A 70,122-nucleotide genomic window follows, 5' to 3' on the forward strand; every position below is an offset into this window, starting at 1 on the left:
CACATCGGGGACTGGTTGCACCGTCATCCCAGGTACGAGGGCGACGTCCTGCAGGCTTTCCGCGAGCGCGCTGGCGTCGTCTTCTTGCTCGGGATCAGCGTGTCGCGGGGGGACGGCGCTTGCCTTCGTCTCGAACGCGAGGTCGACGTCCGGCGTGCCTTCCGTCGGGGCGTCGGGGGCGTCGATTCGCTCGACGACCAACGAAGCGCGGCCTCCCGCTTGGCCTTGATGGCCCCGCCTCCTCCTCCGTTGGCGGGGGAGAAAACAGAGCGAGCTCGAATGTTGTTCTTCCACCACGCGGGGAAGGTGTCGTCGATTCCGCCGCCGGCGGGCGGGTTGTCGGCCGCCATTGTCGTTGTCGCGCGGCGGTGGAAGAAGTATCATGTCGTAGCTGCCGTCGAAGGACATGAACTCAAGAGTCCCGAAACGAAGCACCGTCCCGGGCCGGAGAGGTTGCTGGGGACTGCCCATCTGGAGCTTGACGGGGAGCTGTTCGTCAGCACGCAGCGTGCCCCTACCTGGCGCGCCAACTATCCGCGTTTCGAGACAGGGGGGTCCCTAAGCCGACGAGTGAGTGTGCTGCGTGCCCCAGCCCAGATGGGTCGAGCGCGTGGGCGAGCGCGAAGGGGGGAGAGGCGAGGTGGCCGGAGTCGGGCGTGAGAGAGGTGGAAGTCTCGCGGCCTTCGTGTTCGTCCCGCGCCCAGGTCGGGTGCGCTTGCAGTAGGGGGGTTACAAGCGTCCACGCGGGTGAGGGAAGCGAGCGGCCCCAAGAGAGCGTCTGTCCCGTCCTCGGTCCCGCGCGGCCAACCCTTTCTAAGAAGGCCCTGGTCCTCCCTTTTATAGTCGTAAGGAGAGGATCCAGGTGTACAATGGGGGGTGTAGCAGAGTGCTACGTGTCTAGCGGAGAGAGAGCTAGCGCCCTAGGTACATGCCAATGTGGTAGCCGGAGAGGTCTTGGCACCTTGCTGGCGTGATGTCGTGGCTGTCGGAGGAGCGACGGAGTCTGGCGGAGGGATAGCTGTTGGAGCAGTCGAGTCCTTGCTGACGTCGCCCTGCTTCCGTAAGAGAGCTGAGGGCTGCCGTCGTCACAGAGCTCGTGGAGCGCCATCATTGCCCATCCGGCGGAGCTGGCCGGATGGGACGCCGGTCTTGTTCTCCGTGTCCCGAGTCGATTCGGGGTAGGACGATGATGGCGCTACCTGTTGACGTGGCGGGCCTGTGCCCTAGGCAGGGCGACGTGGGGGCTCCTCCGAAGCTGAGGTCGAGTCTGTCTTCCGTTGCTGAGGCCGAGCCCGAGCCCCCGGGTCGGGCGAGGCGGAGATCGTTTGGCCGAGGCCAGGGCGGAGTTCGAGCCCTAGGGTCGGGCGAGGTGGAGTTTCGTCGTCTTCCGGGTCTTAGCCCGAGTCCGAGCCCTGGGGTCGGGCGGAGCGGAGTTCGCCGTCTTCCGGGTCTTAGCCCGAGTCCGAGCCCTGGGGTCGGGCGGAGCGGAGTTCGTCGTCTTCCGGGTCTTAGCCCGAGTCCGAGCCCTGGGGTCGGGCGGAGCGGAGTTCGTCGTCTTCCGGGTCTTAGCCCGAGTCCGAGCCCTGGGGTCGGGCGGAGCGGAGTTCGTCGTCTTCCGGGTCTTAGCCCGAGTCCGAGCCCTGGGGTCAGGCGGAGCGGAGTTCGTCGTCTTCCGGGTCTTAGCCCGAGTCCGAGCCCTGGGGTCGGGCGGGGCGGAGTTCGTCGTCTTCCGGGTCTTAGCCCGAGTCCGAGCCCTGGGGTCGGGCGGAGCGGAGTTCGCCGTCTTCCGGGTTTTAGCCCGAGTCCGAGCCCTGGGGTCGGGAGGAGCGGAGTTCGCTATGGCGCCTTTGGCAAGGCCTGACTGCCTGTCAGACTCACTCTGTCGAGTGGCACTGCAGTCGGAGTGGCGCAGGCGGCGCTGTCCTTCTGTCAGACTGGTCAGTGGTGGAGTGACGGCGGTCACTTCGGCTCTGCCGGGGGGCGCGTGTCAGGATAAAGGTGTCAGGCCACCTTTGCGTTAAATGCTCCTGCAACTTGGTCAGTCGGTGTGGCGATTTAGTCAGGGTTGCTTCTGAGCGAAGCCAAGGCCTCGGGCGAGCCGGTGGTGTGTCCGCCGTTAAAAAGGGGGGCCTCGGGCGAGACGGAAGTCTCTCGAGGTCGGCTGCCCTCGGCCGAGGCTAGGCTCGGGTGAAGCGTGATCGAGTCACTCGTGTGGACTGATCCCTGACTTAATCGTACCCATCAGGCCTTTGCAGCTTTATGCTGATGGGGGTTACCAGCTGAGAATTAGGCGTCTTGAGGGTACCCCTAATTATGGTCCCCGACAGAAGTATAGTAAGATTCCCCTACGCTACCCTCGCATTTTTAAACATACACCTTTACTTTCCGTCCCATTAGGCAAACCACCAACTTTTGATGGTGAAGATTACGCTCGGTGGAGTGATTTAATGCGATTTCATCTAACCTCACTCCACAAAAGTATATGGGATGTTGTTGAGTTTGGTGCACAGGTACCATCCGTAGGGGATGAAAACTATGATGAAGATGAAGTAGCCCAAATCGAGCACTTCAACTCCCAAGCCACAACCATACTCCTCGCCTCTCTAAGTAGAGAGGAATATAACAAGGTGCAAGGGTTGAAGAATGCGAAGGAGATTTGGGATCTACTCAAGACCGCGCACGAGGGTGATGAACTCACCAAGATCACCAAGCGGGAAACGATCGAGGGGGAGCTCGATCGCTTCCGTCTTCGCCAAGGGGAGGAGCCACAAGATATGTACAACCGGCTCAAAACCTTGGTGAACCAAGTGCGCAACCTCGGGAGCAAGAAATGGGATGACCACGAGGTGGTTAAGGTTATTCTTAGATCAATCATCTTCCTTAACCCCACTCAAGTTCATATAATTCGTGGTAATCCGAGATACACACTAATGACTCCCGAGGAAGTTATCGGGAATTTTGTGAGCTTTGAATGTATGATCAAGGGCTCAAAGAAGATCAACAAGCTTGATGATCCCTCCACATCCGAAGCACAACCGATGGCGTTCAAGGCGACGGAGGAGAAGAAGGAGGAGTCTACACCAAGTAGACAACCAATCGACGCTTCAAAGCTCGACAACGAGGAGATGGCTTTAATCATCAAAAGCTTTCGCCAAATCCTCAAGCAACGGAAGGGGAAGGATTACAAATCCCGTTCCAAGAAGATTTGCTACAAGTGTGGTAAGCCCGGTCACTTTATTGCAAAATGTCCATTATCAAGTGACAGTGACAGGGATAACGACAAGAAGGGCAATATGAGAGAAAAGAAGAGGTACCACAAGAAGAGGGGCGGCGATGCCCACGTGTGCCGTGAGTGGGACTCCGACGAGAGCTCCACTGACTCCTCTGACGACGAGGACGCCGCCAACATCGCCGTCACCAAGGGACTCCTCTTCCCCAACGTCGGCCACAAGTGCCTTATGGCTAAGGACGGCAAAAGGAAGAAGGTTAAATCTAAATCCTCCACTAGATATGAGTCCTCTAGTGATGATAATGCTAGTGATGAGGAAGATAATTTGCGTACCCTTTTTGCCAACCTTAACATGGAACAAAAAGAAAAACTAAATGAGCTAATTAGTGCCATCCATGAAAAGGATGAACTCTTGGACTCCCAAGAGGACTTCCTAATCAAGGAAAATAAAAGGCATGTTAAGGTTAAAAATGCCTATGCTCTATAAATAGAAAAATATCAAAAAATTTCTAGTGAGCTAAGCACATGCCATGACACTATTGCCAACCTTAGAAATGAAAATGCCAATTTATTAGCTAAGGTTGATTCTCATGTTTGTAATGTTTCAACTTCCAATTCTAGAGATGATAATGATGATTTACTTACTAGGATTGAAGAATTAAATATTTCACTTGCTAGCCTTAGAATTGAGAATGAAAAATTGCTTGCTAAGGCTAAAGATTTTGATATTTGCAATGCTACTATTTCCAACCTTAGAACTAAGAATGATATATTGCATGTTAAGGTTATAGAATTAAAATCTTGCAAAACCTCTACATCTACCGTTGAGCACACTTCCATTTGTACTAGATGTAGAGATATTGATGTTAATACTATTCATGATCACATGACTTTAATTAAACAACTAAATGATCATATAGCAAAATTAGATGCTAAAATTGCCGAGCATAACTTAGAAAATGAAAATTTTAAATTTGCTAGAAGTATGCTCTATAGTGGGAGACGCCCTGGCATTAAGGATGACATTGGCTTCCAAAGGGGAGACAATGTCAAAATTAATGCCCCTCCTAAGAAATTGTCAAACTTTGTTAAGGGCAAGGCTCCCATGCCTCAGGATAACGAGGGTTACATTTTATACCCTATCGGTTATCCCGAGAGCAAAATTAGGAGAATTCATTCTAGGAAGTCTCACTCTGGCCCTAATCATGCATTTATGTATAAGGGTGAGACATCTAGCTCTAGGCAACCAACCCATGCTAAGTTGCCTAAGAAGAAAACTCCTAGTGCATCAAATGAACATAGCTTTTCATTTAAAACTTTTGATGCATCATATGTTTTGACTAACAAATCCGACAAGGTCGTTGCCAAGTATGTTGGGGGCAAACACAAGAGCTCCAAAACTTGTGTTTGGGTTCCCAAAGTTCTTGTTTCTAATGCCAAAGGACCCAAAACCGTTTGGGTACCTAAAGTCAAGAACTAAACTTGTTTTGTAGGTTTATGCATCCGGGGGCTCAAGTTGGATCATCGATAGCGGGTGCACAAACCACATGACAGGGGAGAAAAAGATGTTCTCCTCCTACGAGAAAAACCAAGATCCCCAACGAGCTATCACATTCGGGGATGGAAATCAAGGTTTGGTCAAAGGTCTTCGTAAAATAGCTATATCTCCTGACCATTCTATTTCAAATGTTTTTCTTGTAGATTCATTAGATTACAATTTGCTTTCTGTATCTCAATTATGCAAAATGGGTTACAACTGTCTTTTCACTGATATAGGTGTCACTGTCTTTAGAAGATGTGATGATTCAATAGCATTTAAGGGAGTGTTGGAGGGTCAGCTATACTTGGTAGATTTTGATAGAGCTGAACTCGACACTTTCTTAATTGCTAAGACTAACATGGGTTGGCTCTGGCACCACCGACTAGCTCATGTTGGGATGAAGAATCTTCATAAGCTTCTAAAGGGAGAGCACATTTTAGGACTAACCAATGTTCATTTTGAGAAAGACAGGGTTTGTAGCGCATGTCAAGCAGGAAAGCAAGTTGGTGCCCATCATCCACACAAGAACATCATGACGACCGACAGGCCGCTTGAGCTACTCCACATGGATCTATTCGGCCCGATTGCTTACATAAGCATCGGCGGGAGTAAGTATTGTCTTGTAATAGTGGATGATTATTCTCGCTTCACTTGGGTATTCTTTTTGCAGGAAAAATCTCAAACCCAAGAAACCTTAAAGGGATTCTTGAGACAAGCTCAAAATGAGTTCGGCTTAAGGATCAAGAAAATTAGAAGCGACAACGGGACGGAGTTCAAGAACTCTCAAATTGAAGGCTTCCTTGAGGAGGAGGGCATCAAGCATGAGTTCTCCTCTCCCTACACGCCACAACAAAATGGTGTAGTGGAAAGGAAGAATAGAACTCTATTGGACATGGCAAGAACCATGCTTGATGAGTACAAGACTTCGGATCGGTTTTGGGCCGAGGCGGTCAACACCGCTTGCTACGCCATCAACCGGTTATATCATCACCGAATCCTCAAGAAGACATCTTATGAACTCCTAACCGGTAAAAAGCCCAATATTTCATATTTTAGAGTCTTTGGTAGCAAATGTTTCATTCTTGTTAAAAGAGGTAGAAAATCTAAATTTGCTCCTAAGACTGTAGAAGGCTTTTTATTAGGATATGATTCAAACACAAGGGCATATAGAGTCTTTAACAAGTCCACTGGACAAGTTGAAGTCTCTTGTGACGTTGTGTTTGATGAGACTAACAGCTCACAAGTAGAGCAAGTTGATCTTGATGAGATAGGTAATGAAGAGGCTCCATGCATCGCGCTGAGGAACATGTCCATTGGGGATGTGTGTCCTAAGGAATCCGAAGAGCCTCCAAATGCACAAGATCAACCATCCTCCTCCACGCAAGCATCTCCACCAACTCAAAATGAGGGTGAAGCTCAAGTTGATGAAATAGAAGATCAAGCAAATGAGCCACCTCAAGATGACGACAATGATCAAGGGGGAGATGCAAATGATCAAGACAAGGAGGATGAAGAACAAAGACCGCCACACCCAAGAGTCCACCAAGCAATCCAACGAGATCACCCCGTCAACACCATCCTCGGCGACATTCATAAGGGGTAACCACTAGATCTCGTGTTGCACATTTTTGTGAGCATTACTCTTTTGTTTCCTCTATTGAGCCACACAGGGTAGAGGAAGCACTACAAGATCCGGATTGGGTGGTGGCGATGCAAGAGGAGCTCAACAACTTCACTAGGAATGAGGTATGACATTTAGTTCCACGTCCTAACCAAAATGTTGTAGGAACCAAATGGGTCTTCCGCAACAAGCAAGATGAGCATGGTGTGGTGACAAGGAACAAAGCTCGACTTGTGGCCAAGGGATACTCCCAAGTCGAAGGTTTGGATTTCGGTGAAACCTATGCACCCGTAGCTAGGCTTGAGTCAATTCGCATATTATTAGCCTATGCTACTTACCATGGCTTTAAGCTTTATCAAATGGACGTAAAAAGTGCCTTCCTCAATGGACCAATCAAGGAAGAGGTCTATGTTGAGCAACCTCCCGGCTTTGAAGATAGTGAGTATCCTAACCATGTTTACAAACTCTCTAAGGCGCTTTATGGGCTCAAGCAAGCCCAAGAGCATGGTATGAATGCCTTAGAGATTTCCTTATCGCTAATGGCTTCAAAGTCGGAAAGGCCGATCCTACTTTATTTACTAAAACTCTTGAAAATGACTTGTTCGTATGCCAAATTTATGTTGATGATATTATATTTGGGTCTACTAACGAGTCTACATGTGAAGAATTTAGTAGGATCATGACACAAAAGTTCGATATGTCTATGATGGGGGAGTTGAAGTACTTCTTGGGATTTCAAGTGAAGCAACTCCAAGAGGGCACCTTCATTAGCCAAACAAAGTATATTCAAGACATTCTAAACAAGTTTGGGATGAAGGATACCAAGCCCATCAAGACACCCATGGGAACTAATGGGCATCTCGACCTCGACACGGGAGGTAAGTCCGTGGATCAAAAGGTATACCGGTCGATGACAGGTTCTTTACTCTATTTATGTGCATCTCGACCGGATATTATGCTTTCCGTATGCATGTGTGCAAGATTCCAAGCCGACCCTAAGGAAGCTCACCTTACGGCCGTAAAACGAATCTTGAGATATTTGGCTTACACTCCTAAGTTTGGGCTTTGGTATCCTAGGGGATCCACATTTGATTTGATTGGTTATTCGGATGCCGATTGGGCGGGGTGCAAAATCAATAGGAAGAGCACATCGGGGACTTGCCAGTTCTTGGGAAGATCCTTGGTGTCTTGGGCTTCAAAGAAGCAAAATTCGGTCGCTCTTTCCACCGCCGAAGCCGAGTACATTGCCGCAGGCCATTGTTGCGCGCAATTGCTTTGGATGAGGCAAACCATGCGGGACTACGGTTACAAATTAACCAAAGTCCCTTTGCTATGTGATAATGAGAGTGCAATCAAGATGGCGGATAATCCCGTCGAGCATAGCCGCACTAAACACATAGCCAGTCGATATCATTTTATTAGGGATCACCAACAAAAGGGAGATATCGAGATTTCTTACATTAACACTAAAGATCAATTAGACGATATCTTTACCAAGCCTCTTGATGAACAAACTTTTAACAAACTTAGGCATGAGCTCAATATTCTTGATTCGCGCAATTTCTTTTGCTAAATTGCACACATAGCTCATTTGTATACCCTTGATCATGTCTCTTTCATATGCTATGACTAATGTGTTTTTCGAGTCTATTTCAAACCAAGTCATAGGTATATTGAAAGGGAATTGGAGTCTTCGGCAAAGACAAAGGCTTCCACTCTGTAACTCATCCTTCACAGTCACTCCAAGCAACTCTCCATTCCAGGGGGAGAAAGCATGAGAACCAAAGCCAAAGGACTCCGTCTTTGGTATAATCTTCACTCATTTATTTATTACCAAAGGGGGAGAGAGTACTTCCTAGGGCTCTAATGATTCTGTTTTTGGCGATTTATGCCAAAGGGGGAGAGAGCATGAGTCCAAAGCAAAAGGACCGCACCACCATCTAATTTTAATTTTAAAATTGGATATTTTCAATTGGTAAATTTCAAATTGGTATCTTATTGTGTTCAAAAGAGGGAGAAAGTAGTATTTCAAAATGATATATCAAAACCCTCTTGAACACTAAGAGGAGGATCTCATTTAGGGGGAGTTTTGTTTAGTCAAAGGAAAATCATTTGAAACAGGGGGAGAAAATTTCAAATCTTGAAAATGCTTTGTAAAATCTTATTCATTTACCTTTGACTATTTGCAAAAGAACTTTGAAAAGGATTTACAAAAGAATTTGCAAAAACAAAATCTATGGTGCAAGCGTGGTCCAAAATGTTAAAAATGAAGAAACAATCCGTGCATATCTTGTAAGTATTTATATTGGCTCAATTCCAAGCAATCTTTGCACTTACATTATGCAAACTAGTTCAACTATGCACTTGTATATTTGATTTGGTTTGGGTTGGCATCAATCACCAAAAAGGGGGAGATTGAAAGGGAATTAGGCTTACACCTAGTCCCTAATTAAATTTTGGTGGTTGAATTGCCCAACACAAATAATTGGACTAACTAGTTTGCTCTAGTGTATAAGTTATACAGGTGCCAAAGGCTCACACTTAGCCAATAAAAAGACCAAGTATTGGGTTCAACAAAAGAGCAAAGGGACAACCGAAGGCACCTCTGGTCTGGCGCACCGGACTGTCCGGTGCACTAGAGGACTCCAACTTAAACTCGTCACCTTCGGGTAAATCCAGAGGCAACTCCACTATAATTCACCGGACTGTCCGGTGTACACCGGACAGTGTCCGGTGCTCCAAGGGAACGCGACTCTGGAACTTGGCAGCCTCAGGAATTCGCAACGGCAGCTCCGTTATAATTCACCGGACATGTCCGGTGTACACCGGACTGTCCGGTGTACACCGGACTGTCCGGTGTAACTGCGGGGCAACGGCTACTTCGCGCCAACGGTCACCTGCAACAGCAATTAATGCGCGCCAGAGCGCACAGAAGTCAGGCACGCGCGTAGTGGCGCACCGGACACTCTACAGTACATGTCCGGTGCGCCACCGGACATCCAGGCGGGCCCAGAAGTCAGAGCTCCAACAGTAAGAACCCAACGGCTTTGGTGACGTGGCTGGCTCACCGGACATGTCCGGTGTACACCGGACTGTCCGGTGCACCATACGACAGTCAGCCCCACCAAACGGCTAGTTTGGTGGTTGGGGCTATAAATACCCCCAACCACCCACCATTCATTGCATCCAAGTTTTCCACTTCTCAACCACTTACAAGAGCTAGGCATTCATTTCTAGACACACCAAAGAGATCAAATCCTCTCCAATTCCACACAAGGCTTTAGTGATTAGCGAGAGAGATTTGTCGTGTTCTTTTGAGCTCTTGCGCTTGGATTGCTTCTTTTCTTTCTCACTTGTTCTTGTGATCAAAACTCCATTGTAATCAAGGCAAGAGGCACCAATTGTGTGGTGGCCCTTGCGGGGAAGTTTTGTTCCCGGTTTTGACTTGAGAAGAGAAGCTCACTCGGTCCGTGGGACCGTTTGAGAGAGGGTAAGGGTTGAAAGAGACTCGGCCTTTGTGGCCTCCTCAACGGGGAGTAGGTTTGCGAAAACCGAACCTCGATAAAACAAATTCGCGTGTCACACACTTCATTTGCTTGTGATTTGTTTTGCGCCCTCTCTCTCGGACTCGTTATTATTTCTAACGCTAACCCGGCTCGTAGTTGTGATCAATTTTGTAAATTTCAGTTTCGCCCTATTCACCCCCCCCTCTAGGCGACTATCAGTTTTCAAATCCAAATTCAAACTAGGTTTCAAATTCAAATAAATTCAAACTTATGCAACACTTCAAAGAATATTTTAAACTCAACATGATGCAACATGTCATGACTCATAAGGTTTTAACATGTCATGACTCTGGCATCGCCGACTAGCCCACGTTGGGATGAAGAATCTTCATAAGCTTCTAAAGGGAGAACACATTTTGGGACTAACAAATGTTCATTTTGAGAAAGAAAAAATTTGTAGCGCATGTCAAGCAGGGAAGCAAGTTGGTGTTCATCATCCACACAAGAACATCATGACGACCGACAGGCCACTTGAGCTACTCCACATGAACCTATTCGACCCGATAGCTTACATAAGCATCAGTGGGAGTAAGTACTGTTTAGTTATTGTGGATGATTATTCTCGCTTCACTTGGGTGTTCTTTTTGCAAGATAAATCACAAACCCAAGAGACCTTAAAGGGATTCTTGAGACGGGCTCAAAATGAGTTCGGCTTAAGGATCAAAAAGATTAGAAGCGACAACGGGACGGAGTTCAAGAACTCACAAATAGAAGGCTTCCTTGAGGATGAGGGCATCAAGCATGAGTTCTCTTCTCCCTACACGCCACAACAAAATGGTGTAGTGGAGAGGAAGAATAGAACTCTACTTGACATGGCGAGGACCATGCTTGATGAGTACAAGACTTCGGATCGGTTTTGGGCGGAAGCAATCAACATCGCTTGCTACGCCATCAACCGTCTCTATCTTCACCGAATCCTCAAGAAGACATCATATGAACTCCTCACCGGTAAAAAGCCCAATGTTTCATATTTTAGAGTCTTTGGTAGCAAATGCTTTATTCTTGTTAAAAGAGGTAGAAAATCTAAATTTGCTCATAAGACTGCAGAAGGCTTTTTACCTGGGCATATAGAGTCTTTAACAAGTCCACTGGACTAGTTGAAGTTTCTTATGACATTGTGTTTGATGAGACTAACGGCTCTCAAGTAGAGCAAGTTGATCTTGATGAGCTAGATGATGAAGAGGCTCCGTGCGTCACGCTAAGGAACATGTCCATTGGGGATATATGTCCTAAGGAATCTGAAGAGCCTCCACAAGCACAAGATCAACCATCATCTTCAAAACAAGCATTTCCACCAACTCAAGATGAGGATCAAGCTCAAGAGGATGAAAATGAAGATTAAGAAGATGAGCCACCTCAAGAGGAGGGAAATGATCAAGGGGGAGATGCCAATGATCAAGACAAGGAAGATGATGATGGTCCAAGGCCACCACACCCAAGAGTCCACCAAGCAATCCAACGAGATCACCCCGTGAACACCATCCTCGGTGATATTCATAAGGGGTAACCACTCAATCTCGTGTTGCTACTTTTGTGAACATTACTCTTTTGTTTCCTCTATTGAGCCACACAGGGTAGAGGAAGCACTTCAAGATTTGGATTGGGTGCTGGCGATGCAAGAGGAACTCAACAACTTCACGAGGAATGAGGTATGGCATCTAGTTCCACATTCTAATCAAAATGTTGTAGGAATCAAGTGGGTCTTCCGCAACAAGCAAGATGAGCATGGTGTGGTGACAAGGAACAAAGCCCGACTTGTGGCCAAAGGATACTCCCAGGTCGAAGGTTTGGATTTCGGTGAAACCTATGCACCCATAGCTAGGCTTGAGTCAATTCGTATATTACTTGCCTATGCTACTTACCATGGCTTCAAGCTTTATCAAATGGACGTGAAAAGTGCCTTCCTCAATGGACCAATCAAGGAGGAGGTCTATGTTGAGCAACCTCCCAGCTTTTAAGATAGTGAGTACCCTAACCATGTTTATAAACTCTCTAAGGCGCTTTATGGGCTTAAGCAAGCCCCAAGAGCATGGTATGAATGCCTAAGAGATTTTCTTATCGCTAATGGCTTCAAAGTCGGAAAAGCCGATCCTACTCTCTTTACTAAGACTATTGAAAATGATTTGTTTGTATACCAAATTTATGTTGATGATATCATATTTGGGTCTACTAACAAATCTACATGTGAAGAGTTTAGTAGGATAATGGTTCAAAAATTCGAGATGTCTATGATGGGGGAGTTGAAGTATTTCTTAGGTTTTCAAGTCAAGCAACTCCAAGAGGGCACCTTCATCAGCCAAACGAAGTACATTCAAGACATACTCACCAAGTTTGGGATGAAGGATGCCAAGCCAATCAAGACACCCATGGGAACCAATGGGCATCTCGACCTCAACACGGGAGGTAAGTCTGTAGATCAAAAGGTATACCGGTCGATGATAGGTTCTTTACTCTATTTATGTGCTTCACGACCGGACATTATGTTTTCTGTATGCATGTGTGCAAGATTCCAAGCCGATCCTTAGGAAGCTCACCTTAGGGCCGTAAAACGAATCTTGAGATATTTAGTTTATACTCCTAAGTTTGGCCTTTGGTACCCCAGGGGATCCACTTTTGATTTAATTGGTTATTCAGATGCTGATTGGTCAGGGTGTAAGATTGATAGAAAGAGCACATCAGTGACTTGCCAGTTCTTAGGAAGATCCCTGGTGTCTTGGGCTTCTAAGAAACAAAATTCTGTAGCTCTTTCTACCGCCGAAGCCGAGTACATTGTCGTAGGCCATTGTTGCGCGCAATTGCTTTGGATGAGGCAAACCCTTAGGGACTATGGTTACAAATTAACCAAAGTTACTCTTCTATGTGATAATGAGAGTGCAATCCGAATGACAGATAATCCCGTTGAGCACAGCCGCACTAAGCACATAGCCGTTCGGTATCACTTTTTAAGGGATCATAAACAACGGGGGATATCGAGATTGCATATGTTAGCACCAAAGAACAATTAGCCGATATATTTACCAAGCCTTTAGATGAGAAAACCTTTACCAAACTTAGGCATGAGCTAAACATTCTTGATTCTAGGAATTTTGATTGATATTTTGCACACATTGCTCATATATATACCTTTGATCATCTCTTTCCTATGCTATGACTAATGTGTTTTAATTTCAAGTGTATTTCATGCTAAGTCATAGATTAAAAGGAAAATAGAGTCTTCGGCGAAGACAAGGTTTTCACTCCACTCCATCGAATTATTCATCCTTCGCCGTCACTCCGCACCGTTCTCCAATTTGGTATAATCTTCACTCATATATTATTTACCAAAGGGGGAGAAAGTTTGAAAAAGGGCTTATATGTCACTCCGCACCGTTCTCCAATTTGCTTGAATCTGATATGGGCCGATATAGCGAGGGGCTAGCTTGACCTTGACTCCGAACCTCTTGGTTCCTCTGATAGGTAACATCTTCAAATAGACATAATCTCCCACTTCAAAACTGAGTTCTCTTCTTCTGGTGTCAGCATAGCTTTGTTGTCTAGACTATGCTGCCTTCAAATTCTCCCGGACCATTCTGATGTTCTCTTTGGCTTCAAACTAAATATCTGGTCCGAACACCTGTATTTCACTTTTTATATTAACACGGGTATTCTAGATTGCAGTGCATGTAGTTAATATTTGTAGATAAATAAGCATAGCGCTGCATGTTGTTACGTATTATTTGCAGCCTACTTTTTTATTAATTGATCGCCGGAACTGTTTGTAATTATTTTTTAACGAACAAACGGCCGTAAAGCACGTACATGTACCAACCTATCCATGATCACAAAATCCATCGAACACAAACAGACAAACAACAAGTTTAATCCGTAGAACTTTAGGGGATATTTATAAAATTTTAACGCGGGATGACAGTTGAAAATGATAGTAGAGATTTACCCTACATCACGCTTTACCTCATGCAGATGCCGGGCCGCTCCTCGGCATCGACGGACGGCGGAATGGCGGATGAATTAGTACGGCCACGGAGTCAAAATGATAGACACTGACAAGTGATCCCACCAAGTGGCACGTGACCAATGCCCCGATTTCCGCTTTGCGCGCGCGTCTGCCGACGCGGAACCGCCCAAATGTACGAAACCTCCAGCGCTTCCCGCCGGTTCCGGATCGCGGACCCGCGACCCGGGCCCACTCCACACATCCGCCGTCCGCCCGAACGCCCCAACCCACGATCCGCGTGATCGACTCCTATTGGCTCGCTGCGCGGGCCCGGGCCCGTGCCCGCGCCCCTATATATCCTCGCCCTCGCACCGAACAACCTCTATCTCCCTGTTTAATCAATCCTTCAAGCGCAAGCTGCCTCCTCCTCGTCGTCCGGTCGTGAGAAGGGATGGCGGGCCGTGGCAAGGCTATCGGCGCTGGCGCCGCGAAGAAGGCAACGTCGAGGAGCTCCAAGGCCGGACTCCAGTTCCCCGTCGGCAGGATTGCTAGGTTCCTCAAGGCGGGCAAGTACGCTGAGCGCGTCGGCGCCGGCGCCCCCGTGTACCTCGCCGCCGTCCTCGAGTACCTCGCGGCTGAGGTTTGTGCCCCGCTTCGTTTTCTTTCCCCTCTCCTTGTTGCGATTCGCTTCGGGTCCGCGTCGCTGCGGTCTCGGATCTGGTTGTTTTGCCGTGGAGGATTGTTCCTGGATCTGAAATGAGTCGCGGCATTGTACTTCATAAAAAGTCTCAATACATTTCCCGATTCCAATTGCTTCGATTGCACATCTATGCATCCTGTAATTTACCAACTAATTTGAACAGACTTGGCACTGAATTATTCGCATTGTAATTTCTAGGTGAACCGGACAATTTTCTGGAATAATATATCTCTGAATCCTGCAATTAAGCAGTTGGTAGTAATGTTAAGCATGAACCATTGTAGAAAATCGGAGCCAAATGCGTCCTTACTCTTACTATTTCTAGCATTTTCTCCCGTCATTTCTCAATGGCAATATATCCAGTGTTCCAATGGTTACAACAGTTTCTGACTATGTTCATTTATCCACGGTGCAACAACAGGTTCTCGAACTTGCCGGGAACGCCGCGAGGGACAACAAGAAGACCCGCATTGTGCCGCGCCACATCCAGCTTGCTGTGCGCAACGACGAGGAGCTGACCAAACTGTTGGGTGGTGCCACCATCGCGAGCGGAGGTGTTATGCCTAACATCCATCAGCATCTGCTCCCCAAGAAGGCTGCCTCCTCCAAGGCCAGTGTCGACGACGACGACAACTGAGACTGCTTCCTGCAGAAATGATCCGACCACCGCCTTGTTTTGTAGGAATAGGATGATGTTGTCTTCGATCGGGGAGGAGTCGGGTATGCTGGGAAGGAGAATTAGATTAGTATCTGTTTTTTTGAATGGGATGTGAACGTGGCTGTGAATCTCAGGATTGTATGCTCGTTGAGAAAGAAATGGAAGGACTTCGTGATGCACGATGTTGATGCCGCATCATATTCAGCGTAGAACTGCATTTCTTCTGAGTGGCAATGGTGTCACCGAAAAATGAAAGTATTTGGCTGGTGTCGCCAATCTGAATTGGTGAATTCTGATTTGAGGCCTGCATGGATGGCCAGCAGGTTGCATGACATCTAGATCCACAGTCATGAGGCTCGTGCCAAAGTTAACTCAAGGGCTTGTTCCGTTCATTTGGAAACAATAAAAAACCCGTCTAGACTTGGCAGGCCAATTTGATCGAAATTGACGAACAAGCGAAAAAAGCCCACCTGGGTTCGTAAGTCAGTGATCCAAAGGTGAGGCCCACAATTCGGGAGTAACACTTGCGGCATATAAAACGAGGACAATTCCCTGTCGTTTGTGTGCTACTGGACCTATATGTCATATACATAAAATAATGAAAATAAATTCTGATAGAACATAGAATTTTTTTCCTATAAAAGATAGCCTGCCACAGTCCACACGACACTTCCCTTCCACCGGAAGGTTAGACAACTCCAGTAACTACTCCTCACCCCCACTTCGCATCTGTATTTAACACTCGTCACCCCCCTTCACATCCGCATTTTACACGTTGAGGCATATATATGGATACAAATGGGGATTAGAAGAATATTGGAGCTTTGTTTGGGTAATTTAGTATTGATCACGTGTGCTGAAGTAGATTATGATGTAAATTAGTTTAAGTTAAATACTAATCTATTTTAATAAATGTGAATTGAGTTTAATATTAGAAAAACTAGGACTGAGTGAATTGATCAATGCGGATTGAGAGCAGCTCCAAAAAAAGCACTAAAAATTTGTTCCCAAAATCTTTTATTAGCGCATATTGGAAAATAAAATCCACTAAAAATATATTATCTCACAGTAGATCACTAAAAACTTGTCCCTAAAAAAAATAAAAAGGGACATGAGCCAACGGATGCTGTATTGGGCCAGTAAGGATATGTTTGGTTTGAGATCAAAGTGGGATGGGGCGGGGGCGACATCGTCCCCTCGATTTTTTTGGATCATGCCGCCACAAAAAGACTACTCCGATATTTACTTCGTCCCTACGTGACTCTTATCCAAACATTATAGAAACTGTGACCGCTCTCTCCCATTCCACTACGTACAACCAACCAAACACACCCTAAGTAGACACTGTTGCTCTTAGTTTTGTGCATGTCCCTTCACCCCTCCGAGGCGGAGCTGTTGGAAGTGTTGTGACATGAGTTTTCACCCTAAAAATACTTTTGGGATTAGTACGTCATTTGTTGGAGTTGCTCTGAGACAGTTGATCCCACACCGCAAGCCCCACCCAGCCACGTCTCCGATCCGCGTCGACCCGCGCCATTGGCTACCCTCACCTATATAACACGCTAACCCACCCACCCACCGGTTCCCCTCCTGTCTCCGTCTTCTCACCACCGCTGCCTCCGCGGTTTCGCTTCCCCCCGTCTTCCCAAGCCTTTGCTTCGCTCTTCGCTTCGGATTCCCTCTGCTCATGGCCGGGAGAGGGAAGGCGATCGGCTCAGGGGCCGCCAAGAAGGCCATGTCCAGGAGCTCCAAGGCCGGGCTCCAGTTCCCAGTGGGAAGGATCGCCAGGTTCCTCAAGGCCGGCAAGTACGCCGAGAGGGTCGGCGCCGGCGCCCCCGTCTACCTCGCTGCCGTGCTCGAGTATCTTGCTGCTGAGGTAAAGAAGACTTCCAATTTTGCGGTGGTAGTGTTCGATTTGGTTTTGAGCACTAGGAATTTTGGGTCCTGTGGTTTCCTGTCGTGGAAATTGCCTGGATTACTGTAGAACAACTGGGGGGATTTCAGATGACGATCTAGATTTCGGCGATTGCTATGCTAGTTCACTGTGGAACCAGTGAGGATTTTGACCGACTAAACCGTTGGGACTCTCTGCCTGCTCGTTCGTGCAGGTTCTCGAGCTTGCCGGGAACGCGGCTCGGGACAACAAGAAGACCCGCATCGTCCCGCGCCACATCCAGCTCGCCGTCCGCAACGACGAGGAGCTCTCCCGCTTGCTGGGCACGGTGACCATCGCCAGCGGTGGTGTCATGCCCAACATCCATAACCTGCTGTTGCCCAAGAAGTCTGGCGGCGGCAGTGCCAAGGCTGCGGCTGGTGATGAGGACTAGACCGACCACGCCTAGCCTTTCATCCGGTGGTGGCACCTCTTGTGGATGCTGCCGTATCAACTTGTGCCTGTGTAGTACGCTCTAGAAATGCCTTAGGTGTTGCGTTGTAGTTCGGGATGTGTCTCCCTGTACCACTGCCAAGGATTAGTTCTGTATATTTTGCTATAAGGAGTGCATCCTTTGGACGACCTGTTTATCAATCCTGGTATCCCAGTTTGCATTTCGTGTCCAAATCTTGGTTAGTCCATTTGAAAATTCTGAAAATGCTGTGATGTGCAGTTTTCTGATTTGTTTGTGAGACTGGCTGTGGCTGCTCATTGGAAAAATATGATGCCCACTGTTAGATTAGAAGTCTCAGCAAGTGGTGATTGCTGTGGATGCGAATGTCGGATCATTCAGCGAACTTAACGCTTTGGCATGAAAATGTTTGTTCATGATCGTTGTGTTCTTGAAGTTTTAAGTGTCAGTGGATATAGTGGCAGGTCTCACGAGGTGCAATGGAGTTTTATGCTGTCAGTTCTGAATTTCTGCTCGAGATTTCACTTGCCCAGAGAATTTGAAACAATTCTATGCCGGGAGACATTTGGATAATTGACATCAACTTCACGAAGAACACTTTGGTTATGGCTATGGCCTGAACTAACCTTGGGCATATTTCCAGCCCTCTAGTAGATGGATAAAGCCAACAACAAAGTACTCTGAAGTTTTTTCACCCAGAGAAGGCTCTCAAGTTCCGTATTTTCTCTCAGAACAAGGCTGATCAGAGGCTTATCACAATCCTTATCCTGACCTAGTCGAGGACCATTCAGCTGCAGCAACAGCATGAATGATGGAACAAACTTCTTGTTACATCGGTCTGTTTGCATGGGTATTGTGAGATTACAGACAAAGTCATCGGATTCACAAGTTTGCGCTGCATTTCTCTGTGTTCGGTACAATGGTACATGTGCACAGTGAACGGAAGAACAGTATTAGTCAGACTCCTTTGGTCTTGAATTGCTGGGAATAGGTTGCGCCTGGGATCATCGAAAGATGCTTGGGACGGATGAGGGGTCTTTGTTCTCTTTGGAGCTGCTTTTGATGCTTCTTTCACCTCTTCGCAAATCTTGTCCAGCATTGCAAGAAAATTTCGCACTACCACAAATAACCGCAGGCCCTCATCCTTCCCTGTGCTCTCATCCCATGGAAAATAGTCAACAGTGCCCCGGACCAAGAACCTTATTTTCTTCTCTTCCTGTAGCAGCAAAGTAACATCAGTTTGAGATCGCTCGGCGAAATGCTTCAGCTTGTGGTGAAGTGAAACCCACTGTCTTTATCCATACTTCTCACGTTCGTGTTAAGGAACTCTTTAGTTTTGGCTAGCTTGTGGCCAAGGCTTGCTACTGACATCCTCAATTGATCTGCATCCAGGATTGCTGTTGCTGCCTTCCTGACGTTTTGTAGCTCATCACCTAAATTGGACGCAGCTTTCAGCCCAAGTTGTTTGTAATCATCTCCAGTTTGCATACAACTACCGTCAGTATCATTGGCATCCACACTGGGTACACTACGATCTTGCTCTTTTGCAGCCCCTGTAGCACGGATACCTTCAGAACGAATGATTTCTTGAGCCACAAAATGCAATAGTGTTGTCTTCCATCAGTTCCTTTGACATCAGATAGCTTAAGGAGCGTGTCATTTTTTTCTCCCGCTCATTTTGGCCCAGCCGCTCAGCCCACTGGGTAAACCAACGGCTGATGCCCCACACGTAAAAAGACACGGCTGGCTGCACACTGCCCACTCGTCCACACGCGAAGGCACCCAGCAGCAGCCGCTCCCGAACTGAGGAACCCTACCACGCGGGCGACGGCGGTGCGCGACCGGTGACGGGACAGCGGCAGCGCCCCCTCCTCCATCTGCTGGGTAAGTGTGGTTGTGGCCTGTGTGCTAATCGCGATTAATCGTCCGATTAAACGATCTAATCGGCTGATCGCCCCCAACCGATTATAAAACATTGTTCCAGTCCCACCGCCTCCTGACGTTATCCGATACTGCCAATCCCCCTCTTCGCCGTTGACGGAGCTTACCGAGGAAAGAAGGGCAGGGCCATGGCGGGAGCCTTCGCTTTCCGCCTCGTGCCTCGCCTCGCCGCAGAGCCGGCGGCGAGGGGGAAGGGTGGCGGAGGAGGAGCCAACCGCGACGCCGGCAGCAGGGCGCTGTAAGTGCTAACTGGGGATATGCTTCATTGCTTCTTCTTTATTCTTGTGCCGCTTGCCCCTCGCCTTGCTCTGCGAACCTGCAGCTTTATCGTGGAGTGCATTTCGTAGAAGCTTGGTTTTCCTCAGATATGTGTAGTTCGATTTGGTGGTCCGGTTCAAGGCACACGGATGGTTCAGGGGGATTAGTTTGGCATATACGAGGTAGTCGAATATGGTTGATGTGATTTTCTGTGATTTTTCTTGTATCCGTATTGTCGGAAGAAGCTTCATTGTCGAATTCAAAAGTGTTATTGAGAGTTAGGGGGTACATGATGTGAACATCTCACAATAGATCCTTGAGATATTGCTGCAGTGCCGGTATTTGGCTGTTTGTTTGGCATATGCAGAGAGTAACTACGTTCGGTTAATGTGCATATGAATTAAGTGTACACACTTTGTGCTGTGCTATGTTGTGTTACCTCTACTTCTGTTCTGCTAGTAATTAGTCCTCCTTACGGTTTTGGATGTGTAGCTTGTCAGATAAGCTACTATACTTTCCTGCTGGTTCCATCTATCAGAGGTTTAAAAAAACAAAACAAGCAGCAACTGTTTCTGAGATAACGATGTGCACTTTGACCTGCTATTTATCATTTAATACTTTATTTTCATTTATTATGGCGTAGGGTGTCAAAGAAACCAAACAAGCAGCAGCATTTGTGGATCAGGAAGGAGACAGCTGGGTCAGGGAAGAAGGCTCTCCGTCTTATTGATGCTGTAAGATATACACTTGCCATTGATACTGTAAGATACACACATTTGCTCTCCCTATTGATAAAGCCAGAATTCTGGATGTTTTGAAAAAAAAGCTAGTGGACGTGCACGTGCGACACACACGTTATTTATGGTTATGGTAGATGACACCTTATATGTTATTGAAAAAGTGGTGCCTTTGTATACTTAAAGTAAGATGTGATTTCTAAATTGTTTCAACACATGGAGTCTTGGAAACTGAGACATGAACAACCTTCCATTGAGACTGTCTTAAACTCTTAATGGCACCTGATGGTTAATAATTGAAATTAATGTACATATTGTCGCACGTCAAAACAGTCCTATTTAATTCAACAATAGTACCTCCCATATGTATGGTCTAATTAATCTGATAATCTTTCAAGCACTCGAGCAACAATAAATTTCATGAGATGTTTGGTATTGTCTGGGGACTATTGCCAATCCAAAATCAATAATGCCCACGTGTTGCCAAATGTTTTGGTGAGTTATTTTTCAAGAAAACTTCATTTTCTTCTTAGTTGATGATGTTGCTGCTGTTGATGGTGGTTTTATTGGTGACTGAATTTAGATTGGAGGATAAAGACCTGTCTAGAAGTCTTTGTTTTTGTCTTGGCTGTATGGGTCCTAGACGAGCGTATTTTATTTCCCGGCAACATCATAGGCTCTGGCTTGAATTTATATCCAGAAAGGCTGAAGAATATGAGTCTTTTAATTCTTGAAGTACCTAAAAACTGAACAATCCGAGTCTTTTGCTTCTTCCCATTTGTAGATAAATAAAGGAAAAAGGAAAAAACGAGGTGTATGTTTCCCATGTCAGCCCACGAGACCCAAAACATACGCACATCCTTTTTTGCCTTATCTGTGCATCCGTTCAGCTCCGCTATCACATGGCAGAGCGAGCGCCGCCGGGTGATGCCTGACACGGTGATGGTTCCACCTCCATTCCTCTGACCCACAATTCGATTCCCCGATCTCCTTACAACCTGACATGGCGAGGGGGCAACCCGGGCACCTGGTGACCAGTGGCAGGCCGTTTGGGTTTGGCATGGCTGGTGGCTTCTCACTGTCCTTGGATTTTGGCTCGCTGCTCGCAGCGTGCTGTCTGCCTGTCCCTGCAAGGTAGCCTGGCCGGCTGGCCCCATGCTGGCAGGGGTGCAGGAAGGCAGGCACGTAGCGCCTGGCGGCTTGGCGCCTGGGGCTGAGTGGAGCCAGCCCCAGCCTGCAAGTCATGTCATGACTTCGTGAGGGTTTAGGAGGGCAGATGTTTATAAAAAAAATTATGCGCTAGTCATTGCAGCCAGGACTGCAATCCGAAGAGGGAGGATTTGCGCTAGAAAGTAGCAGATGGAAAGATATGTTGGTTTTTGGGCTTGCACCAAGAAACGTGGTGGTTTCGGACCGAACAGGAAGCACACATGATTCTTGTTTATCTTTATTTACGAGACATGGCTTTAGAGGAATCTTACATGTTACATGTAAGATCATGGACAACGGAAGACTTCACATAACACATCATCTAGATTGAATGGTTATTATAGAGGGTGACCCGTCAAAAAACTCGCTCTTTTTAGTGTGAAATGAAAAGATACTGTAAGATATAAGATCACTTTATCACACTTCAGCTATCCTCTAAGTATGAAAAGTTTAGCAAATGGCTTCTTCTGTTATCATATCTTATCAGGCTTCGTGTTAGTATTAATAATAGTTGTTAGTTATCGTGATAACAATCTTATCAGGCTTAAGAAACTGACATGTTCTCAACAATTCAGTCTGTGGAACCATATCTTTTAGGTTTCGAAGTTACCAAATGAAAGAGAAGCTATTTATGGTGCATTGGACAAGTGGAGTGCTTTCGAACCTGAATTTCCTATTATAGCAGCAGCAAAAGCTTTGGGGATGTTGAAAAGGCGACGACAATGGTTAAGAATAATCCAGGTATGGCCGTTATGGACAAAAGCGGTTCGGCTGCTTTAAAGCCAGCAGCTCCGGCCTCCGGTTGCCGCTGCTGGCATGTACAGAGAGAAACACTGTACAAATATGGTGAACTTCAGCAGCAACAGCCCTGCGTTGCAGCCAGCCGAACAGCAGAAAGACATTGTAGTAGTTGCTAGCAAGTCAAGAGTTTAGGTGTTCTTATTTGGAGTTCTGTTATTGCAGTCTCTGATAACAAACTAGTTTTGCCAGGCACCTGCTGAATGTCAATGCTTTTTTCACAGGTAACCAAGTGGTTGATGAGCAAAGGACAGGTGCTGACATGGACAACATATGATACACTTCTGCTCGCACTTCTTATGGATAAACGGGTAGACGAAGCTGAGTCAGTTTGGAACACTGTAATACAGACTCATACCCGCTCAGTGCCCAAGAGGTTGTTCTCTCGGATGATCTTGATCTACGACATTCACCAGCGCCCAGATAAAGTTTTGGAGGTATATCTTACCCATCTTCACCTTCTTGTAGGATTAAGCGACGTTAACCCTGCCTCCCCTTCCCTCGCTGTCGTTGAATTTGCGGCTCAGTACTGGCTTTCTTTATATCCCAACTATATTCGCTGACGGGGACATGAATAATTCTATGGCAATAAATTATGAGTCAACAGAAATAATTCTATGATAATAAATTACGAGTCAATCTTTCCACTGGAACCAAAATTATGAGTTGGCTGATGCTTAAGTTCTGAAAATCACGCAAAGTCATGTGCTGTTCAATGTTCAAGGGTAAGCAGCATTCATGCGGTCACCCTCACCCGTCTAGTACTGTTCATGGAGCCTAACCGTAAGCGACAGGTTATTCATCGTAACTAACAGGCCATATGGGAACAGGATGGGAAGCGGTTCCTTGTATGTGGTCTAGCAGGCCTGTTTCCATTACACTTGTCTAGCTGGCTGCTCAGATTTGTAGCTTACCTTTTTCTCTTCAGAAACAGATGCATGGAAGCATTTACTGTGTTCTTGTTGCCAATTTCAGATATTCGCGGATATGGAGGAGTTAGGTGTGCGTCCGGACGAGGATACAGCGAGACGGATCGGAAAGGCATTCGTGGCTTCTGGCCAAGAAGAAAAGGAGAAGCATGTCCTCGAGAAATACTTGAAGAAGTGGAAGTACATCCATTTCAACGGCGAGCGCGTTCGCGTGCGGAGGGACGGACCATTGGCGTAGTGCCCGTTTTCTGAAAAATGCTCGAACCTATCAGAGTATCGTGCCGGTAGGCGGTAGGGCAGGGGAGATGCTGTTACTGCCGCTGTGACAGTCAGGCACATGGATATCGGCACTAGTCCCTATCCTATGTATGTGGAATGGAACGGAAACTGGAGATTGGTTCCATGGCTCTAGCCTGTGGAGGAGACGAGCGGATGGGGGGTGGCTGGCTACTACCGGCGAGATAGTGATTTAATAGGCACTACATAGGCGTCCAGTGATTGCGATGGCTTTAACTTGCGTATGTGTCTGCGGAATGGTCCCGTGCTATTTCGGTGACTTGTGCTTGTGGAATTGTGAACACCCACTGGAAAGTGTATATCATGAGAGGGACGATACCTGACGTCTGGGCCCATGGCTTGCTGATTTCACGCAACGAACCATTTTCTGTTTGTTGCGGTGCCCCGGGGTTCACGTACTTGTTCTGTTCTTGTGATCTGGCACAGAGCTGTTGGCTTATCCATTTCTATGCCCATCCTTCTTCAGCAAATGATCATGTGAGTTGCGTTCCGTTTGTTCTGTCTGGCACTCAACCCACATGGTGCGTGTCAGTGTTTGGCTGAATGATGTTAGAGTTTTTTTTGGCGTTTATGATAAGGAACGCTGCTGGAGCTTGGGTTCGTTTCAGCCAGGCCAAGCGACGGGCGTGGCTGGGCGACGGAAGCACTGGACAGTTGTGCTTGCCGCCTGGCACCAGAGCAGCTGGCAGTGTGGCACTAGCAAGCACCCGCACGAAGCGCGCGCGGCCTGCCCGTGTCGCTTTCGCCGTCACTCTATAGTTTGCTAGAGGCTTCCGGTCTCCCGCGAAACACGAGAGCCACGTGGGACGAGCCGGTGTCCTGATCCGGCGGTCGGCGGCAGTTTCACTCGACCCGGCTGGAGCCTCTCGGTGTGCCGCACGAGTGGCTCGAATGCGGGCGGTGTGCCGCTTCATCACCTATCCAGTTCAGCCCCGACGCGTCCTCCCCGTGGGCTGCGCGAACTGGCCCCGGCGCAGCGTCTGTTCCTGCACCTGCACTCCTCAGAGTCTGCTCGCGCTGCATGCGATGCGGTAGGTGGGTCTGCCGTCGTGGCGTAAACTACCGGTGAATTAGCTTTTGCCCTTTTAGAAACTCGGCCTGGATCTTGGACGATAGCTTGTGCCAAGAGGCTCAGATCCGATCAACACGAGACAAGACTTTTTTACACTATTTATATTGTATTATGAATTACGAAAGTTTATCGATTTGAGTATATGAAAACTGTAGGTGGACAGGTGACAAAGACAATTCTAAGGATGTAATGCAGTTTTGAAAAAAAAAAACATAGTTGACAATTACACATGACACAAATACTAAATCATTATTTTATCTTAGCAAAAACCATATTATTGCTTAAAACCAAGACATGTTTGATTTCATTGGAAAACCAAAGTATTTGTGAAGAGAACAGAAGAAAACTAAGATCTTAAGTGGACTTTCCAAAACTCTAAAATTATCATAGTTTTAGGTAAAATCATAGTATTTAAAACTATGTTTTATCTGTACAAACTAAACTTTTTTTTGGCTTTGAATATCATAATATCATTAAATACCATAATATTGCCTCAAAGTTGAAAAATACCAAGCTTCCAAACAAAGTCTCGATCTAGTTACACTTCTTTCGATGAAAACGGCCTATAACACTGCGTTGACTAATTTTCCCACCCATTTTTTGTGTTTACATTGTTATATTTTGTGTGTATAGAAATAGGAGAGAGATATAGACAGATTTTCCACTAGTTTTCCCCAAGGGATCCCTTTTTTTCATTTTCTATGAATCCGTATTTATCCTGGTTTCATTTACAGACTGTGCCAAACAATTACACGTTCACCATTTAAGCATGTTAATATATACTCCATCCGTACCAAAATTGTATTTGTTTTATTTCTTGATTTTTATGTATATATTCAAATAAATAATGATAAAACAAATACATATATAAAACACAAATATTAAAGGCTCGTTTGGATCTCAATAGCTAAGACAAAAGTGACTTTTAGTCACTTTAGATAGTACAATTCGAATATCAGATAGGGATATAAGATGACCGAGGTCCGTTGGATTTCGAATATTTTCTTAGATACCTTTTCGAATTTCAAATTTCGGATATCCGAACATCTTTCTAGATAACTTACCATATTTCAGATTTTGGATATTCGAATAGTTACACGTGAACTCACCTAAGTATCCAGGATTCAACATAATTAATACTTTCCTCTATCATTTTTCATATGAGGACTTGAGGTTATATTCTTATAGAATGTTTATTGATCCTGGTAACCTATTTAAAATTTTTGGTACACACTATAATATTTTATGAATTTAATTGTATTTTGATAATTTATATTGTATTATGAATTGCGTGGACTATTTTTTATCCACTCATTTTTGCGTTTGCATTGTTCTGCTTTCGTGTGTATAGAAATAGGAGAGTGATAGAGACAGATATTCCACTCGTTTTCCCCCATGGGATCCCTTTTTTCATTTTGTATGAATCCGTATTTATCCTGGTTTCTCATCTACGGAATGCGGCAGATAATTTCATGTTCAACATTTAAGCATGTTAACATATAATAACAAAAATGTCATGCAGTTCAATATTAAACTGATATTCATATATATACTTTAAACTATGAAATCATATGATCGTAAATTAGTTTTCTGACATAGTGTCTATTTCTATATGCACGCGTATATCCTGATTTTGTTTTAGATCTTGTTTTTTTTACCTTAGTCCTATTTTAAAATATAGAAATGGGATGGGACTTGAACTTTTCCGTCTGTTTCCATGAATTTCCATGCCTACTCTCACTTAGTTTTTAATCTTTTCCGTTTGCTCCCTTTAATTTCCATTCCTACTCTCGCTTAGTTTTTAATCTTTTCCATACATTATGTATGATTTCTAAAAAAATAATCAATTCACACATATTCTCACGAACTCTATTCACTTGTTTGCCATAATGGCATATATCAAGCCATCTATATGCCATTTGCCCACTCAAATCTTTATCTTTATCTTTATCTTTACTATATAAAACACCAGTTCCAAATATAAGTGAAGGTTTAAACCTTGCTTGTTGGCTATACATTCACACTCACCTAACCAATAAAATACACATATCTTTGTGTTTCATTAAAACAAAGTCTACCTATACGATATATAGAAAACCTTCATTGTACTCCCTCACATTTAAATAATAATAAAATAATAAAATTATGTATGGATATGGATTCAAAACCATAATTGTTGGCTCTAAACTCATATTCACACTCACCTATCCAACATAACACACATGTCTTTATATTTTATATCTATACATAAGCATAAATGAAAATCATAATAATGTATAGGTACTTTACTAGTGTGTTTTAATGTATGACTGTGATCAGATCCACCATATGAGACATACAAACATCTTTAACATGTGTCTATGTAGGTAGACTCTGAGCTACCAAACCAACATGTGAGGCAGACTGCAGAAACACTCTCACTCTCTAGTCTATGGGTCTCTGGATCATGTGCCATGGAAAAAAACATCCTCGTTGCTACGAGTGGTAATTTTCGTCGCGACCTCTTTTTTGGAACAGATTGCAACAAATATTTCCGAAACTAATTGCAATCAACATTTGCTAATGTTTGGCTCGCAAAATCTTGGCAGCATTGACCGGACTTTATAAGTGTTGGCCAGATTTAACTAAGAATCTAATTATTACTAGTCTGAGGGCCAGTTTGGTAATCCCATTTTTTCGAGAGATTTCTATTTTCCGAAAAAATTACTTCATTTTCCCTGAGAAAATGGAGTTCCCAAACTAACCCTAAACAATATTTCATTTTTCTTCTCAATGTTAATTCAACTCTCATACATGTGTACCTAGCTCATGGTTTTCCGACGGTGACTACCCTGAAATATAACGAGGTTTGAGTTATGCTACAAATGATACTAACCTCAGTTTGACTAAGTTTTCCAGCAGCAACATCATCAGTAATAATAATAATAGTAATAATAATAATAATAATAATATGTGGCAATAAATAAGTATTTTTAAATATCTTATAAAATGGCATATATATACTTACAGATTGTAAACATTGTAATCAGTAATACGATTATCGATAAAGTTATTCAAATCTAGAATAGTTTGAATTAGGACGAGCTAAAATTCGTCATATTTTAGGTAAGTAGAGAATAAACATCTTCAGCATGATATTTGGATGTCAAAAAACTAGCACTAAACAAGATGTGGTGGTTTAACTTCTTGCCCTCTTTAGACAATATATTCACCTTCACATCAAAATTGCCTAATTTATAGATTGCCAAGGGTCTATATGTATTTAGACCATGTTTGGTGAAGTTCCGACACATCAAAACTGGTACTAAACTCGAGCTATTTTTTATCTCCCTCTCAAAATAAATTAGAAACATGTAAAACCACAATTTTTTTAAATTTACTGGCTTTGTCTCCTCCGTACACTGTAGCAAAGAGGTGGAGAAAAAATAAAACCATGCCAAATAGCCCTCCACTGTTTCCCTAGATATTAAATGGTAAATAATTGGTTACTTTTAGTTCAGTGGTCCGTGCAAAATATACATACATGATTTCCATAGTATAACACTATAGCATTAAGCAATGCTTAAATAGACTAACATTTCCATGATCACACTTGAGTATTTTACCATAAACTATGAAATGTTACTAGGAAGGATGTATTAGATGAAGTTTTCTTGAAGAAAGAGCATATGTATATAAGTTCTTAAAAATTATCCACCAATGATGGATAGACACGGAAAAGAAAAGTTATCATAAAAGTAATGTCAGAGAAGGGGACTAATTTTGTCGCTTCCCGAACCGACACTACGTGTAACAATTAAAAGCGAACGTATTTTTAAAAATGACTAACCCTTAAATTTGAGTCGTTGATCTATATCAACATTTCATCCAACCGCTCTCTTTATTTCTTCTTCCTCCCGTCGTCTTCTTCGTCGCGCCAACAGTGCTATAGTTCAATAGTACACCCTCGTCGCGCTAGCTCACTAGAGCTAGCGCCCTCCACTCCACCTAACCCTTCTAATGGTCGTCCTCTGATTGTTGTAGTCCACAATCCCCTCCTCTAATATCATCACTCTATTTGTAGCCTTAGCCTAAGATCGATTTTATAGTGTTTTGATGTTCTTGTTCTCCTGAAATCATCATGTCAATCGAAAAGGGAAGTGAATATGGTAATAAGTGAAAGAGAAACTCATATTTGATGGACCAAATATGATTTGGCAATTCCTGTTCTACTGTGTGTCCGGATCCAAATTTAGTCCGGCACATGTTTTGGCCGCGGGAGGACGAGGAAGGAAATGGTCTCAGAAAACCGGTGGCTGATGCGGACCGGAGAATCTCCGCCCGCAGGCAGGCCCACAGACATTTGGGGCCCCGCCACGCCGTCCGCCAGCCGCCAGCCGCCAGCCGCCAGCCAATCCCTTCCTGTTTCTATTTATTCATCCGCCCGGGCCCCTCCGCACGCCTGCACACATTCCGCGCACACCCCGGCAGCCGCAAACGCCTTCGCCGTCGCGTCCCGCTCCTCCGCCCGCCCGACGCGACCCCTAGGACCTGGAGAGAGAGGTCGGCATGGCTGCCGCAGTGGTCGACGACGCTGGTATGGACGCCGTCCAGAAGCGCCTCATGTTCGAAGACGAGTGAGCCCTCTTTCCTTCCCCGACTCCTTCTCCTTCCTCCAGCTAATTTTCGCTCCTCCTCCACGATCTGCTTGTCCCCCACCTGTTCCGGTTACGCGCATCGATATTTGCTCGATTTTTCTGGCGCCTGGGGGCGGGGCTTTCGTTCGCGGTTGCACAGCTGCCTGCTCCGCCGGATCTCGCCGCGATCGGAACGCGGGCACGGTTTGGGTCACGGAGGCTGTTCAGTATGTTTGACTTTGTGCCAGTGATATACTGTACCACGTTTTAGTCTCACCGTCGCACTTGTTTGATGCGCTGTTTCGTCCTATACTCGTGCTGTGGGGTTAGCCGGACAGGACTGTCCTGCGCCAAAATTCCGGGCATGCCGTGCCTGCCCAGTATGCACTAGGCTCAGTAGGTCGATGTAAGGAGGTAGGTACTATAACTGAACTGTTTTTGTTTTTGCATCTGGAATTCAGGTTCAGTAAGTTTTTTTTAAATGATCTGGTTATGGATGTCCTTTTTGTTTAATTGACGACGGGTAGATGAGTAATTCTTTATGAATCATTTAAGTTGTGGAGTGCATAGTTGATGTGAATAGTGTTCAGTAAATCCTGGACGGTGAGTACTCTCCAAAGTTAGGGCATTGCTATACTTACAAAGTGGCTCTTTTAGGAAGTTATTATAGTACAAAATTTTAAGTGGATTGTGGAGATCCATGTGGGTGAACCTGGATCGAAGAGAAACCTGTAGAATTTGTGGATCAGTTCCTCACGTTTTTCTTATGATATAGTACATGATCTTTTCGCCATATTCAAGTGATTCACTGACAATTCTTCTTGACAATGCTTGCTTGATTTTTTTTCCCACAGATGCATTTTGGTGGACGAGCAGGACAATGTTGTTGGCCATGAGTCAAAGTACAACTGTAAGATTCTATTCTGCTCTGCTTATCTACTTAATTTCTGCACCCTATTAATGTTGTTTGAACTGGTTTGTGGAACAGTACTTGATTTGTTATTTGTCATGTTAGGCCATTTGATGGAAAAGATTGATTCTGAGAATCTGCTACATAGGGCATTCAGTGTGTTCCTTTTCAACTCAAAATATGAGCTGCTACTTCAGGTTTGTTTTTTTATTTCTTGTACTCTGCATTTCTATGATGTTTTTTTTGTCTATTTTATTGCATACCAGGCAAAGGTTTTAAATTTCCGGTGATTGTTTTTCCCCTTATGTTTGAGATTAAAGTCATGAGCCATAAAGTCCCAAATTACCTAGTACCTTGTAATAGCAGATCTCTAGCTATTACAAGGTACCAGGTCTCTAGCTATTACAAGGCTCACTGAATCTCCATATATGAACTACCATTGCCTAGCATGATGCTTTGAAAACTGGTTTCAAAAGGGCAAATTCTCTCTCTTTAATTCTTGGGTTGTGTTGGGGTGCTCCGGCGGGAGCAATTTGTATGTGTGACCCCCCCCCCCCTCCCCCCCTCTTTTGTGGGCCGGCCTTTGGTGACCCGTCTTCTTTTTATGTACTTCCTCCTTAATTGATAGGCAGTGCTCCTGCCACTTTCATTCAATTTTTTTTTGTAGATGTTTCTTTGGCAGTATATATGACTGTTAGCTTTGAAGTTGCACTATATGTTATGGCTCCCAGTATTGCTGGGAGTACATATTCCATAAGTCAACTTAGTCTCAGGGACCAAAAATATCGAGAAGCTACAGTAAAATACCTGGCTCTTAAACTTTGGATTAATTGTATACGTGCCACTCAACTTCTGCAAAATTAGATAGCTAGTTCACCAAGTGAACTAGCTATCTAATTTTGCAAAAGTTGAGTGGTATGTTAGTGGCATCCAAATGAACTAGCTATCTAATTTTGCAAAAGTTGAGTGGCATGTTTCTAATTGACCCATTAACTTTAGAACTAGCCCAATTACCATTACCGTATTAAATGTTTGTTTGTTTTTGAACAACACATTCCAATGTTTGTGACTATCCTATTCTTTTCAAATTGTTTTTGATAAGTATCATTCTACTCGTGCAGCAAAGGTCCGCGACAAAGGTTACCTTTCCTTTAGTTTGGACCAATACCTGCTGCAGCCACCCTCTGTACCGTGAGTCTGAGCTTATCCAGGAGAACTACCTTGGTATGTTATGGAACAGCTCCTAGCCTAAAATTATTTTCTTATCTCTCTGTCATTGTTGCTCTGATCATTGGGAGCTCATCCTTCTCCAGGTGTGAGAAATGCAGCACAGAGGAAGCTACTGGATGAGCTGGGCATCCCAGCAGAAGATGCCCCAGTTGACCAATTCACCCCTCTGGGCCGAATGCTTTACAAGGCACCATCTGACGGGAAATGGGGGGAGCATGAGCGTAAGTTTCTACCACCTATCTCCTCATCTACTTGCATCCAGATAGTTTGAGTTGCCAATTGGTCGATGGTATGGAATAGACTGTTGACACACTAGTATAGAATCCTCCACACAGATTACACTGAACATTGTTGCTGGAAGATGTTTCGCTGAGACTACCGACTGCTAATGCTAGTTGCTCTTTCGTCTTTCCTTACCATCAGTTGACTACCTGCTGTTCATCGTCCGGGACGTGAAGGTGCAGCCGAACCCAGATGAAGTCGCTGACGTGAAGTACGTGAACCGCGACGAGCTCAAGGAGCTCATCCGGAAGGCTGACGCTGGCGAGGACGGGGTGAAGATCTCCCCCTGGTTCAGGCTGGTGGTGGACAACTTCCTCATGGGCTGGTGGGACCATGTCGAGAAAGGCACCCTCGGCGAGGCCGTGGACATGGAGACCATCCATAAGCTGAAGGAGTGAGGGGCCGCCGGCCGGCCGGCTCCGATGACCTCACCACCTGTTGATGTTGCTGCTGCTGCTGCACTGCATGTTTATCAAAAGTTATCGCTCCTGCTCGCGGAAAGTGAGCTTGACTGTTGCCGGGGTGGAAGTGTCGTTTTGGACTGAAGATGAGTGCCGCGGAGGGGTTTGTTGTTTGTTTGTTTGTTTGTTCGGTGACCGAATCGCGAGTTGGACGCCTGTTTAATCCGTGCTTATACATCGTCTGAGTAAACAGCAATAAGAGGGACATCCGTAAGCTCTTTCCGTAACTGCTTTTGCGACTCGTCTGCTGCCACTGCAGTTCCATTTCTGCATATTTTTTTGCAGAAGATCCTTGTGCAGCCTAGGCTAGCGGCAACGTGACTGGGAGGTAGGGAAGGGAACGACGCTTGTGCTTGTGCATGTTGGGTTGCTTACTTGCTTCTTGAGCTCTTTGCTTGTGGTTGTGGCTGATTTATTTTTTTTTTTAAAAAATAACTTTAGGGGCTCGTTTATCTCAGTATAACATGGGGGTTTGGGTTTATTTGCTTGTGACTGAACTTCTGTTTATGAACTTAAGGGGCTGGCTTATCTGATTATTCTAACATGAGGTTCAATAGTATCACGAACCACAACATCCAGTTAGGCCTCGTTTGGATCATTAGGATTGAATTCATTCTAATATATTTATATACTATTGTAGACTATATGAGAGAATACTTATCTGTATTTCTGTTGTAGGAGAGCGGAAATACGATCTGAAGAGCGTTTACAAATATAAATATGATGTTGTGAGAGAGTAATCCGAAGAGTGTATTATAAGTTAAATAGTCTAAATGCAAGACCTTAGAAATGCTACTTAGATCATTAAACTAAAACTTGTTTAATGAAACTGTAAAGTGACTAGTATCCAAAATGAATCAACTCTGTCTAATTCCTTTATTGCTCTGTTATTTATACATGAGGGGATGCCTTGAGGACCCGGCGTATAGAGAAGACATGGCTGTTCGAAGAGTTGGGATCGTGGGTCACGTCCCTTCGGTGAACAGACGACGGGAGCAGTTATGTTACTGCATATATTTCTTAACAAAACTAACTCGGGAACCTATCTGGTGCAAACCAACCCTTCTATGTAACCGAACTATATGATGTGTATCCAAGGGACGCAGTGACGTGGATCATTTTACATTTAACTGTCTGCTACTGATTACACCTTTTCAAATCTCCCTCACACTCCTTCGCACGTCCCCTTGGATCAACATTATGCGATTCAGATTAGAAGTTTGCACGGTTGCACGGAAGGGTTGGTTTACACCAGATACGTTCCCAACTAACTCAGCTAAAGATCATTTCGCAACTAGACACATTTCGCAGCTAGACACATCATGAGCGCAAGAGCTGCAAGGTGGCATAAGCTAATTTGTACAATGAAACAAAAGTATTTATCTTGGCATGTGCTTCTTTGAACAACGGACACCTTTCGAACAAAGTTGGTGTATCAGTTTGTAGGATGGACATCTCAAATCGGACTTTGTGCTACTGCTGCAGGTGCATGTAGATATGCCTCTGTCAGCACATGATGCATCTGCACTGCATGCCTCTTACCCGTACAAAGTGTCCTTGCTATGTTGTCACTGTGCTCAAAATCCTTTGCACTGCCACTGATGATGCCCTTAGTAGATAAACATTATCTAATTATGAGAATCCCTACCTAACCAAACGCTACCATAATCAGGCGCGTGGTCCATGTCTGACCTGGCCAATTCCCAAGTACTACGGACCAGAGAGTAATTCTATGACACCCATGGTTTCCCACGGTGGCACCAGCACAAGGTTAAATTTCCAACAGGACCAGTCGAGCAATCAGTGACCTTCTCATGCTATATATTACAGGTCCCTTCCTTTTTGGGGAGTCGGCTACCACAAGAATATGAGGTTCAAACCCTACGAGATCTGGTCGTCAGGAACAACTTGTGTGTGTTTACCATGTACTAGTATGTACATGTGCAGCCGGCGCCCCGCGGACTTTTGATCGGGAAGAAGAGCATCTACTACAGCAGATGGGCTCAAAACAAGTCTCCTCCAGCAGTCATGTAGCGTCCCCGCCATCCTCCGTCAGTGAAGCCTTAGCTGCCTGACAACAGGACCCGTGCCTGCTTTACCTTCTTTTGTACCGAAACACCACACTATATAAGCTCCTAAAATTATGCATGTTTTACTGCTGATAGAATAAACAACGGACAACCCATTTTGACTGGGTTTAACTCAAAACCTCTTGCGGGTCTTAAATTAAAACTCATCAAAGCTGACTGTTTCCTACAAATTATCTGTACTCAAAGCTGACTGTTTCCTACAAGCTGTCTGTACTCTATGGTGTCGATTCTGTTCTCAAAAAAATCAAGATAAAATCGTACCAATCCATGTTGGTTTTAGTACTGATCAATAAGACATTGGGACCGAGATTTGGATACTCTGCTGGAGGCCAGGAACGAGTGAAATGGAGGAGAAATCTTTTAGACTGGAGATCAGGATTTGGAGGGTATGCTCCGAAGTTTGGAATGATAGATCAATCCAGAGAAAGAGAATATGTACATCAAGGATTTGAAACAGATGTCTATGACTTTTGGTTAGTGCAGTTTCACAGTGTATACTTCAGTTTCGAGAAAGAATTCAGATTTTTGAGAGCAGTTAATTAAAGCAGTTCTTATGGCTCAATGAGAGACACAAATGGACCCTATACTGGTCGGAGCCACATACACAGTGTGAGGTGCACAAGCTATGCGGACCGTATGGTAGCTGCAACCCTGACGCAAATGCTACGAGCGCAAATGCTGGGAGCCCTGAGGATTGTCAGGTGACTTGCTTCAACAGTTGCAGCTGCAGTGCTTACACATATAACGGCACTGGCTGTTTTGTTTGGCATGGAGACCTACCTGGTCAACCTCCAAGAACAGCACACTGGCGATGGATGAGGAACCTGTCATGTGGGGCCTCCCCTATAACCGTCGGAGGCGCGCAAGAGACGGGAGGCGCGCTGCAGAAAGAGCAGCAGCCAGTGCCACGTCAGCAGCAGAAAAGGAAAGCCAAGAAATCAGTGGCTAGAAGAAGGAAAGAATCAAAGGACATGCAGCCGCCACCTCTATAGAAGGAAGGGCGGCTAGAAGAAGAAATAAATTAGTAGAGATCCTAAATCATAGAGATCAGTTTCCTTTTAGTAGAGATCCTAAATCAGAGGGATTAGTTTCCCCTTTCTGTTACACCGTAGGCTATAAAGCCTTGTAGCTGGCTCCTTTGAGAGACAAGCAATAACACAGTTATTTCCTCCATTCTCCCTACCACTCTCAAGCCTTCGGAAGAGGGGTAAAACCTCACCGGAGAAGACGGACCGAGGGTACGACCTACGTAGCCGAGGGCCCCCTTCCCTAGACTCTAAGGCCCTTGACAACCTGGTATCACGGTCACGTCGATCCGAGACTTCCAGTTCTTCCGCTACTTCCGCCGCAACCAGCCACCCAGCAGCCCTCAACACCGCCAACCCACGCTCATCACCCACCTCCACCGCGCCCCCGCCCAGCGCCATGTCCGAACACACCATCGCCGACCTCGCCAAGTTGATCGAGGGGCTCACCGGCAAGATCAATACCCTTCAAACCGACATCGACACGATGAAGAAGGACAAGACGTCGTCCTCGGGCACCCAGGTGCCGAGCGGCGGCTTCGACGGGCAACACCACACCGATCGACCACCGCGTTTCCAGAAGCTGGACTTCCCGCGTTACGACGGCAAGTCCGACCCGCTCGTCTTCATCAATCGCTGCGAGTCGTACTTCCATCAACAGCGGATCATGGAGGAAGAAAAGGTGTGGATGGCCTCCTATAATTTGGAGGACAAGGCCCAACTCTGGTACATGCAGGTCCAGCAGGACGAAGGCATCCCGACTTGGCGGCGCTTCAAGGATCTCCTCAACCTCCGCTACGGGCCACCGCTGCGATCAGCACCGTTGTTCGAGCTAGCCGAATGTCGGCGCACGGGCACGGTAGAGGAATACCAGGATCGCTTCCAGGCGCTCTTGCCCCGCGCGGGTCCGTGGGGGAGGCCCAACGGGTTCAACTATTCACCGGGGGGCTGCTCCCTCCGATCAGCAACCAAGTCCGCCTCCACAACCCCCAAACCCTAGCAGTGGCTATGAGCTTGGCGCGGGAAGTGGAGGTCATGGAACGGGAGCGACTGGCGTTCACACCGACGGCTGCACCGACCCGGGGGGGCCAACGCACCATGCCGGCTCCAGCTCTGCCGCCGCCAGCGCTTCCTGTCCCTCCAGCGCGGCCTGCGCTCCCAGCTCCCCCTATTGGGGCAGCCCCGGCGCGGTTGGAGACCCAACCAATCAAGCGGCTGTCGACAGAAGAGCAAGCGGAACGGCGTCGTCTCGGACTATGCTACAACTGCAACGAGAAGTACTCCCGGGGCCATAACCGGGTCTGCCGCCGCATCTTCTTCGTCGACGGCGTGATCATCACCGACGAGGAGGACACAGCCGCTGCAGAACCTAACTATGAAACAGCGGCTCCAGTCTTTTCTTTGCAGGCAGTGGCAGGAGTCCCCATATGCGACACCATGCAAGTCCGGGTGGATCTGGGGACAGCGACGCTGGTGGCTCTTTTGGACACGGGATCCACCCACAACTTCATCGGAGAGGAAGCTGCGCGCCGCACGGGCTTGGTCATCCAGCCTCGCCCGCGTCTGACGGCCACCGTGGCGAACGGGGAGCGCATCCTCTGCCCCGGAGTCATTAGGCAGGCCCCTATCTTCATCGCCGCCGAAAGGTTCCTGGTGGATCTCTTCGTAATGCCTCTCGCTGGCTATGATCTGGTCCTGGGGACACAGTGGCTCGTCACCTTGGGGCGGATCATGTGGGACTTCACGGCGCGCACCATGTCGTTCACACGACACGGACGGGAGGTCTGCTGGACCGACGTGGCGACTGTCCGCGCACCGCGTCTCGCAGCGACCGCGGCGGGCGATTCCCTCATCGAGGGGCTCCTCGGCACGTTCGCCGATGTCTTCGCTGCACCGACAGGACTGCCACCAGTACGTGCTCGAGACCACGCTATCGTCCTCAAGCCGGACGCAGCACCGGTGGCTGTGCGTCCCTACCGGTACCCGGCGGCGCACAAGGATGAGTTGGAGCGGCAATGCGAGGAGATGATGGGCCAAGGCATCGTCCGCAGGAGTAACTCAGATTTCTCATCGCCGGTCATCCTCATCAAGAAGCCCGATGGCTCCTGGCGGTTCTGCGTCGACTACAGAGCGCTGAACGCGCTCACCGTCAAGGACGCCTTCCCGATTCCAGTGGTCGACGAGCTATTGGACGAGCTCAACGACGCCCGATTCTTCACAAAATTAGACCTGCGATCAGGGTACCATCAGGTACGCATGCGGACGGCAGATATTCACAAGACGGCTTTTCGTACCCACGACGGCCTCTACGAGTTCCTGGTCATGCCATTCGGCCTGTGCAACGCACCGGCGACATTCCAAGCTCTCATGAACGACGTGCTCAGGCCATTCCTACGTCGATTTGTGCTGGTGTTTTTTGACGACATCTTGATCTACAGCTCCTCCTGGGCCGACCACCTGCGTCATATCCGGGCGGTGTTGACCATGCTCCAACAGCATCAGCTCTTCGTCAAGCAGTCCAAGTGCGCGTTCGCTGTCCCATCGGTGGCTTACCTGGGCCACGTCATCTCCGCTTCCGGCGTCGCCATGGATCCCGCCAAGGTGGAAGCTGTCCGGGACTGGCCACAACCTCGTTCGGCGCGGGCGGTCAGGGGCTTTTTAGGCCTTGCAGGCTACTACCGCAAATTCGTCCACGATTACGGTGTCATAGCGGCACCCCTGACAGCGCTGCTCAAGAAGGAGGGCTTCTCCTGGACAGAGGAGGCCACGACAGCATTTATGGCACTGAAGACAGCAGTCACTTCGGCACCAGTCCTCGCGCTACCAGACTTCACCAAGCCATTCATCGTCGAGTGCGACGCGTCGTCCCATGGGTTTGGGGCGGTGCTCATCCAGGACAGCCACCCCATCGCCTTCTTCAGCAGGCCAGTGGCGCCCCGGCACCGCTCTCTCGCTGCATACGAGAGGGAACTCATCGGACTCGTCCATGCTGTCCGGCACTGGCGACCATACCTATGGGGGCGTCGGTTCATCGTACGCACCGACCACTACAGCTTGAAGTTTCTCCTCGACCAGCGGCTAGCTACCATTCCCCAACATCACTGGGTGGGCAAGCTGCTGGGGTTTGACTTCAGTGTCGAGTACAAGCCTGGCGCTCAGAACGGGGTGGCAGACGCCCTGTCTCGCCGCGACACGCCAGAGGGTGCAGTCCTAGCGGTGTCCGCGCCACGCTTCGACTACATTGCCCAGCTGCGGCAAGAACAGGCCAACCACCCGGCGGTAGTGGCGCTCAAGGAGGAGCTAACAGCAGGCCTACGCGGCGCGCCTTGGGCCATTGTCGACGGGCTCCTCACGTACGACGGCCGCATCTTCATTCCATCGGCATCACCACTCCTCCAGGAGATATTGGCCGCTGTCCATGGGGACGGCCACGAGGGCGTACAGCGCACTCTCCATCGCCTCCGTCGGGATTTTCACTTCCCCGACATGCGCCGTGTGGTGCAAGACTTCGTCCGGGCATGCTCGACCTGCCAGCGCAATAAGTCGGAGCACCTCCTGCCGGCTGGGTTGCTGCTACCTCTGCCGGTCCCGACGGACGTATGGTCGGACATTGGCCTCGATTTCATCGAAGCTCTACCGCGTGTTCGCGGCAAGTCCGTCATCTTGACAGTGGTGGATCGCTTCAGTAAGTACGCACACTTTATTCCCCTGGCTCACCCATACTCCGCCGAGACTGTGGCACAGGCGTTCTTCTCCGACATTGTACGTCTCCATGGCATGCCGCAATCGATCGTCTCCGATCGTGATGCCGTGTTCACCTCCATGTTCTGGCAAGAACTAATGAGGCTCATGGGCGCCAAGCTTCATATGTCATCCGCATTCCACCCACAGTCAGATGGACAGACGGAGGCGGCCAACAAAGTCATCGCCATGTACCTTCGCTGTTTCACGGGAGATCGGCCACGTGAGTGGCTCAAGTGGCTGCCTTGGGCCGAGTACACATACAACACGGCGTACCAGTCTTCGCTCCGCGACACACCCTTCCATGTGGTGTATGGTCGACATCCCCCATCCATCCGGTCCTATGAGGCGGGGGATACTCGGGTGGCAGCAGTGGCCAAGACAATGGCAGAGCGGGAAGCATTCCTGGAGGATGTACGACATCGCCTGGAGCAGGCTCAGGCTGTACAGAAACGGTTCTACGACAACAAACACCGGGCGGTGGCCTACAACGTGGGGGACTGGGTCCTGTTGCGTCTCCGCAATCGGCCGGTGGCGTCCATGTCCCTGGCACAGAAGGGAAAGCTGCAGCCCAGATTCTTTGGGCCCTATTGCGTCACTGAAATCATCAATGACGTCGCGGTTCGCCTAGCTCTACCACCAAAGGCCAAGATTCATGATGTGTTCCATGTGGGGCTCTTGAAGAAATGGGTGGGCGCACCACCGACCTCTCCCCCGGAGCTTCCTGAGCTGCTCCATGGAAAGGTGATACCCGAGCCGGAACGGGTGGTGCGTTCCCGCCTCGCAAGGGGGATAAAAGAAGTCCTGGTGCGTTGGAAGGGTCAGCCAGCCTCCGCTGCAACTTGGGAAGACTGGGAAGATTTCAGCGCCAAGCACCCGTCGTTGCAGCTCGAGGACGAGCTGCCAGTCGAGGGGGGGAGAGATGTCATGTGGGGCCTCCCCTATAACCGTCGGAGGCGCGCAAGAGACGGGAGGCGCGCTGCAGAAAGAGCAGCAGCCAGTGCCACGTCAGCAGCAGAAAAGGAAAGCCAAGAAATCAGTGGCTAGAAGAAGGAAAGAATCAAAGGACATGCAGCCGCCACCTCTATAGAAGGAAGGGCGGCTAGAAGAAGAAATAAATTAGTAGAGATCCTAAATCATAGAGATCAGTTTCCTTTTAGTAGAGATCCTAAATCAGAGGGATTAGTTTCCCCTTTCTGTTACACCGTAGGCTATAAAGCCTTGTAGCTGGCTCCTTTGAGAGACAAGCAATAACACAGTTATTTCCTCCATTCTCCCTACCACTCTCAAGCCTTCGGAAGAGGGGTAAAACCTCACCGGAGAAGACGGACCGAGGGTACGACCTACGTAGCCGAGGGCCCCCTTCCCTAGACTCTAAGGCCCTTGACAGAACCCTCTAACTCACTCAGGCTTGCCGCATCCGAGCTGCCAGCTGCTGCAATGCACAAGGCTACGCTCATTGGTACAGTTGCTAGTGGAGTTGTTGCAGTTTTGCTAATCCTTGTCGTGCTAACTCCAAGGCGCTGCTGCTGCCGCCAAGAGAGCGTTCTTCAGGTATTTGAGAATACCAGTGAGAGGTTGACCACCTTCCGGTACAGCGATCTGCAGCACGCCACTGACAACTTCTCGGTGAAGTTGGGAGACACTACACCAAAATAGTAAACTTCCTAGAGCCTAAACTCTAGGAAGTTAGGCCTAAACTCTAGGAAGTTAGCTAAACTCTCGGAAGTTAAGCCATCCCGTCGGAAGTTTGGCTCTCGGAAATTTTTTGTCGGAAGTTAGCTTAACTTCCTAGAGCCCTCTAGGAAGTTAGCTAACTTCCTACAGCCAAAAAAGCCTCTCGGAAGTTAGTAGATTCTCGGAAGTTAGTAGCTTCACGCCGTCAGCGCCGTCAGCTGACTAACTTCCTACGGCTGACTGTGGCCCCTAGGAAGTTAGCTGGCTAACTTCCTACGGCTTAATAAGCCTCTAGAAAGTTAATTTGACCAGCATTACAAATGTTGTTTATTTTTATTTTACACCACATTCCACAACATAACAAATATATCAACAACTATATAGCACAACATATTTTCTCATAAAACATCTCACACACAATCACATAACAATATTTAAATCCATAGTCTCATCAATTACATCACAAAAGTCTCATCCATAGTCTCATCAATTACATCATAAAAGTCTCATCCATAGTCTCATCAATTACATCACAAAAGTCTCATCCATAGTCATAATAAGACACATCTCATCATCCAGTACTAATAAGAAACAATATCTCATACATAGTCATAAAAGGCTCAAGCTCAACTCCAATTGCACTGAAAAGGCTGGATGGGTTTCAACATGGGGACAAGCAGTTCCGTGCCGAGGTGTCCACTGTCGGAATGATCAATCGTGTGATGAACTTGGTACGCCTTCTTGGCTTCTGTGCTGAAAAGACCAGCAGGCTCCTTGACTACGAAAGTGATACTGGTTCCTTGTTTCCATGTTGGGCAGCAATCCAAGTGATCGATGGCAACGAAAGGAGCATTTTAGATCAGAGACTAGAGGGAGTTGCTGACATGGATGAACTTGTGAGGGCTTCACGGCTAGCATGCTGGTGCATTTAGTTTCAGTATGAGGCGCACTGGCCATCCATGGCGCTTGTGGTGAAGATGATGGAAGGGCCCATAGATGTTGATGTACCACCGTTTCCAGAACCTCTTCGTTGTCTACTGGACAGTCAGGCTTCCTCTCTACCTGATGTTAGCCATTCATACCACGACCCTAGTTAAAAAATAAAGTGCACACTGGCCCAGAAACCTTTTCATTGGCGCCTCTTGGGACCATGAACATGTTGCGCATTTCAGTCACAAAATTCAGTAAGCCGACTAATGTAGAAACTATTGATAAGATGACGTGTTGATCTTTCTTCTGCTAAAGTTTGAGCACATGCTTATTATTTTGTATTCCAGTAAAGCTATTGTAAATGCATATGGTGTACAGTATTGCTGAGTTTGTCAACAGTACGTTGTTGCTTATGCTAATGAAACCATGCATAGGTCCATTTTTGCCCCCTTGACTAGACACACCAAAACAGTGACAGGAATTATGAAATTCAGAAGTTACATTCAGCTACCTGGTTGGGAGTTCAGTATACTAATACCAACTATAACAGAATTAGTGGGTCCGTGAAATAGCGAACAAAAATCTTGTCAGCCTCAAGTTTTTAGCCTCAAACCAGTGTTATAGCAGTGCTTATAAGCTGCCATGTGCAAACCAGCAAAAATGGACACAAGTCAAGTGCTAAAAGAATGCATTACCATACTAATCTCCTACTCAGCCAGGAAAAAAAGTCAAAGCACTCAACAGTTTAGTACTACTATAATTTTTTTACTTAGCCTTTTAAATTCAATTTTTTAGTAACAACACAAAACTGAAATTTTGAAGGAGCCCCTTTGGCCACCCTAATGAGCTTTGGGTGAATCCTTGACTTGGTCATGCCAAATTTTATTCTGACCCACCGTCCCCCCGGGAAAAATAAGTTGAAGTAGCCTATCTCAGCGCTTCTAGTATGATTGCAAAGAGAGTACTACCTCCATTCCAAATTATAAGATTTTTTTTATTTTCTAGATTCATAACCTTTACTACGCACCTGGATACAAGCAGCAGCGGAGTGCGTGCAAAAATTAAAGTATTGTTAATGCTGTTGTAATATTAGAGAAATAAGTGACATGCTTTCTTCATTTTTAAATAAATTAAATATTCAAATTCCGAATAAAACAGGCATATAACTCAGATAAATGTCATATGTAATTATAGCAGCAATGAACAGTAGCAATTCCATTAATTGAAACCATGAAATATAGCTACTCAGGTCCATTTGTAAATTAAACGTGGCTTGTAGATGAAGAAGGCACATTAAACAAATAAACATGATTGTTTATATTAAAATGTTGCTCTCAAAATAGCGGGTTGCTATAATAAACATCCCTCCAACGCTAAAAGGTGATCAGAGATCCTCGACTAACGTGACAGTCCTATCTTACCAAATCAGGGTTTTAGATCAGATATAATAAGTCTAATAATCAAATGTAAATACTAATAGTAAGGAGTTGTGTACTAAATAAAATAACAGAATTTAACATAGGTAAACAACCTCAACAAAGAGAGATTTAATTAGGCACAAATAATATCAATACTGAAAATGATAATACACTAAAACCCAGACTGTCACGTTGTCTCACTACACCGCTATCATCATCGAGCATACAAATCCGCCCACAACAGTGCAATCACACCCAAGTATTTAATACTAGCAGATTGCACAAAATTAAACAGTAAATAAAGTGAGGCAACGAATAACTCACAGCACGTAGATTGTCTACGTGGGAATATCAGCTCAGCGAACACGAAGTTCTGTCCCAGAAAACCAATTTCGCCGCCCACGTTCGGGCCTGCACGGCGGGAGGTTGACGGAGATACTAGAGTCGCTGCCGGAGCCGAGGGAGACGTCCACGGCACCAGCCCGAGAAGAGGAACACCGCGCAGCAGAGAGCTCAAGCACCAGGCCACGGCGGACAGAGATCAGAACAGACAGAGCACCACACAGGTGCACTCGTAGAACAACGGAGCGCAGGAGAATCTCACTGCGCACAAGCAGTGCTATCTCCACCTTCTTCCACCAGCAGGATTAACACCAGAACACCAAGAATCGAAGGATTCGATCCAAACCGTGACTGGAACCGAGAGGAGGAATAGGAACAGAGAGCTGGGATTTTTGGTGAGATCCTGAGCCGGGAGTAAGTCTCCATACTTAAGGAACCAAGGGAGAAACGGTTGTAGAAGGGCGGCGTAGAGATCGGCGAGCGCAGAACTGCCAGTCTTCCGAACGCCGCCGCCAGCCCTTTCTTTTCTCCGCTCGCTCTCTCCCGAGCTTGCCTCCTCCTGCCCTAGAGAACGTGCCACTCTATGGTGGGCTGCTCGGCCACCGGGCCTTGAAACGGCCCACCTAGTTGTCTCTTTTTTTTAATAAGGTGAAAATCCAAAATGGACAACAATCCCCACCATTTTCACTCTTATTTTCTGATCGATGTCATTGAGCTCTCGTACTGTTTATATACTACTTTTCGGCAGAGGTACTTGTTAGGTTTGAACCAAAGCCTATCCCAGTGTACTCCAACCCTGCACGAGTCAGCGGAGGACTACCCCTTGATCCACAAACCCTAGTGTGAGAATCTTCGCACAAAAGGCACATAGTACTAGGCAGATTATCTGCTTCTCTTACGGGGCAGGGCGTTACGGTCATGCCCTTTAATATCTATTCATGAGCTCACTAGAGAGAAAACCCCATTCTCTCCCGGACTGCGACCCCACAGTCAGCTCATATAGGTGAAATCGTTAAGGAAATTTTGTAGGATAATTTCCTTGCTTATAGCATTGACTTCATTAAGAGCATATCGCTCAACCTGCCATACAGACAGAGCACAACAGCTAATGAGACTCTTTGTCTTTTGTGCTCTTGGTTCCACAATGCTTCGTTTCCTGGAGCCTGGATCTTGGGATCTCCGGTCACACAGGACAGTTATCCGCAGTTGAAACCGCTAACAGGGTACGAGTCCCATTCCAATGCACGCTGCTTGGATTGGCTTTTGAGCCAGTCCTTTGGTGAAAGGATCAGCAAGGTTCCTTTCAGACTTGATGTAATCTACTGTTATTACACCCGTCTCTCTAACATGCCGACATGAATCAAGTCGTCTTCTGATATGCCTCGATGATTTTTGGTTGTCCTTTCTACTGTTCACTTTCAGCAACACAGAAGTGTTGTCACAGTATACTAGGACAGCCGGTATCGGCTTTGCTAACATTGGAAGGTCTGACAACAGGTCTCTCAACCATTCAGCCTCCAATGCTGCTGAATCAAGTGCAACTAATTCAGCCTCCTTGGTGGAACGTGTCGACACTGATTGTTTAGACGATCTCCATGACACGGCCCCACCAGCTAAAGTGAACACATAGCCACTTGTAGACTTCATTTGATCCGAGTCAGAGATCCAGTTTGCATCACTGAATCCTTCAAGTACTGATGGAAATCCGGTATATTTAATACCAAGATTCATCGCTCCCTTCAACCGAAGCACTCTGTGCAAGGCTACCCAGTGTCTATCTCCTGGACTGGCTGAATAACGAGCCAGTCTGCATATTGCATATGAGATATTTGGTCTAGTTGCACTGCTCAGGTACATGAGAGATCTGATGATCTGCGAATATAGTAGCTGGTTCACAGGCTCGCCTTCATATTTACTGAGCGTGTAGGATGGATCATAGGGCGTGGTGACTAGTTTACAGTCCATATGTCCAAAGCGAGTCAGGACCTTTTCCACATAATGGGATTGTGACAAAGTAATCCCATCCTCACCCTTTATCAGCTTGATGTTCAGTATAACATCAGCTTCACCCAAGTCCTTCATATCAAAGTTCTTGGAGAGGAATGCTTTTGTCTCCATGATAGCCTCCAAATCGGTCTCAAATATCAATATGTCATCAACGTATAAACACATGATGACACCTTTGCCCCCAGAGAAGCGATAATACACACACTTGTCAGCTTCGTTTACACAAAACCCGGCAGTGGTCAGAGTATTATTAAACTTCTCATGCCATTGTCTGGGAGCTTGCTTAAGACCGTATAAGGATTTAATCAAGCGACACACTTTGCTCTCTTGTCCTTTAACCACAAATCCTTCTGGTTGCTACATATAAATTTCCTCTTCTAGCTCTCCATTTAGGAATGTTGTCTTTACGTCCATTTGATGGACATGAAGTTTATAAGCAGCTGCCAGCACTAAAAGCACACGGATTGTGGGCAATCGAGCCACTGGAGAATAAGTATCAAAATAATCCTCCTCTTTCTTTTGAGTAAAACCCTTAGCCACAAGACATGCCTTATACTTTTCAATAGTACCATCGGGTCTCCTCTTCCTCCTAAAGATCCATTTGTAGCCCATAGGCTTGCAACCAGCTGGGAGATCAGTTATCTCCCAAGTTCCGTTCGAGATGATTGAATCCATCTCGCTACAGACAGCCTCCCTCCAGTACTATGCATCCGGAGATGTATATGCCTCTGTGAGGGAGTGTGGTTCTTCATCCACTAGATAAATAATATAATCATCACCAAGAGACTTTTCAGTCCTTTGTCTCTTACTCCTCCTTAACTCCAAATCTGGAGTCTGGTCATGGACACTCGAGGGCAGAGAATATGTCCGAGATGGACCATCTGGGGCTACTACTTCCTTATCCCGCATAGGGAAGATGCTCTCAAAGAATGTCACATCCCGAGACTCCATTATTACATTTATAGCGATTTCGCTTGTCTCAGAATGAACCACTAGAAATCTATAAGCTGCACTGTTATGTGCATAACCCAGGAAGACACAGTCTACAGTCTTAGGGCCTAGCTTTCTCTTCTTTGGCAACGGGACATTCACCTTCGCAAGGCAGCCCCAAGTCTGAAGATGCGAAAGATCTGGCTTCCTTCCTTTAAATCCTTCATAGGGCGTGGCCTCACGGTTGCGAGGCGGCACCCTATTCTGGACATAGCACACTGTGAGTACTGCCTCGCCCCACCAGATGTCAGGCATCCCCGAACTTTGCAACAAAGCGTTAGCTAAGTCACACATCATTCGGTTCTTCCTTTCAGCTACCCCATTTGACTGAGGTGAATATGGAGCAGTGGTTTCATGAATGATTCCACACTCTTTGCAGTACTCATCAAAAAGGTTGGAAAGGTATTCACCTCCTCTATCAGACCGCAGCCTTTTAATTTTCTTGTCTAACTGGTTTTCAACTTCAGTCTTATAGATCTTAAAGTGTTCTAGTGCCTCATCTTTAGTTCTAAGTAAGTAAATATAACAGATGCTGGTAGCATCATCTATCAAGGTAAGAAAGTATCTTTTACTGCCTTTTGTGATTATACCATTCATCTCATAGACATCTGAGTGAATTAGTTCTAAAGGAGTGGTACTTCCGCCTTCAACCGTATGAAACGGTTTTCTAGGCTGCTTAGCTTGCACACAAACACCACATTTTACACCTTTAACATGTTTATATTCAGGAATTAAAGACATGTCACTTAATCTCTTAATGGCCTCAAAATTCACATGACACAAACGGGAGTGCTATATATTTGTCGGCGTTTCGACCCCGGGGGGTCCCTGGACCGACAAGTAAATTGTCGCTGCGTGTCCCAGCCCAGATGGGCAGCGCGAGATGGAACACAAGGGGGAAGAAAAAAGGGGAACCACGTCTCGTGTTATCCTGCGCCCAGGGCGGATGCGCTTGCAGTAGGGGGTTACAAGCGTTCGCGAAGGAGAGAGAGAGCCTGCTCGTCAGCCTGTCCTCCCGCGCGGCCACCTTTTCGTACGAGGGCACTGGACCTTCCTTTTATAGATGTGAGGAGAAGGCCCAGGTGTACAATGGGGGGTGTAGCAATGTGCTAATGTGTCTAGCAGAGAGGAGCCAGAGCCCTATGTACATGCCGACGTGGCTGTCGGAGAGGTGTTGGTGCCCTGTTCATGTGGTGTCGTGACCGTCGGAGTAGCGCTCGAGCCTGTAGAAGCACAGCTGTCGGGGATGTCGGGTCCTTGCTGACGTCTCCTTGCTTCCGTAGGGGGCTGAGAACCGCCGTCGTCATGGGAGCACGTGGGGTGCCATCATTACTTGTTTACCGGGGCGAGCCAGATGGGACGCCGGTCTTGTTCCCCGTAGCCTGAGCTAGCTAGGGGTAGGGTAATGATGTACCCGCCTGTAACGTGGTCGGTCCGAGCCCAAGGTCGGGTGAGGCGGTGATTCCTCTGAGGTCGAGGCTGAGTCTGAGCCCTGGGGTCGGGCGAGGCGGAGACCATCTTCCGAGGTCGAGGCGGAGTCCGAGCCCTGGGGTCGGGCGAGGCGGAGACCGTCTTCCAAGGTCGAGGCGGGGGCCGAGCCCTGGGGTCGGGCGAGGCGGAGCTTCCTATGGCGCCTGAGGCTGGACTCGGCTGCTGTCAGCCTCACCCTGGCGGGTGGCACAGCAGTCGGAGCAGGGCAGGCGGCGCTACTTTCCTATCAGGTTAGTGAAGCGTCCTCAATCCTCTGGGACTCAAATGTGATACAATTACTAGTCCCAGGAGGCTAGTAAACACATTTATACATCAGATGATTCCAGATATGCTTAAACGAGACAAACCTATAAAGGTGGCGAACAACTTTAAGAGTTGGTCCACAACTCGGGACATATCATCAGAGTGGGGCTGAAGCAGCCCGATATACGCAGCGAAGCAATTCAGCGGTCCAACAGCCACAGGCAAGGTTGGGAACAGTCGTAACTCTTACCCGATCTCCTTTTTCTGAAAAACAACAAATAAGCAAGGGTGAGTACAAACGTACTCAGCAGCCCACCTTCACCCGCGGAATGGGGAAATCAGATATAATGCATGGAATATGTGGAGCTCAGGATATTTTGCAGAAACAACAATATTTTATGCAGAGTTGTTTTGAAAAACATTTTGTATTTTTGCAAAGCGCATCCTCTCCAAAAGGAGCAGGAAGTTTTTCAGTATTATAACAAAATCCCCTGGACTAAACCATCCAGGTATCTCAGCAGTTTCCCACTGGTTTTCATTTTCAAAAACAGCTACTGGACTTCCCGTCCACCATAGCTCACGGCTCAACCGCCGAACCTTTTAAAAAACCACTTTTCTCAAAACCATCTCTTTTTTTGGAAAACAAAACATTAATTGCCATACCATACCAGACTCGTCCATTCCTGTGGATACAGACTATTCGAATAGGTTTTCAAACTCTGCGCAGAGGTGTACACTTTACCCACTAGTTCGGCTCTGCGATCCCATGGCCAATGAGACCCGAATCCGACTCTCTTTCTTTCCCCGCACGTCCTAACCTTAACGGTTATCCGGAAGGAGTCAGGCCACCACCATGTCCAAACCGGACAAAACTTTCCCCCTCCTTATCCTCCCGGTGCTCCCCAGCCTTCATAACCCTAGGGTTGGACCGTACGAGTTCAGATTGAGTGACTGCCCACACAGTCTCGAGTGGTTGTACTATTAAAGAGTACAGGTAGTGAAGATGACAAACCGGTCCTTATACGAGGGGATAATCCTTCTGCTCACGCCTAAACCAGCTGAGCCATCACCTTAGGCCCTCCCCTAAACCAGAGAGTCCCTGATTATCCCACTCACAAGGTGATAAGGGTGAAAACCCTTCATCATACACATTTTGAAAAGCGTTTTCTTTTGAAAACTCACACCCTTTCTCAAATCATTTGTAACAAATATATTAAGGAGTGATTGCGGCAAGCGGCTTGGGTGGCCATAATAACTTGTCACAAAATCATATCATGCATAAAATAACAGGCTGAGGGTTGTGGTTGAAAAACATAGGTAATTTATGCATCAAAGGGATCCAGTGAGCTTGCCGTGCTTATTCGGCGAAGGGGGAAGGGGAGCTCGCGGAACTGGCTTCTGGCTCCACCGCCTGGCGTAGACTTGCAGATCTGGCCTCCACGAGACGGCACGAACGCTCCAATAACTATGCAACATGAACAAGCAAACATACAAACCAGCAAGTATACCAACAAATATTTAGTATAGTGGTCAGAAAGCGATATATGGATGGGTAGAGTCTTGAGTAGAATCTGTGTCATGTGGTGTTGTGATGTTACTGGTGGTGGAGCGGAGGTGCTTACCAGGAGGGTGGACTGGAGGCGAAGCGACACTATGCGTGTAGCCGGCAGAGCGGAGTAACTGAGTGGGTGGGGTGTTTGCCTTGGTTGAGGGTGTTGAGTGTGTGTGGAGAGGGAGAGGGTAGTTGGGTGTATTTATAGCTGGGTGTATGTGGTGTAGCATAGTGAAGTTCACTGTTGGTGAGAATAGTGACGAATGAATCGTCTGACTTAGTATGAACAAGAGAGTTATAGGCAGAATATGGGACAAGAGTATTTTGGGACTCTTCTAGAACATGAACCATGCTTAAGGGATGACATGGTTGGATAGGGAATAGTTTGATAAGAATTTAGAAATGAGAATTATTGGAATCTGAGTTTGGGAGCCTGGTTCGGAGGAATCTCAAAGTTAAGCGTGCCCAACTTGGAGAAACCTGGGATGGGTGACCAGATGGGAAGTTCCCTACTGGAAGGAAAATCACAGTCACCGGAGTTCGTATGACTGGAATATGGGTCTGGCTGGTCTTAGGTGGACTGGACAGCATGATGTATGAGTAGTTGAAATTTGGGGTGATCGGCTAATCGATGAATAGTAACGACGATTAGTAACGATGAATAGTGGCGATGGAAAAGAAATTATAGATATCATCGGTGAATAGTAACGATGATGAATAGTAATGGTAAATAGTAACGATGATGAATAGTATATGTGAATAGTAACGATTGAATAGTAATGGTGAATAGTAATGGTGAATAGTAATGGTGAATAGTGATAGTGAATAGTTCGTATGAACGAACGATGAACGATGAATAGGAACTATGAACGAACGGACGAACGATCGAATGATCGGACGAACGAACGATCGGAATTTCGGCAGCATAACGGCAGGACAAAGATTATCTGGAATAACGATGAATAGGGACTATGAACGAACGATGAACGATGAATAGGAACTATGAACGAACGATGAACAATCGAATGATCGAACGAACGAACGATCGGAATTTCGGCAGCATAACGGTAGGAAAAAAAGATTATTTGGACGAACGAACGGACGAACGATCGAACGATCGGACGAACGGACGAACGAACCATGAACGATCGGACGAACGATCAAACGATCGGACGAACGAACGAACAAACTAAGAACAGGGGACGAACGATCGAAGAACGATCGAACGATCCTTGTGCTAGTGTGTGCTTGTGTGGAACATGGAGTGGGTGTGTGTGTGGGGGGGAGAGAGTTGCCATGAAATGGCTTGGGGTGGGAAGAGAGGAGGCCCTTGCCCCTCTATTTATAGCCATGGTGGGGGGATTAGGGGGAGGGATGAGAGGATTAGTGGGAGGATGAGAGGATTAGTGGGAGATTAACATGTATTTGTCTTGTATAAGTGAGATTAGCTTGTAGAGCTCACCGTATGACACTGGAGGCATACGTATACGTATGAGCATGAGGAAAGTTATGAATAAAATATTTATAGGGACTTGAAAAATGATTATAAAGGTATTTCTTAGGAAGAAAATACTTGGAGATATATTGGTGGAATACTTGGGCAATATTTCTGGAAAGAATTTGAGGGGGATCACTGGGGAAATATCTGGGCAGTATTTCTGAAAAGAAATTGAGGGTGATCACTTGGGAAATATTTGTAGGATATTTTGAGGAGGATTTTGGAGAGAATATAGACCACTATATTTTATTTGCTGATATCAACTCGCAAACAAACATTTTGAAATGAAATTTGAAATTCATTTTGAATTTAGAGCGAGTTTGAGAAAATTTCAGGATTTGAATTTTTGGGATGCTACAGTTAGTCAGTGGAGGGGCGAAGTGACTATGGTCACTTCGGCCCTGTTGACTGAGGAACGCGTGTCAGGATAAGGTGTCAGGCGATCCTTGCATTGAATGCTCCTGCGATACGGTCGGTTGGCGAGGCGATCTGGCCAAGGTTGCTTCACTGCGAAGCCTGCCCGAGCTGGGCCTCGGGCGAGTCGAAGGAGTGCCCGTTGCTTGAGGAGGCCCTCGGGCGAGGCGTGAATCCACCTGGGTCTACTGTTCCTGCCCGAGGTTGGGCTCGGGCGAGGCGAGATCGTGTCCCTTGAGTAGACGGAGCTTTGACCTGTATTGTGCCCATCAGGCCTTTGCAGCTTGTGCTGATGGTGGTTACCAGCCGAGTTTAGGAGTCTTGGGGGTACCCCTAATTATGGTCCCCGACAGTAGCCCCCGAGCCTCAAAGGGAGTGTTGGTACTCGCTTGGAGGCTTTATCACACTTTTTTGCAAGGGGACCGGCCTTTCTCGGTTACATTCTGTTCCGGTGGGTGCGCGCGAGCGCACCCGCCGGGTGTAGCCCCCGAGGCCTCGGAGGAGTAGTTTGACTCCTCCGAGGTCTTAGTGCCTTTCGTGACGCCTCGGCCGGTCTGGTTGTTCCCTCATGCGATCTGATCGTAGTCCGGGTGCATGATCAGGTTCCGAGTTCTCGGGCTGGTATGTTGACGCTGTCAACGGTTTGGCCGGAGCCGGGTTTGCGAGAGCAGCCCCCGAGCCTCCGCACAGAGCGAGAGGACGGTTAAGGACTGACTCGGCTTTTATCATACGCCCCTTCGTCGCCTTTCCGCAAGGAGGAGGGGGGAAAGCGCCATGTTGCCCTCGGAGGGCGCCAAACATGGTGTCTCCAGTGAGTTGCTAACGGGTAATCCGAGTGGACGCCCGTGCCCCGTTCGATAAGGGTCGGCTAGTGGCCCAGAGGCGCGCTCCAAAAGTACCTGCATGTGATTTGCCGGACCCGGTCCCGTTTGATAGGGTCCGAGGGCTCGATGCCTCCCTTTGATGGGATTCCGTTACAGAATCGCTCCTATTGGTCTCAGAAATGTCCTAGGGTACCTCGGGAGCGTAGCCCGAGCCTCGGCCATGTATCGGACGTACCCAGAGTCATCCCTCGCTCTGCGTGTTCTGAGGCGGCTGTCGAACCCTTCGGGGGGCCAGCCTTCGAACCCCTGATCAGTAGTGGGTGCGGAGCCCGAGTGGCCTGAGGCAACTGTCGAACCCTTCCGAGGGGCCAGCCTTCGAACCTCTGACCAGTAGAGGGCGCGGAGCCCGAGTGCTCTGAGGCGCCTGTCGAACCCTTCCGAGGGGCCAGCCTTCGAACCTCAGATCAGTAGTGGGCGCGGAGCCCGAGTGCTCTGGGGTGGCTGTCGAACCCTTCTGAGGGGCCAGCCTTCGAACCCCTGATCAGTAGAAGGGCTCGGGGCCCGCTTCCTTCGCAGAGAAGGATCCCTTTCGGAGTATCCCCTTTCCCGGTCCCTGTAGCAAGAGAGAGAAAGGGGAAGAGGAAAAGGATACAAAATTGAACGATGTGGCGCACCTTTTTTGACGCGGTCATCATGGCGGAGGTGAAGCGTCGCCCGCTTCGCCTGCCAAAGGTGTCGTCTGCCCTGCTGTGGAGTTAATGCGACGGGACGAGTGTTTCGCGGGGCAGTCGTTACGTGATCCGTTCGAGGGACGGAACACGGGCGCGTCGTCTTCACGCCGTGGGAGAGGGCTCCCCTGCTGCTCCAGGAGGGGACGTGACCCTGCCGACGATTTGACTGCTGCTTCCGCCCGCCTACTGCCGCCATTACTGCTGGTCCACTTTTGGCCATATCGACCGTCGCGCCTTCTCTCGCGGCTGACTAACCCGTGACCGATGTGCTTGGTTGGCACTGTTGGGCTATGCGCAGGGTTGCCTCGAGTCGCGGCACCAGTTCCGCAGTCGAGGAGGCGCGACATTGGCGTAAGTGGCGGTGCAGTTTTTCGCACGTAGTAACCGGTGCGCCGGTTACATGACATGTGGGCCTGGGCCTCCATGCTGGATGCGTCGAAGTCGAAAGGGTGCATCCCCGTGGTGCAGTTGCATGCCACCTGTATGGCGGTCCGCCCTTTCACCTGTTGGTTTTAGGCGAAGATGGAGGAGTGCTTGTAACCGCTGGGCGGTTACACGCTCCGCGCGCGGCGGTCTGGCTGCTTCTGTCCTAGGCCAGCTTGCATGTCGTGTGGGACCCAGCCCCCGTGTCGTAGGGGGAGGACCCTGGAGCGCGTTGGTGAAGACTTAGTCCGCGACGCCTGAGGACGCGAGCGGGGAGAGTCGCCTTTAAAAAGGGGTCAACCCCCCGAGTGATAGCCATGCCTTCGCACTCTCCTCATGCATCGCGCCCTTCCGCCTTCCGAGCCCCCAGATGGGGAACGCCCGCGTTGCCTTCGTCTCGTTGTGGGAGGAGCGCAACCTCGTGGAGGTTGGTACCTTTCAGCCATCGCTCGGCTTCAAGGATTTTCATCAGGCAGCCCGGCTGCATCCCCTCACCAATGGTCACCCAAGACGGTGACCACCAGTTCGATGGTGGGGAGAAGCAAGCCGGGCTGCGGCCTCTGCCCCGCCCTCAGCTTCAAGGATCTTCATCATCCTTGTTGGGGAGGAGGGCGAGGCGAGCCGGGGTCTGCCTTTGCGTGGGCTGGCATCTCGCTTCTTCCTCCGGCTTTTGGGGGTGGAAACCATCCTCCAGCTTTGCGGAGGAGGCGTCCTCCAGCCATGCCGGGGAAGGCGAACTGCTGCTGCCCAGCCAGGGTGCAACATTCTGTCCTCTGTCCGGGCGACGGTCGCCAGTCGCACCGGGGGGTCTCACAACACGTCGTACGCCACGAGGGCGGTACTCGTGTTCTGGGACGGTCCCATTCTCGTTTTCGTGGTGAGGACGAGAGTGAGGACCTGTCGGTGCGCTTTGAGGCGACCGGCGCTCGCTGGTGCGGTTGTGGTGGGCAGGTGGACGCCGCCGTCGGTGCTGAGGTGGTGGCAACCGGAGAAGGTTTCTTCGCCGACGAGATCGTCGGCGCCGTCTGCGCTCCGGGCCTCCGGCTCTTTGGCTTTAATATCTAGTTCTCGTCCCTCGAGTGGGGACGCAAACGAGAGCCTTCCAGCGGTAGCGTCTGCCCTGGGACCATCGCTGCTGCTGCAGAGGTCGCTGGCGAGTCACCCGGAGTTTGTCGTCCCGCAGGCCCTCCGATGTGGGGGTTGTTCGTACCCACGGGAGTGGAACCGGAGTTCCGTTTGTAATGGCATCTTGAGTGCCGGTGTATGTTCATTGTGGCTATCGGGGCCTGAACATCTTGGTATTTGAGTGCAATACTGTGTTTCTTCCTCATTTCAAGCACCAGGACTCGCCTGTCGGCTAGCTGAACCGCTTAACCAAGTGTGAGTTGCCCTGTGCGGAAGGTGACGAGTGAGGTATCCGTATCCCAGAGACGTAGGAGTCCCTCGGCTCGGTCGGCCTTGCCGCCCGAGGCTTCGCTTGCTCAGTTAAAGAAACCCTCGGTCGCTCTGCGATGAGCCGGAGCCAGAGGCCGCGGTGTCAGCATGGACAGAGGCGGAGTTGGCTCGAGAAGAAACTTTGTCGGCCCAGGAGCAGGTGACTTCCCAGGCCGAGGAGGCGTAGCAGCGGTGGCTGGAACCTGGCCAGGTCGTCCACTGGCGGGACCGACGCCGGAGTCGGGCTGCCGAGGCCATGAGCCGGGCTGATGTCCTCGGGGGACAGCTGGCTGAGGCTACGGAGCGGCCGGTTAAGCCGTCTGCTCGGGCCAGGTTTTTGGAGGAGACCCTGGCGGCGATGGTCCAGGCGCGGTGCTGACATCTTCCTTCGAGGTGGAGATCCTTCGCCCATGTCGCCGTCCGAGGTCGGGCCAGATTCCACCGAAGATGGAGACGATGCCTAGGGTGCTGCTGCTCCCCCTATTGATGTCTGAACCTGCAGAAACAGTTTGTCTGTAGTACGCGTATGTTTTTTGCGGCCGCCGAGGCCCAAACATATCATTGTCGTGTTATAAAGCTGCGTTTCTTTTCCTCTTGTTTCGAGTATTAGGACTTGTTTGTCGGTAGCAGAATCGTTTATCCGAGCGAGAGTTACTTATCGCGGAAGGTGATGAGTGAGGTATCCGTATCCCGAAGGCGTAGGAGTCCCTCGGCTCGGTCGGCCTCGCCGCTTACGTGTACTCTTACTCGTCCGCGGGATTCTGTTATCGATATAGTCGAGAAGGCACGAAAAATCGTTTCGGCAGAAAAGTTTTCGAGCGTTAAGACTTGTTCGGTCAGCAGAATCGCTTATCCGAGCATGAGTTACTTATCGTAGAAGGTGATGAGTGAGGTATCTGTATCCCAGAGGCGTAGGAGTCCCTCGGCTCGGTCGGCCTTGCCGCTTACGTGTACTCCGTCGTTTTTAGGATCCCGCTATCGAAGTAGTTGAAAAGCGCGAAAAAATGTTTTGGCAGAAAGACTTTTTCCGAGGAAAATTTTGACGCAGAGGGGGTTCCCCCCTTCTAGCCCCCGAGGGAGGGTCGGGCTTTGCCGAGGCAAGGCTGACCCTTCCTCGAAGGTTAGACTCTATTTGTGTATGTAAAGAGAACGAGGCATATGAACGACTTGAAAACATCTTAAGGGTAAAAGCGACGTAGCTGTCGGATGTTCCAAGCGTTGTTGTAGACCTCGCCTTGGCTGTTGGCCAGCTTGTATGTTCTGGGCTTCAAAATCTTGGCGATGATGAACTGCCCTTCCCAGGGAGGTGTGAGCTTGTGGCGCCCTCGGGCGTCTTGTCGTAGCCAAAGCACCAAGTCCCCCACCTGGAGGTCTCGGGACCGAACCCCTCGGGTGTGGTAGCGTCGCAGAGACTGCTGATACCGTGCCGAGTGTAGTAAGGCCATGTCCCGAGCCTCTTACAGTTGGTCCAGTGAGTCTTCTCGGCTGGTCTGGTTGCTTTGGTCGCCGTACGCCCTTGTCCTCGGGGAACCGTATTCTAAGTCTGTGGGCAGGATAGCCTCGGCCCCATAGACTAGAAAAAAACGGCGTGAAGCCCGTGGCTCGGCTTGGCGTCGTCCTTGGACTCCAGACCACCAAGGGGAGTTCCTTCATCCATCGCTTGCCGAACTTGTTGAGGTCGTTGTAGATCATCGGCTTAAGTCCCTGCAGAATCATGCCGTTGGCATGCTCTACCTACCCATTCGTCATGGGGTGAGCTACGACGGCCCAGTCCACCCGGATGTGGTGGTCCTCGCAGAAGTCCAGGAACTTCCTGCCAGTGAACTGGGTGCCATTGTCGGTGATGATGGAGTTCGGGACTCCAAAGCGATGGATGATGTTGGTGAAGAACGCCACCGCCTGCTCGGACCTGATGTTGTTTAGGGGTCGGACCTCGATCCATTTGGAGAATTTGTCGATGGCGACCAGCAGGTGCGTGAAGCCCCCGGGTGCCTTCTGCAAGGGACCCACGAGGTCCAGACCCCACACAGCAAACGACCAGGTGATGGGTATTGTCTACAGGGCCTGAGCGGGTAGGTGTGTCTGCCTTGCATAGAATTGACACCCTTAGCAGGTGCGTACAATCCTAGTGGTGTCGGCCACCGTGGTTGGCCAGTAGAAACCTTGTCGGAAGGCGTTTCCAACGAGGGCTCGAGGCGCTGCGTGGTGACCGCAAGCCCTCGAGTGTATTTCTTGCAATAGCTCCTGACCTTCGGCGATGGATATGCATCGCTGGAGGATGCCTGAGGGGCTGCGGTGGTAGAGCTCCTTCTCGTCACCCAGTAAGACGAACGACTTGGCGCGCCGCACCAGTCGCCGAGCTTCGGCTCTATCGAGGGGTAGCTCTCCTCGGTGGAGATATTGCAGGTACGGGGTCTACCAGTTTCGATTAGGCGTGACCCCATTCCGCTCTTCCTTGACGCGCAGTGCCTCACCCTCGGGGGCCGAGGCCTCCCCGGGCTCGGGCGTGTCGTCGGTCTTGACGGAGGGTTGATGTAGGTCTCGGGAGAAGACGTTCGGGGGAACCGTTGTCTGCCCCGAGGCTATTTTAGCTAGCTCGTCCACAGTCTCGTTGTATCGTCGAGCGACGTGGTTGAGCTCGAGCCCGTAGAACTTGTCTTCCAGGCGTCGAACCTCATCGCAGTAGGCCTCCATCTTCGGGTCGCGGCAGTGGGAGTTCTTCATGACTTGGTCGATGACGAGCTGCGAGTCGCCACGAGCGTCGAGGCGCCGAACCCCTAGCTCGATGGTGATGCGCAACCCGTTAACCAGAGCCTCGTACTCGGCCACATTGTTTGACGCCGGGAAATGGAGGCGCAACACGTAGCAGAGGTGCTTCCCGAGGGGTGAGATGAAGAGCAGGCCCGCACCCTCTCCTGTTTCCATCAGCAACCCGTCGAAAAACATGGTCCAGAGTTCCGGTTGGATCGGAGCTACTGGAAGCTGGGTGTCCACCCATTCAGCCATGAAGTCCGCCAAGACTTGGGACTTGATGGCCTTCCAAGGAGCGAACGAGATTGTCTCGCCCATGATCTCCACCGCCCACTTTGCAATCCTACCCGAGGCCTCTCGGCACTGGATGATCTCCCCCAGGGGGAAGGATGACACCACAGTCACCGGATGAGACTCGAAGTAGTGTCGCAACTTTCGCCGCGTCAGAATTACCGCGTATAGTAGCTTCTGAATTTGCGGGTAGCAGATTTTGGTCTCGGACAGTACCTCACTGATGAAGTAGACCGACCTCTGGACGAGCAATGCATGCCCTTCTTCTTGTCTCTCGACCACGATCGCGGCGCTGACCACCTGAGTGGTTGCGGCTACGTAGATCAAGAGGGCTTCTCCGGTGGCGGGGGGGCACCAAGATGGGCGCGCTTGTAAGGAGCGCCTTTAAGTTCCCGAGGGCTTCCTCGGCCTCGAGGGTCCAAGCGAAGCGCTCGGTCTTCCTTAAGAGGCAGTACAAGGGTAGGCCTCTTTCGCCGAGGCGCGAGATGAAGCGGCTCAGAGCCACAAGGCATCCCATGACCCTCTGTACTCCTTTCAAGTCCTTGATAGGTCCCATGTTGGTGATGGCCGCGATTTTCTCCGGGTTGGCCTCGATGCCCAGGTCGGAGACGATGAACCCCAGGAGCATGCCTCGGGGGACTCCGAATACACACTTCTCGGGATTGAGTTTTACGCCTTTTGCCTTCAGACACTTGAATGTCGTTTCAAGGTCAGTGAGGAGGTCGGAGGCTTTCCTCGTCTTGACTACGATGTCATCGACGTAGGCCTCGACCGTTCGGCCAATGTGCTCTCCGAACACGTGGTTCATGCACCTTTGGTATGTCGCGCCTGCATTCCTTAAACCGAATGACATAGTAATATAGCAGTACATGCCAAAGGGTGTGATGAAAGAGGTCACGAGCTGGTCGGACTCTTTCATCCTGATTTGGTGATACCCTGAGTAGGCATCAAGGAATGACAGGGTTTCGCACCCAGCAGTAGAATCCATGATTTGATCGATGCGAGGCAGAGGGTAGGGAATTTTCGGACATGCTTTGTTTAGACCAGTGTAGTCTACACACATCCTCCATTTCCCACCTTTCTTTTCACAAGTACAGGGTTGGCTAGCCATTCGGGATGGAATACCTCTTTGATGAACCCTGCAGCCATGAGCTTGTGGATCTCCTCGCCTATGGCCCTGCGCTTTTCTTCGTCGAATCGGCGCAGAGGCTGCTTCACGGGTCGGGCTCCAGCTCGGATATCCAGCGAATGCTCGGCGACATCCCTCGGTATGCCAGGCATGTCTGAGGGACTCCACGCAAAAACCTCGGCGTTCGCACGGAGAAAGTTGACGAGCACTACTTCCTATTTGGGGTCGAGCTCGGAGCCGATCGGGACTTGCTTGGAGGCGTCGTTGCTGGGGTTGAGAGGGACGAACTTAACCGCCTCTGCTGGCTCGAAGTTGCCGGCATGGCGCTTCGCATCTGGCACCTCCTTGGAGAGGCTCTCCAGGTCGGCGATGAGGGTCTCGGATTCGGCGAGGGCCTCAGCGTACTCCACGCACTCCACGTCGCATTTGTACGCGTGTCGGTACGTGGATCCGACGGTGATGACCCCGTTGGGACCCAACATCTTGAGCTTGAGGTAGGTGTTGTTGGGGACGACCATGAACTTGGCGTGGCATGGTCTCCCCAGCACTACGTGGTAGGTTCCTCGGAACCCGACCACCTCGAACGTGAGGGTTTCCTTTCGGAAGTTGGAGGGAGTCCCGAAGCAGACGGGCAGATCGAGTTGCCCAAGGGGTTGTACGTGCTTCCCGGGGATGATCCCGTGAAAAGGCGCCGCACCGGCCCGGATCGTGGACAGATCGATCTGCAAGAGCCCGAGGGTCTCGGCGTAGATGATGTTGAGGCTGCTGCCTCCGTCCATGAGGACCTTGGTAAGCCTGACGTTGCCAATGACGGGATCGACAACGAGCGGGTACTTCCCCGGGCTCGGCACGCGGTCGGTGTGGTCGCCTTGGTCGAAGGTGATGGGCTTGTCGGACCAGTCTAGGTAGACTGGCGCCGCTACCTTCACCGAGCAGACCTCCCAGCGCTCCTGCTTGTGGTGCCGAGCCAAGGCGTTCGCCACTTGCCCACCGTAGATCATGAAGCAGTCATGGACCTTGGGGAACTCCTCTGCTTTGTGGCCCTCCTTCTTGTCATTGTCATGGCCTTTGCCACCTTCCGCCGGGGGCCCGACCTTATGGAAGTAGCGCCAAAGCATGACGCACTCCTCAATGGTGTGCTTGACGGGACCCTGATGATAGGGGCACGACTCCTTGAGCATCCTGTCGAACAGGTTTGCCCCTCCGGGAGGCTTCCGAGGGTTCCTGTGCTCGGCGGCGGCGACAAGATCTGCATCGGCGGCATCGCGTTTCGCTTACGACTTCTTCTTGCCCTTCTTCTTCATGCCATGCTGAGCGGACGCCTCGGGGACGTCTTCCTGCTGGCGCCCCTGAGGCTGCTTGTCCTTCCAGAAGATGGCCTCGACCGCCTCCTGAGCAGAGGCGAACTTGGTGGCGATGTCCATCAGCTCGCTCGCCCTGGTGGGAGTCTTGCGACCCAGCTTGATCACCAGGTCGCGGCAAGTGGTGCCGGCGAGGAACGCGCCGATGACATCTGAGTCGGTGATGTTGGGCAGCTCGGTGCGCTGCTTCGAAAAATCACTGGATGTAGTCCCGCAGGGATTCTCCCGGCTAATGGCGGTAGCTTCGGAGATCCCAGGAGTTCCCAGGGCGCACGTATGTGTCCTGGAAGTTTCCGCCGAAGGCTTTGACCAAGTCGTCCCAGTTGGAGATCTACGCAGGAGGCAAATGCTCCAGCCAGGCCCGGGCGACGTCGGAAAGGAACAGGGGGAGGTTGCGGATAATGAGGTTGTCATCGTCCGTTCCACCCAGCTGGCAGGCCAGCCGGTAGTCCGCGAGCCATAGTTCCGGTCTTGTTTCCCCCGAGTACTTGGTGATGGTAGTCGGGGCTTGGAACCGGGTCGGGAAAGGCGCCTGTCGTATGGCCCGGCTGAAAGCTTGCGGACCGGGTGGTTCGGGCGAGGGACTTCGATCCTCCCCGTTGTCGTAGCGTCCACCACGCCTGGGGTGGTAGCCTCGGCGCACCTTCTCGTCGAGGTGGGCTCGACGGTCGCGGCAGTGGTGCTCGTTGCTGAGGCGACCCAGGGCTGCAAGTGTTGCGTCCCGTGTGCGCCCGGTGTGGACCGAGGCTTCCCTCATGAATAGGGAAGTCGTGGCGCGATGCTCCGGGCGGTATCCTTGCCTTCAGGAGGCAAAGCTTTCGGCCCGTCGGACCGCGGCATCCTCCAGGAGATTCTTGAGTTCTCCCTGGATACGCCGCCCCTCGGTGGTGGATGGCTCCGGCATCGCTCGGAGTAGTATTACTGCTGCAGCCAGGTTCTGGCCGACCCCACTGGAAGCCGGGGCAGCCTTGCCCTGGCATCGTCAGCGATGCGGTGCTGGTCGTCCTGGGCCAGATGACGCGCTTCTCCGGCTGGTGCTCGGCCTGCCCACTCCTGCCCGATGTTCTGCCGGAGCTGCACAAGTTGTCCTGCTTCCTCGTCGAGCCTAGCCTGCATCTCGCGGATTTGCTCGAGCTGTGTGTCCTGACCCCCCGCAGGGACTGGGACCATAGCTAGCTCTCGAAGGATGTCAACGCGAGGCGCAGGCCTAGGGGGATCGCCGTCCTCCGGCATACCAAGGTGGTTGCCTTCGTCGAGACCCCCTAGATCGACGTGGAAACATTCGCGACTTGGGCCACAGTCCTCGTCGTCAAGGTTGTGGCCATCATCGGAGCAATCAGAGAGGCAGTAGTCACATGCGGTCATGAAGTCTCGCATGTCACTGGGGTTATCGAGCCCAGAGAAATCCCAACCAGAGTCGGGCTCGTCATCTTCCTCGGAACCCGGGGGCCCGTAGGTTGAGACGGCCGTCAGTCGGTCCCAGGTTGACCACATATGGTACCCCGGAAGGTTAGGATATGCCTTTACGAAAGCGTCCACCGAAGCGGGGTCGCTTGGTGCGTCGAAGCTGAATCTAAAAGGCACAGGGTGGAAAACGGAAGGTACCTCTTGATCGACGGATGGTGACGAAGTCGCGTCGGGGACGGACTGGACCGTTATCTCAGGTACGAGGCTAACGCCCAGCAAGTCCTTCGCGAGCGTGCTGGCGTCATCCGTCTGCTTGGGGTTGGCGTGTTGCGGGGTAACGACGCTCGTCTTCGTCTCAGATGCGAGGTCAACGCCCGACGTGTCCCCTGCTGGGGCGCCGGCGTCGTCGACTCGCTCGACAGCCAACGAGGCGCCGCCTCTTGCTTGGCCATGGTTGCCCCGCCTCCTCCTCCTGCGGCGGGGAAGGTGACGGGACAGGCCTGGATGCTGCCCTTCCGCCATGGGGGGAAGACGTCGTCGATTCCGCCGCCGTCGGGCGGGCTGACGGCCGTCGTTGTCGTTGTCGCGCGGCGGAGGAAGGAGTACCATGTCGTAGCTGCCGTCGAGGGACATGAACTCGAGACTCCCAAAACGGAGCAGCGTCCCGGGCTGGAGAGGTTGCTGGAGACTACCCATCTGGAGCTTGACGGGAAGCTGTTCGTCAACACGCAGCAGGCCCCTACCTGGCGCGCCAACTGTCGGCGTTTCGACCCCGGGGGGTCCCTGGACCGACGAGTAAATTGTCGCTGCGTGTCCCAGCCCAGACGGGTCGGCGCGAGATGGAACACAAGGGGGAGAAAAAGGGGAACCGCGGCTCGTGTTATCCTGCGCCCAGGGCGGATGCGCTTGCAGTAGGGGGTTACAAGCGTTCGCGAGGGAGAGAGAGAGCCTGCTCGTCAGCCCGTCCTCCCGCGCGGCCACCTTTTCGTACGAGGGCACTGGACCTTCCTTTTATAGATGTAAGGAGAAGGCCCAGGTGTACAATAGGGGGTGTAGAAATGTGCTAACGTGTCTAGCATAGAGGAGCTAGAGCCCTATGTACATGCCGACGTGGCTGTCAGAGAGGTGTTGGTGCCCTGTTCATGTGGTGTCGTGGCCGTCGGAGGAGCGCTCGAGCCCTATAGAAGCACAGTTGTCGGGGTTGTCGGGTCCTTGCTGACGTCTCCTTGCTTCCGTAGGGGGCAGAGAACCTCCGTCGTCATGGGAGCACGCGGGGTGCCATCATTACTTGTTTACCGGGGCGAGCCAGATGGGACGCCGGTCTTGTTCCCCGTAGCCTGAGCTAGCTAGGGGTAGGGTAATGATGTACCCCTTGTAACGTGGTCGGTCCGAGCCCAAGGTCGGGCGAGGCGGGGATTCCTCCGAGGTCGAGGCTGAGTCCGAGCCTTGGGGTCGGGCGAGGCGGTGATTCCTTCGAGGTCGAGGCTGAGTCCGAGCCCTGGGGTCGGGCGAGGCGGAGACCGTCTTCCGAGGTCGAGGCTGAGTCCGAGCCCTGGGGTTGGGCGAGGCGGAGACCGTCTTCCAAGGTCGAGGCAGAGTCCGAGCCCTGGGGTCGGGCGAGGTGGATACCGTCTTCCGAGGTCGAGGCGGGGGCCGAGCCCTGGGGTCGGGCGAGGCGCAGCTTCCTATGGCGCCTGAGGCTGGACTCGGCTGCTATCAACCTCACCCTGGCGGGTGGCACAGCAGTCGGAGCAGGGCAGGCGACGCTGCTTTCCTGTCAGGTCAATCAGTGGAGGGGCGAAGTGACTGCGGTCACTTCGGCCCTGTTGACTGAGGAACGCGCGTCAGGATAAGGTGTCAGGCGATCCTTGCATTGAATGCTCAAGCGATACGGTCGGTTGGCGAGGCGATCTGGCCAAGGTTGCTTCACTGCGAAGCCTGCCCGAGCTGGGCCTCGGGCGAGTCGAAGGAGTGCCCGTTGCTTGAGGAGGCCTTCGGGCGAGGCGTGAATCCACCTGGGTCTACTGTTCCTGCCCGAGGTTGGGCTCGGGCGAGGCGAGATCGTGTCCCTTGAGTGGACGGAGCTTTGACCTATATTGCGCCCATCAGGCCTTTGCAGTTTGTGCTGATGGTGGTTACCAGCCGAGTTTAGGAGTCTTGGGGGTACCCCTAATTATGGTCCCCGACAATATTATTAATGGAATCGTTATTACAGACCACATTAACATGGTAAGAAGAATGATTATTCAAAACAGAAAGACGGAACAAACCGCCTAACTCATATGACTTTCCAACAAAAGTACCAAACTTAGACAGGACCACTTTATTAGACTCAAACACTAATTTGAGACCTTGTTGACATAACAGCGACACTGATATGAGGTTCCGGCTCATCGATGGCACATAGAGTACGTCCTTCAGCACGAGTGTCTTTCCTGAAGTTAACTTCAGGTAGACCTGTCCAGTACCTCGAACTGCTGCCGAAACACCATTTCCCATCAAGACTGGTGCGCTGCTGTATCCCTGGAATGAAGAGAACATGGATCGATCAACACAAATATGAACAGTAGCACCGGAATCCATCCACCAGTCATCTGATTGACTTGCCATAAAGGCCTGAGGTGCATACCCTGGGGTGGAGTTAACCACCACGTTCCCTTCTTTGCGCTGAGGTGGAGGACCTTTTCCCTTCCTAAGTTTGCACCTCCGAGCTGTATACCCGGAGACACCATAAACATAGCAGATAAAGTCCTCCTTTTTCTTCTTCATCTTTTTGGACTTAGGTTAGTTCAGATTCTTTTGTGGAAAGTTCTTCTTCTTCTGGAATTTTCTATCTCCACCCTTCTCAACAACGTGAGTCTGAAGTTGTTGGGATGGCTTATTACTGGACCTTGCACGCTCTTCCACATTTATCGCAGCTGACAACTCAGTGAGAGTCATTTGCTTCTTCATGTGGTGGCGTGAAGTCACAAAGTCTCGCCAAGAAGGCGGGAGCTTTGCCAGTATTGCATTCACCTGAAAATGTCTGGTAGGACGCAACCATATTGGACCAAGTCCCTAACAAGGAGTTGAATCTCCTATAGCTGCTCCATAACAGACCTTCCCTCAACCATTTTATAGTTGAGGTAGTTTTCCATTGTGAATGATTCATTGCCATTGTCAACTTCAGAGAACTCGTTCTCAAGTTCAGTAGACGAGACAAGCATGCCTCATTGGCTTTGTCCCACTTGGCCTTCTCCGCTAGTGCGGCGGCCTTCGCTGCATCATCAGCATTATCTGATGCAGCCTCGGGAACAGCCGACGTCACTACCCAAAATAATTTTAGGTCAGTGAGCCACATGCGAGTCTTAATCTGACAGCGCTTAAAGCTTGCACCGTCGAACGCTTCAGGCTTAATGACATCAGAACTGGAGGCCATTATATGACTTTGTTTTCTGGATTGTTGTAATATTAGAGAAATAAGTGACATGCTTCCTTCATTTTTAAATAAATTAAATATTCTAATTCCGAATAAAACAGGCATATAACTCAGATAAATGCCATATGTAATTATAGTAGCAATGAACAGTAGCAATTACATTAATTGAAACCATGAAACATAGCTACTCAGGTCCATTTGTAAATTAAACGTGGCTTGTAGATGAAGAAGGCAGATTGAATAAATAAACATGATTGTTTATCTTAAAATGTTGCTCTCAAAATAGCGGGTTGCTGTAATAAACAATCCTCCAACGCTAAAAGGTGATCAGAGATCCTCGACTAACGTGACAGTCCTATCTTACCAAATTAGGGTTTTAGATCAGATATAATAAGTCTAATAATCAAATGTAAATACTAATAGTAAGGAGATGTGTACTAAATAAAATAACAGAATTTAACACAGGTAAACAGCCTCAACAAAGAGAGATTTAATTAGGCACACATAATATCAATACTGAAATTGATAATACACTAAAACCCAGACTGTCACGTTGTCTCACTACACCGCTATCATCATCGAGCATACAAATCCGCCCATAACAGTGCAATCACACCCAAGTATTTAATACTAGCAGATTGCACAAAATTAAACAATAAATAAAGTGAGTCAACGGATAACTCACAACACGTAGATTGTCTACGTGGGAATATCAGCTCAGCGAACATGAAGTTCTGTCCCAGAAAACCAATTCCGCCTCCCACGTTCGGGCCTGCACGGCGGGAGGTTGACGGAGATACTAGAGCCGTTGCTGGAGCCGAGGGAGTCGTCCACGGCACCAACCCGAGAAGAGGAACACCGCGCAGCAGAGAGCTCAAGCACCAGGCCACGGCGGACAGAGATCAGAACAGACAGAGCACCACACAGGTGCACTTGTAGAACAGCGGAGCGCAGGAGAATCTCACTGCGCACAAGCAGTGCCACCTCCACCTTCTTCCACCAGCAGGATTAACACCAGAACTCCAAGAATCGAAGGATTCGATCCAAACCATGACTGGAACCGAGAGGAGGAATAGGAACAGAGAGCTGGGATTTTTGGTGAGATCCTGAGCCGGGAGTAAGTCTCCATACTTAAGGAACCAAGGGAGAAACGGTTGTAGAAGGGCGGCGTAGAGATCGGCGAGCGTAGAACTGCCAGTCTTCCGAACGCCGCCGCCAGCCCTTTCTTTTCTCTGCTCGCTCTCTCCCGAGCTTGCCTCCTCCTGCCCTAGAGAACGTGCCACTCTATGGTGGGCTGCTCGGCCACCGGGCCTTGAAGCGGCCCACCTAGCTGTCTTTTTTTTAATAAGGTGAAAATCCAAAATGGACAACAAATGCAACGACCGAAAAATGCACAACATGATCTAAAGCAATTCATAACTACAAAATAAACAATGGATGTGGAAATATACCTTATTGAAGAGTCATAGTGTCGGCGTTTCGAGACCGGGGGGTCCCTGGGCCGACGAGTGAATGTCGCCGCGTGCCCCAGCCCAGATGGGTCGAGCGCGAGGGCGAGCGCGAAGGGGGGAGAGCGAGGCGGCTGGAGACCGGCGTGAGAGAGGTGGGAATCCCGCGGCCTTCGTGTTTGTCCCGCGCCCAGGTCGGGTGCGCTTGCAGTAGGGGGTTACAAGCGTCCACGCGGGAGAGGGAGCGAGCGGCTCCAAGCGAGCGCCTGTCTCGCCCTCGTCCCCGCGCGGCCAACCCTCTCTAAGAGGGCCCTGGTCCTTCCTTTTATAGGCGTAAGGAGAGGATCCAGGTGTACAATGGGGGTGTAGCAGAGTGCTACGTGTCTAGCGGAGGAGAGCTAGCGCCCTAAGTACATGCCGTTGTGGCAGCCGGAGAGATTTTGGCACCCAGCTGGTGTGATGCCGTGGCCGTCGGAGGAGCGATGGAGCCTGGCGGAGGGACAGCTGTCGGAGCGGTTGAGTCCTTGCTGACATCCTCTTGCTTCCGTAAGGGGGCTGAGAGCCGCCGTCGTCACAGAGTACGCGGGGCGCCATCATTGCCTATCTGGCGGAGCTAGCCAGATGGGACGCCGGTCTTGTTCCCTGCGGCCCGAGTCAGCTCGGGGTAGGGTGATGATGGCGCCTCCTGTTGACGTGGCTGGCCTGCGCCCTAGGTTGGGCGATGTGGAAGCTCCTCCGAAGCCGAGGTCGAGTCTGTCTTCCGTGGTCGAGGTCGAGTTCGAGCCCCTGGGTCGGGCGGAGCGGAGTTCGTCGTCTTCTGGGGCTGAGCCCACGTCTGAGCCCTGGGTCGGGCGGAGCGGAGTTCGCCGTCTTCCGGGGCTGAGCCCGAGTTCGAGCCCTGGGTCGGGCGAAGCGGAGATCGCCGTCTTCCGGGGTTGAGCCCGAGTCCGAGCCCTGGGTCGGGCGGAGCGGAGTTCGCCGTCTTCCGGGACTTAGCCCGAGTCCGAGCCCTGGGTCGGGCGGAGCGGAGTTCGCCGTCTTCCGGGACTTAGCCTGAGTCCGAGCCCTGGGTCGGGCGGAGCGGAGATCGCCGTCTTCCGGGGCTGAGCCCGAGTCCGAGCCCTGGGTTGGGCGGAGCGGAGATCGCCGTCTTCCGGGGCTGAGCCCGAGTCCGAGCCCTGGGTCGGGCGGAGCGGAGTTCGCCGTCTTCCGGGACTAAGCCCGAGTCCGAGCCCTGGGTCGGGCGGAGCGGAGCTTCCTATGATGCCTTCGGCAGGGCCTGACTGCCTGTCGGTTTCACTCTGTCAAGTGGCACCGCAGTCGGAGTGGCGCAGGCGGCGCTGTCCTTCTATCAGGTCGGTCAGTGGAGCGGCGAAGTGACGGCGGTCACTTCGGCTCTGCCGGCTGGGGGGCGCGCGTCAGGATAAAGGTGTCAGGCCACCTTTGCATTAAATGCTCCTGCGATTTGGTCGGTTGGTGCGGCGATTTGGTCAGGGTTGCTTCTTAGCGAAGGCAGGGCCTCGGGCGAGCCGGAAATATGTTCGCCGCTGGAGTGGGGCCTCGGGCGAGACGGAAGTCCTCCGGGTCGGCTGTCCTTGTCCGAGGCTAGGCTCGGACGAGGCGTGATCGAGTCCCTCGAATGGACTGATCCCTGACTTAATCGCGTCCATCAGGCCTTTGCAGCTTCATGCTGATGGGGGTTACCAGCTGAGAATTAGGAGCCTTGAGGGTACCCCTAATTATGGTCCCCGACAGTAGCCCCCGAGCCTCGAAGGGAGTGTTAGCACTCGCTTGGAGGCTTTCGTCGCACTTTTTTGCAAGGGGACCAGCCTTTCTCGGTTGTGTTTTGTTCCGGTGGGTGCGCGCGAGCGCACCCGCCGGGTGTAGCCCCCGAGGCCTCGGAGGAGTGGTTTCACTCCTTCGAGGTCTTAATGCCTCGCGTAATGCTTCGGCTGGTCTGGTTGTTCCCTCATGCGAGCTGGTCGTAGCCCGGGTGTACGGTCGGGTCCCAAGTTCTCGGGCTGGTATGTTGACGCTGTCAACGGTTCGGCCGGAGCCGGGTTTGCGAGAGCAGCCCCCGAGCCTCTGCACAGGGCGAGAGGGCGATCAGGGACAGACTCGGCTTTTTTGTATACGCCCCTGCGTCGCCTTTCCGCAAGGAGGAGGGGGGAAAGCGCCATTGTTGGGACCATGCTTCATCGCCGAAGGTCCTGCAGGAAGAAACAGCTTCGGCTGAAGCTGTCTGCACGTGATGCCGAAGGTTGCTGTTCATGAAGCTTCGGAATTACAAACCGACTTAAAAGTAGAATGACCTTTTAGTCCATAAGTGTTTGAGTCGTTGTTGTAAACTTTTATGAGGGGCATGATTGTAATTCCTCACAGGCTGCGTCCTGTGCCTATAAATAGTGAACAGTATTCCTTTACTGTTCACGGATTCCTGTATTTTGCAATCACATTATTCGGGAATTAATCTTTGCCAAGGCTGAGGTATAAATGTATCTAATATTTGAATACATTAAGTTGATATAATATGAAAGTGATGTTGTTCATTTATAATTTATTTGTCTATGATGCTTCGTATTTCGTATTATTTTATATAATCTACTAGAATTCAATTACGAAGATTCAACCTTCGTAATTATATTATCCTTAACCTTCGTCCGAAGTTCATTAAATCCTTAAAGGAATAATGCTTCAGCGGACGAAGAGCATTAACATTTAACATTTTATGTTGCCTTGTTCTTAACTCATAGCATTTGAGAACGAGTCCCCAACATTGGCGCCCACCTCCGGTGAACTCACTTCCACTTTTCTGAGCTGATGGCTTCGTTCAATATTCAAGCTGGAGCTGCTTCGGTTCTGAAGCTGGTACTCCCAATAACGGGCGGTTCATGTTCAGAACCAGCCAACAAGAAACAGAAGAAGGAAGCACAGAGAAGGGTACAACATGTCGGGGTGCAAGGACCCTTCATCAAGTCAAGATGGTCTCACATTCCTATTACCTTCTCTCAAGAGGACCTTCAACTCAAGGATTACCCACACAATGATGCTATGGTTATCTCTTGTGTTATCAAAGGATTTCTGGTCCACAATGTTTTGGTTGATACAGGCAGTGCAGCTGATATCATATTTGCTAAGGCCTTCAGACAGATGC

General features: G+C 49.5%; 4 protein-coding genes and 1 long non-coding RNA gene across 7 annotated transcripts; all 5 read left to right on the top strand.

Moving 5' to 3' along the window:
* Positions 1-14,272: 14,272 nt before the first annotated feature.
* On the top strand, positions 14,273-15,619 carry LOC100274138 (Histone H2A). Its single transcript, NM_001148516.3, has 2 exons — positions 14,273-14,530; positions 15,012-15,619. The coding sequence occupies exons 1-2, from the start codon at positions 14,342-14,344 to the stop codon at positions 15,225-15,227; spliced, it is 405 nt and encodes a 134-aa protein (NP_001141988.1). The 5' UTR covers positions 14,273-14,341; the 3' UTR covers positions 15,228-15,619.
* A 1,229-nt stretch (positions 15,620-16,848) lies between these two features.
* Positions 16,849-17,773, top strand: LOC100193816 (uncharacterized). The gene is made up of 2 exons (NM_001352274.1): positions 16,849-17,124; positions 17,357-17,773. Exons 1-2 carry the CDS (start codon positions 16,936-16,938, stop codon positions 17,573-17,575), a joined length of 408 nt encoding a protein of 135 aa, NP_001339203.1. The 5' UTR covers positions 16,849-16,935; the 3' UTR covers positions 17,576-17,773.
* A 1,512-nt stretch (positions 17,774-19,285) lies between these two features.
* On the top strand, positions 19,286-24,324 carry LOC100282749 (uncharacterized). Of its 3 annotated transcripts, none has more exons than XM_020540533.3 (6): positions 19,286-19,477; positions 19,578-19,772; positions 20,436-20,553; positions 22,336-22,479; positions 22,761-22,973; positions 23,512-24,201. In XM_020540533.3, exons 2-6 carry the CDS (start codon positions 19,663-19,665, stop codon positions 23,701-23,703), a joined length of 777 nt encoding a protein of 258 aa, XP_020396122.1. In that variant the 5' UTR covers positions 19,286-19,477; positions 19,578-19,662; the 3' UTR covers positions 23,704-24,201. The 3 variants fall into 3 exon arrangements, with proteins under 3 accessions (XP_020396122.1, XP_020396123.1, NP_001149127.1); NM_001155655.2 differs by having other exon boundaries at positions 19,334-19,477; positions 20,436-20,526; positions 23,512-24,324; XM_020540534.3 differs by lacking the exon at positions 22,336-22,479 and having other exon boundaries at positions 20,436-20,526.
* Positions 24,325-29,289: 4,965 nt separating this feature from the next.
* On the top strand, positions 29,290-32,558 carry LOC541901 (uncharacterized). The gene is made up of 6 exons (NM_001111567.1): positions 29,290-29,450; positions 30,305-30,360; positions 30,466-30,557; positions 31,482-31,584; positions 31,674-31,811; positions 32,014-32,558. The coding sequence occupies exons 1-6, from the start codon at positions 29,383-29,385 to the stop codon at positions 32,268-32,270; spliced, it is 714 nt and encodes a 237-aa protein (NP_001105037.1). The 5' UTR covers positions 29,290-29,382; the 3' UTR covers positions 32,271-32,558.
* LOC109940769 (uncharacterized) lies at positions 29,473-30,078 on the top strand. Its single transcript, XR_002263439.2, has 2 exons — positions 29,473-29,677; positions 29,781-30,078. It is a non-coding gene; the product is annotated as an uncharacterized lncRNA (long non-coding RNA).
* Positions 32,559-70,122: the final 37,564 nt, after the last annotated feature.

The sequence above is a fragment of the Zea mays genome, chromosome 7, assembly GCF_902167145.1.
Source record: "Zea mays cultivar B73 chromosome 7, Zm-B73-REFERENCE-NAM-5.0, whole genome shotgun sequence".
NCBI lineage: Eukaryota > Viridiplantae > Streptophyta > Magnoliopsida > Poales > Poaceae > Zea > Zea mays.

What these genes read in the sequence shown, in the direction of transcription:
- LOC100274138 (NM_001148516.3), top strand. Translation starts at nt 14,342, where the DNA reads ATGGCGGGCCGTGGCAAGGCTATCGGCGCTGGCGCCGCGAAGAAGGCA. An exon ending in TCGAGTACCTCGCGGCTGAG is followed by an intron (nt 14,531 to 15,011) that starts GTTTGTGCCCCG and finishes GTGCAACAACAG; the next exon opens with GTTCTCGAACTTGCCGGGAA.
- LOC100193816 (NM_001352274.1), top strand. Translation starts at nt 16,936, where the DNA reads ATGGCCGGGAGAGGGAAGGCGATCGGCTCAGGGGCCGCCAAGAAGGCC. An exon ending in TCGAGTATCTTGCTGCTGAG is followed by an intron (nt 17,125 to 17,356) that starts GTAAAGAAGACT and finishes TCGTTCGTGCAG; the next exon opens with GTTCTCGAGCTTGCCGGGAA.
- LOC541901 (NM_001111567.1), top strand. Translation starts at nt 29,383, where the DNA reads ATGGCTGCCGCAGTGGTCGACGACGCTGGTATGGACGCCGTCCAGAAG. An exon ending in CGCCTCATGTTCGAAGACGA is followed by an intron (nt 29,451 to 30,304) that starts GTGAGCCCTCTT and finishes TTTTTCCCACAG; the next exon opens with ATGCATTTTGGTGGACGAGC. An exon ending in AATATGAGCTGCTACTTCAG is followed by an intron (nt 30,558 to 31,481) that starts GTTTGTTTTTTT and finishes CTACTCGTGCAG; the next exon opens with CAAAGGTCCGCGACAAAGGT.
- LOC100282749 (XM_020540533.3), top strand. Translation starts at nt 19,663, where the DNA reads ATGGCGGGAGCCTTCGCTTTCCGCCTCGTGCCTCGCCTCGCCGCAGAG. An exon ending in ATACACTTGCCATTGATACT is followed by an intron (nt 20,554 to 22,335) that starts GTAAGATACACA and finishes CATATCTTTTAG; the next exon opens with GTTTCGAAGTTACCAAATGA. An exon ending in GCCCAGATAAAGTTTTGGAG is followed by an intron (nt 22,974 to 23,511) that starts GTATATCTTACC and finishes TGCCAATTTCAG; the next exon opens with ATATTCGCGGATATGGAGGA.